Source organism: Prionailurus bengalensis, chromosome B4, assembly GCF_016509475.1.
Source record: "Prionailurus bengalensis isolate Pbe53 chromosome B4, Fcat_Pben_1.1_paternal_pri, whole genome shotgun sequence".
Taxonomy (NCBI): domain Eukaryota; kingdom Metazoa; phylum Chordata; class Mammalia; order Carnivora; family Felidae; genus Prionailurus; species Prionailurus bengalensis.
Genome location: NC_057358.1, coordinates 45236799 through 45308887, shown reverse-complemented (window position 1 = coordinate 45308887; position 72089 = coordinate 45236799). Strand labels below are relative to the sequence as shown.

Here is a 72089-nt window from a genome sequence, read left to right as displayed (position 1 = left end):
TTCATGAACCCTGGTGATGAATGTGTCATATAGAAACCCATACCTCTAGTGATCTCTGAGAAAGGCATGCAAATTTCCTCAAGGTCTCTGGTGGTTTGTCTGCTATCTGCCAGTAGGTGGCTTCTCCTCATAAGATCTTGATTAGACCCCATCTTCTCTGAGCCAGGGATGCCTTTAAGGGACATGAGCATCATCGCAGGGTCTTCCCAATTCTGTCATTTGAGACACCGGATATGTTGCCTAGAGTAACTCCATATCCTATTCAGGACCTTAAGACCAATCTTCACAAGAACAAATTGATTTGAGAAGTTTGAGGAATTTGAAAAACACATACAGGCAAACTTGTTTTTTGTCTCCTTGTACACTTATAGACTACAGCTTTTCAAATTTTATTTTTTATTTTTTTTCCATCAATATTAACACAGCCTCAGAAGATGGTGGAAATACCCAATCATTCTTATTCTGAGCGTGAGACAGGTTTGCCAATGTGGAGGTTGGTAGCAGTTAGACTGGCCCTGTCTTAGGTTTGTCATGAGAAAGAGCCAGTGAGGATGTTTGCCCCCTAAGGACTTTGAGGGGAAAAGACCCATGGCCTTCAGTTTTGAAAACGAAAAGAATATGCTAAGTGAAACAAAAATCTACGATGAAACATGAAAGGTTCATGTAAGCAGTGATTAAGCTGGGCAAATAGTCTCCATTTGTGAAAGATGAAATCTCCGTCCCTTCAGGCGGTGGCCCTTGCCCCAGCTAATTGCTTCTTCAACTAGGGTCCAGCCAAAGAAACACTGAAGTTCTCTTTTACTTAAAACAAAACCAAACCCAAACAAACAAACAAAAACCCCACAAAGGCCAGTGCTTTAATGCAGTGACTATCAAGTTCGGTGCATGAAAGTTCCTCGTTGCAATTCAAAAAGAACCAGGAAGCTACTTCTGTGTTTGCAAATAAGTGGAAAAGCTTGCTATTGATAGGATGGGAGAGAGCATACAGGGCAACATTTGTTGCCCGCTTCTCTGAGACTGTCAGGAGATCTAAACATGCGGGCTTGGGGAGGGAAAGGCAACAGAAAGAATCCAACAGAAAGCTAAGGTATATTTTTTCACTGGAGATGTCACAGACACGGGGAGGAAACAGGAAGAACTCAAGCCCTGCCCCCCCCCCCCAAGGTGGTATTAACGATAGGACCTCATAAAATATTCAGTTGAACCATCTTTATTTAAACCCACATAAGTGTTAGTTCATCACTATATAAGTATCACTCCCTATCACTCAGGAAGTCAGCATTTTGTTTGAAATAGGCCAACATAGACATCCGAATGTATTTTCTCACAATTGCTTAGAAGAATTGTCTCTCTTTCAACTGATGACTATAACATAAGTGTTCATACGTTTTCGGATTTAAATCAGTCATCATTGGAACTTCAGACTATTTGGGATTGTCACTGTATCATACACATAAGTTTAATTAATTGTTATCTGCCCAAGCATTTTGTAATAATATACCTTATGTTTATACATGCAATAATACTTTTTCTTTATCAAGTATAACAACTTCTATTTTAAGATAGATCTGGACATATCAGTGATCTCTAGGGCCTTCTTGGTTTCCTGACACAAAATACAGAGTTTTGGGGACACCTGGGTGGCTCAGCTGGTTGAGTGTCCGACTCTTGATTTCAGCTCAGGTCATGATCCCAAGGTCATGTGACTGAGCCTTATGTCTGCTCAGCATGGAGGCTGCTTGGGATTCTCTCTCTCTCTCTCTCTCTCTCTCTCTCTCTCTCTTCCTGTCTCTCTCTCCAGCTCGTGCATGCTTTCTCTCTCTCTAAAAATTAAAGATTAGAAAATTAAAATTAAAAAACAAAATATAGAATTCTCTAACCATCTCCAACTCCCTTGCCTGGAAGTCCTTCTTTTTCATGAAGAAAAGTAAAAAAGTCCCCACCTCCTGGGTGCTACACCTGCAAGCTTTTATGATTCTGTATGACTTCTGGCTTTCAACCAGAAGGGCTGGAGAGCAGTGTCAGTTATTTCCAGGTTAGTACAGAAATTGTGCATGAATTCATACATATGTCATAGAACTTTCTCCAATTTTAAAGAGTTGCTTTCGTTTCTTGTTCTTATACTTGTTTGCACAATTGAGTGTCATTCATTGGTCTCTTTTTCTCTGCTCCCAGTAGGATTACCAACTAAGTTAGTATTCATTCATTTAGCCAATAGCTATTGAGGGTTTACTGTTTGCCAGCCCCTCCCTGTCCACATTGGTGGACAACAAAATAGTCCCTTCTGTCCTGGAGCTTAATGTGATCGTAGAGGTACTTGGTAGCTAAGGTCACCTAGTCTACATGCCTGACATTACATTTTTGGTGCCTGTAAAATCCTAGGCCCCCACTCTCAATGTGCATAAAAGCAGAACACCAGGTCGATGCTGCCTTTGGTGCCCCGTGACTTCTGGTGTGGCCTTTGAGCGTTCAGGCATTGGTAATATAGAGCATCACTATTGACAGTCTGAGGCCAACACAAAACAGGTAATTTTAACCAGAGTCAAAATTGGCTGAATGGGGAATGCATTGTCAGAGGGCTAGGGGGCAAAATTCTTGTCTCGTTCCTAGAGAATCTTCATAGATTTGCAGCTTTCAGGTACAAAGATTTTTGCCTGGGTTCAGAAGGTACTTTAAACCATGTATGGAGGAGTTCTCAATGGGTGCCAACAATATATCCTAGACAATTAAGTAAGATTCCTTGGGGTTGGATCACAGACATTAATATATATTAATTATTAATATAACACATGTACGTGCACCTAAAGTTGTCTCAATAGGAGAGAGAACCTTGCGGTCGAGGTTGAAAGACGATTGTATTAAAGTTACCTGTTTGTTGAAACCAAAGCCAAACTAAAATACATTTTACTGTAACTGGATTTTTTATGAGACAAAAGATTTTACCAAAAGCAGGATTAATGAAAAGAACCCCTTCCCACTCCTCACTCCTCCATTTTTTTCTACTCTATTAATATTTTTCTTACTATTTTTTCCCTCTCAGGTGACAAGAGCTTATTCAGAATCAAATAGGCAGTAACTGATTGAGAAGAAAGCTCAAAAAATTCAGAGTAATAGCTCTAATAGGTCTGATATTGGTACCTTTGCATATGGTTTTATATCCTTCTGGAAGATCATTTCCCTTTGTGTCTATTTCTTCAGGAAATCCTAAAAAGTTTCAAGATGGCTGTAGATTTTGTAGCACACTTCTCTGTGTGGCAAGTTACATTTTGGTCAAACTTCTGTCACATTCAATGGTAACAGTTTATTTGACGTTGCTTTTCCTAATACCCTGTGAGCTCCTTGACGTTACTTCTCTTTATTATGCTTACCACATCTATAATAGTATCTGAAATATGATGGGTTTTATCAAATGGATTTAATGAATAGTGCCTGAGAATTCTATTAAAATTAAGAAACCTGAATCCAAATTGTATTTTCTTATTTATTTATTTAGAGAATCCCAAGCAGCCTCCACACTGTCAGCACAGAGCCCCGTGCTGGGCTCAATCTCACAAACCGTAGATCATGATCTGGGCCAAGATCGAGAGTCCAACGCTTTGCTGACCGCGCCACCCATGTGCCGCCCAAATGGTATTTTCAATTGAAAAGGAAAGCGCAGGGGCGGCTGGGTGGCTCAGTCAGTTAAGCATCCGACTTTGGTTCTGGTCATGATCTCATGGTTTGTGAGTTCGAGCCCCGCGTCAGGCTCTGTGCCGATAGTGGCAACGCCTGGAGCCAGTTTTGGATTCTGTGCCTCCCTCTCTCCCTGCTCTCCCTCCTTTGCTCATGCTCTTTCTCTCTGTCTCTCTCTCTCTCTCAAAAATAAACATTAAAAAAATAAAAGAAAGGAAAGTGCAAATCAGTGTAAAGAAATCGCCTCATATTTGCATGTTCCCATATTTGACTTTATTCTTCCAGATGTCCTCTCAAGCAGAACACTGCTGTCAGTGCCAGTGATGAGTGGGAACATTGACTGTTTAATTTGGAAATCAGTAGCTGATTAGAAGTTACATTAAGGTTTTTCATTTAGGTCTGTGAGACCGGATCTCCTTGTGTAAAGCTCGGACTTATAGCTGGAACCAAAGAGAAAGATCTTTCGTGAAGATCAGTGAGATAGTATCTGAGCATTTTTAATATCAAAGTGAAAAGTATCAAAGTGGACTTTACCCTCCAACATTTGACAGAACAACAACAACAACAACAAAAATCAGTGAAACATAGGGCTAGCTTCCTGGATTCTTTCTACAGAAATGCCATCTGGAATCGAAAATACTTTTCTGACAGCAGCAGTAGGAGCATTCATGATTGGAATGTTGGGGAATGGTTTCATCGTACTCGTCAACTGCATTGACTGGGTGAAGCATCGAAAGCTCTCGCCAGCTGACTGCATCCTCACCAGCCTGGCTGTCTCCAGAATCATTCTTCTTTGGATGATACTACTCGATTTGCTTGTAATGGTGCTTTGGCCACATCTATATAACATTGAGAAACTAGCTACCGCTGTTAATATCTGTTGGACAGTGACCAATCACCTAGCTACCTGGTTTGCCACCTGCCTGAGTGTTTTCTATTTCTTTAGGATAGCCAATTTCTCCCACCGCTGTTTCACCTGGCTGAGGCGGAGAATTAGCAGGGTGCTCCTTGTGCTTCCTCTGGGGTCTTTATTCTTACTGGTTTTCAACTACAAATTATTAGTTGGATTTTCTGATCTCTGGGCTACCATCTACCACAACTATGAAAGAAACTCAACTCGGCCCCTAGATGTAAGTAAAACTGGGTATCTTAACAGCTTGGTTATTCTCAGTTTCATCTACTTAATCCCCTTCCTTCTGTCTCTGACCTCACTGCTCCTTTTATTTCTCTCCTTGATGAGACATACCAGGAACGTGCAACTGAACTCCAGCTCAAGGGACTTCAGCACAGAGGCCCATAGAAGGGCCATGAAAATGGTGATATCTTTCCTCCTCCTCTCCACGGTTCATTTTTTTTCCATCCAGTTAACAGGTTGGATTTTCCTTTTACTGAAGAAACATCATGCCAATTTGGCGGTCACGTTGACATCGGCTCTTTTTCCTTCAGGCCACTCTTTTATCCTCATTTTTGGAAACAGCAAGCTGAGACAAACTGCTTTAGGACTACTGTGGCATCTCAATTGCCACCTGAAAATGGTGAAACCTTTAGCTTCATAGATTTCCAGAATTTTCTATAACCCAAGAGAATTAATGATGAACATTGAAGATCCATTTTAACTTTTGTTTTTCTGGCTGGATGCTTTTTAGATGCTATTAAACATCACAGACTTTCCCTAGAATGACCTATAACCTTAATAAGCAAACATGATTGTCATTGTAAAACTTGCTGGTAACAAGAACATACCTGAGTCAGTATGAATATAAAATTTATAATGCAACATGTATTAATGTTACACATGCTAGCAGATATTTATTACATTCATATGTGAGAAAAAATGATTATTTAGAAAAGAAAATCCTCTCCAAGTTGAACAGAGTGGAATATTTGTACAATACTAAGTTAAAAAGACAGGAATAAAAATGCCGGAAGCACAGTCCCGTAACAAAGACATAACTTAAAACAAAGGAACAGACTGTCACTATGAATCCAAGCTAGAATAGACACTACATTTGTTGAATAAGACAAAAAAATTGACTTAATCTATAAAAAGAAATTGAATAATTATCCCTAAGTGTAGAATAATGCTTTTATGTCTGCTTTACGCACTTAGACACTGAGTTTGTGTGGGGTGTGTGTCTGCGTGTAAGGATTGATTATATGAACATTTGTGTATCTTGTCAAAGAGGACAAACACAACCAACTCACTCGCCAGGGATAAGAACGGAAAGTTTACAAGGGAATATTGTGTATTTGTATAAAATTTAAACATGTGTGTGTATATAGGTAGTGCTAGGTTGACTTTTCTCATAAAATAATTGAAATGAAATCAAAGTACCTGAAAATGTATATAATCTTAAGGTCAGCAGGTGGCAAAATTGTGCTTGCTAATGATATGGAAATTGTGAATATAAGTTGGATACATAGTACTTTTTAGAGATTATAATTTTAAACATGTTTTAAAACTATCAACAATGAAGAGATCTTTGTAGGGTTTTAAATGGCTGTCATTGTTTCAATTGCAGAGGCAAACAAAGAACAAAAACAAATTAGATGATCAATGTTGAATACATGTGGGTTATAAGTCAATTTTGATGGAGCAGTAGGTCAGGTCTGATGCTGGGAAGAATATAAAAACCATAAGGGTTTTGTGTCTTACTCCAGGAACCATCTGATGTAACCATGATGATTAGGACCCATGCACATAAGACCCGCATAAAGATTTAGATTTTTTTAAAATATAGTTTTAAAAGATTTATTAAGTAATCTCTACATCCAACATGGGGCTCAAACTTACAACCCTGAGATCAAGGGTCTCATGCTCTACAGGCTGAGCCAGCCAGGCCACCTAAAGATTTATATTTTTCAACTTCACTCATTATGTTGGACACTATATAAGAAATTTCCTGGGTGGGGGGTGGGGGAATTAGATGGTGACCAAAAGGTACAAACTTCCAGTTATAAGAAAAATACATACTAGGGATGTAATGTATAACATGGGAACTATGATTAACACTGCTGTACGGTATGCTATCATAGTGGATCCTGAAAGTTCTTGAAAGTTGCTGAGAGTGGATCCTAAAAGTTCTCATCATTGGGGCACCTGGGTGGCTCAGTTGGTTGGGCGTCCGACTTCGGCTCAGGGCATGATCTCACAGTCTGTGAGTTCAAGCCCCATGTCAGGCTCTGCGCTGACAGCTCAGAGCCTGGAGCCTGCTTCAGATTCTGCCCCTCTCTCTGCCCCTCCCCCGCCCTCACTGTGTCTCTCTCTCAAAAAAAAAAACAAAAACCAAAAAAAAACCCATAAAAGTTCTCATCACAAGGAAAAGTACCTTTTTGGGGGTATCTACGTGAGATAGTGGATTTTAACTGAACTTATTGTGGTAATTATTTTGCAATAATTGTAAGTCAAGTTATTATGGTGCACAGTTTAAGATTATACGGTGCTGTGTGCCAACCAAATCTCTATAAAATGGAAAGAGAAGACATTTCCTAATGATTGTCCCTGGGATTATCTTGCTCGAGGAAAGGTGAAATTCTAATACTGGCTATATTTGGATTCAGATATTGAGGATAATTTGCTTTAGAATGCCTCCTGTTCAATAGGAAAGTTAGATTACTTTGTGCTTATTAGAAAACAAGCATATTTAGTTTTCGTTTTTAGATTTACACTCTGGTATCAGTCAACTTTAATGACCAAGATGAAAATGATTTAAACAACCATTATGAGTGGGATTTAGCAGTAAATGTCTCACAGGGACTATGTCTTCACTTCTCATGTAGTAATGTTGGGGGGATGAAGCTATAAGCAGGAACTTATTCCTGACAATAAGCACAGAAAATGACTATTAAAATTTGAGGCCTGTGACTGGTTAGTGGCTACTGATGTATTGCATTTTCCCTATTAAAAAGATAATTTGAGATTGAGGCCTATGCTTCCCCCTTCCTGTAACAAGAGCCTGTGTTAGAGACTCTAGGCATGATCCAAGAAAAGCTACACCTATCACATCTATCGCTAGTCCCATGCAATCAGGAGAGAATTGTATCTTATTCTGGGACCAAGTTATTGTTCCCAGTGATTGCCATTGCTTTCTTGTTATCACTTCTCTCCAAAAGGAACTTTTTTTTAAAGAATTTTTTGTGGCTCAGTCGGTTAAGTGTCCGACTTCAGGTCAGGTCATGATCTCGCAGTCCATGAGTTTGAGCCCCGCGTCGGGCTCTGTGCTGACCTCTCAGAGCTTGGGGCCTGTTTCGGATTCTGTGTCTCCCTTTCTCTGACCCTCCTCCATTCATGCTCTGTCTCTCTCTGTCTCAAAAATAAATAAACGTTAAAAAAAATTTAAAAAAAATAATCTCTACACCCAACTTGGGACTTGAACTCATGGCCCCAAGACCAAGAGTCACATGCTCTACTGACTGAGCCAGCCAGGCACCCCTTAAAGACATTCTTTATAGTCTTAATTTACTAAGTTTTATTTATTTATTTTTTCAGTTTGCCCACACCTGAGACCAGGAGAGTTGCAAATAACTTGTTTTCAATGCCAAAAGAGGCTTTTGCCTGAGCCCTTGCCCTTGGTGTAGAGCTTGGCCTGGACCCTTGCCCAAGCTAAGATAGTTTAATTTCGAGCCATATGGTCTTGAAATTTACTAAAAGAAAAGGTACCAATGGAAATATGCATGGATCAATACGGATTCAAAGGTGACATTATCGACTTTCTGATGGTTTAGGTATTTTGTCTGCTGTTCTGGATTGAACTTCGTGTGCTCTGAACCAGGGACTTCCTTAACTGAGGTACGGAAACAAGGGGGCCATGTGTAAAACCCGTAATTTCACACTCCACTCACCTGCGACATTGGTTAATGCTTTTTGTAGGAATCGATGCCATATGCTGGATGGCTCTCAGGATAAATCTTCATTTAAAAAATTGATCAGATGATTGGTTTGAACATTTCAGAAAGAAAGTTATTGACGGAGGTTATTTGTAGGAAAAAATCACAGGTGACAGATGAGCTATTTTCTTTCTTTTTTAAAAATGTTTATTTCTGAGAGAGAGAGAGACAGAGTACAAGCAGGAAAGGGGCAGAAAGAGAGGGAGACACAGAATCCGAAGCAGGCTCCAGGCCCCGAGCTGTCAGCACAGAGCCCGACATGGGGCTTGAACCCACAAACCATGAGATCATGACATGAGCCAAAGTCAGATGCTTAACCAACTGAGCCACCTAGGCACCCTTGGGCTATTTTCAATTTTAGCACTTTTGGGAAACACCAACATCCATGCAGCTTTATAAGACAAAGGTACTGGTACCTCTATTCCTTGGCACCATGTTTAAATGAGATAGTTTAAAAAATAACTTCTTTTTCCTTTTATACAGATCTAACTTGACCTCTGAATTTTAAGTCCTATTAATTATAGTCCTCTTTGACTTCAGTGTGAAATGCTTTCAAAGTTTTCTTTTTATTAATTGGCAAACTAAGATAGTTTCTTAAAAAAAATCTTTTTCAAATTAAACCTCTTTTTATTTGTTTGTTGGCCCCACTCTCCATGATTTCAGAGCAGACATTTGAAGCACACTATTTCATTAGCAACTTTTACCTTTTGGTTGTGATAACTTATTTTTCCTCACTTTGGTTCCTAGGAAAAGGTATACTGAATCTATTTGACCCAGTATATGAACAACTCTCATTCTTCTTTGTTCATGGACGCCCTCCACTACCTTCCTGTGAATAAATCCACAGTATTTGAAAGCCATAAAGATGGGCAAAATTTCCTAATGTATGTGGCAGATCCCTCATTAGGATAGGAACTGGTAGGATTGCCTGGCCTCAGATGTACTGCAGCTAAAACTACTGAGAATTCCATAGTTCCTTATCATTTGTTGTAGGCACTCAGTAATGTCCTTGGCCTTTTGACTGTTCCAAGAGCATGACTGAGATTGGTATTTGTGTGGAGGAGAGGTGAGGAGAAGTGGACTTTAGCTGTAAAGATTCATGACTTGTTCTGGTGGTAATCTTGCCGGGCAGTAGGTTATTAAAGATTTCTTATTAAAATTGTAATGAAATTCCCACACTCGTGGTAATCCAAGCAGACTTATGTGACTCAGCTGAAACCTGTTGAAATTCTATTTATTGCAGGGATTCCTTTCTTGGTTCACTTGCTCCAAACCTTCCAAGTCTATTCTTCAGACTACTTTCCAGGCTCAGTTTCTGGCATTTTCCTCCCCCTCTCCTTTTGTTCCTATATGCCTAAACTTTCCATTCCTGCCCCTTGATGTCTCCACGTGTAAGTCCCATTTTCTTTTTGACTCTATCAAATCTATTCATGCTCTACCAGGAAAAGTCCCCATTAGAATAGGATTATAAGACTTTTAACAGAAAATTTAGTTAGGCCTCCCCAAAGCAGTGATGGACAGTTTCAAAATTCATGATTAGCTGATCTCTACACCTTAAGGGGAAAGTGTTTCCATTCTAGGGGTAATGTCTTTTTCTCTGTCTCCCTTCATCCCCTTCTTCCCTACAAACAGGCCAAATGACTTCAGGCAGCAGACAGTATAAAATACTGGACTTAATATCAAATTATATCGAATGCTTATATTCTCATACATAAAGCCCTCAATAATTACACTAAAGAAAAAAAAAAAAGATATTGCCAACTATTACCCAGGAATTACTTTTGTTTGAAAATTTAAGAAACAGGATTATTCAGAATTACCCATACATTATAAAAAATTGAACCTCTCATCAAAAGTATCTTTAGAGATAAACTTAGGGTTCAACTGTGGTTTGGCCAATTACTATGACCTTGGGAAATTAGCCTCTTTAAATCCCAGTTTCCTTATCTGAAAAATGATGATAAAAAGGTCTTCCTCGTAGGGTATACATGAGAATTATGGAGATCCTGTATGTAAATAACTGCACAGTTCCTGGTAGTAAAAACTCAATCAAATTAAAAATGCTGGCAATAATCATATGCCCTTTTAGCCAAGCAATCACAAGTATTTTTGCTCTCAACTAAAGTTATATTAACTTCTTGTTCCCTTTTAAGTTATATTATGTTCTATGATCACATTTCCCTTTTATAGTTAAAATATAACACAGTCCTCATCCCTCAGCATTTTTATCATTTACACTTCATAAACGTTCTTTCTTTTTTGGTGAGAACTATGCCACCTCTTTGCTTCTCCATGCTTGCAGGATCCTTGGACCAATCAATATTCATGGTGGCCTGAAAGAGCTCAATTTATGGGCAATGAAGTGAATCACTTTATTATCAGGGGCAAATATCTTTATTTCCTTCATTGAGGACCATGTGTGGGGAAAAAAACCCAACTAATTTGGCATTTATTCAACTATGCCTGGATCTACTTTGCATTAGGCAATGCTCTAGGTAAGGGACAGAGCAATGAACGTTTTTGGCTTCATGGATGTTGCCTAGAAGGATGCTAAAAGGAATAAAACCATTTGCACATTAGAATAATAAGTGGTTTAGTCAGGGCAAAAATCGTGTTTTCTCCCCTGGGAAACTTCAGTAAGTTATAAATGTTGGAAGAAAAATAGGGACTGGGTGTAAGAGCAATTGTGAAGAATAAAGGGTAAGTCATGGAGCCTTCATTCGGTTCCTACTTTATATTTGCTGATACTATACAGGCTGTAAAACTGGATAGGATACAGTATCTTCCCTCACAGTTTCCAGTATAGCCGGGGGATATGATATAGTAAGTGCTAAGTGCCATGGTTTCTTTAGTGTAACAAAAGGCCGATCTGAAGAAAAAAGGTTGAAGAAGGCACATGTTCATGTAGCCACCTGAATGGAGCATCCCCGTACCTCACTGTACCAGGACTAATGGTAGCCATTCTTTGGTACGAAGACACGAGTACATCCAGGGAATAGTGACGCTCACCATCGGTAAGTCCCTTGGCAGACTTCATTGATCAAATTACATTTCTGATGTTTTAGATTAAAATGTTTTAGTTCCTGCACTCTCAGGGCAATATGTAATAACCAAGGGAAGAGACTGTAGAAACCGGTCTCTTGGATATTTAAAAACAAAAGCCCACATCTGATAACGAATGCACAATTAGGCAAAAAGGAGGCAGCCTATGAAAATGTTGATGTTAACACAGCCTTTGGATGGAGTAAAAGAAATTAACAATATAGTCAGGGGAATCTGGGAAAAACTAAATTAAAACAGTGACATCTAAGTTTAGCCTTGAAACACAGCTAGAGTAACAACAGGCAAAAAGAAAAGAAAAAAGACAAGACAAAAAAAAAAAAAAAAACAAAAAAAATAGAGAAGGCAGAAAAAAGTAAAGTAGTAAGAGGAGGACATGACCCAACAGCTTAGAGACCAGGAATAAAGGGCAGGAAATACAATTTCCCAAAGCCAGACCTGGTGCTTAAGGGGACACTTATTTTACCAACCCTAGAGTATACTTGTTGGTGGGACACAATCAGTGGAACACAAAACACAGGAAATAGTTTAAACCTTGACCTCTGCAAACAATGGTCCCTTTTATCTCACCTAAAATCCTTCTGGAGGATCTGCCCCATACCCCCAAGGTCAGCACCTTATGGATTTCCTCCAGGCTTGAAAAGCTCTACTGGAAAAAAAATCGGTATTCTGTGAGTTTTAAGTTTCATTCACATGTTAATGAGATCTTCTGTTGGAACAGATACGGTTTATTGTGTATGCATCAAGCACTAAGGCAGGCTTATCTTCAATTCTCGGACTGATTTTTTAAAGTAGGTATTTTTATCTTCATTTATAGTTGAGGAAATTGGGTTTTAGGCAGATTAATGGACTCACCTAAGACCACAAAATGAAGTTTGTATCTTAACAATGATCGGCCTGATTTAAAAACTCAATTCCATTTCACTATGGTGGCTCTTAACCAATGCTGTACTTTTCAATTGCCTGGGGGGAACTTCTAAAAATAAAACTTCAATTATTTTTTGAGAGAGAGAGAGAGAAAGAGACAGAGAATTCTAAGCAGGCTCCATACTCAGCGCAAAGCCTGACTCGGAGCTCGATCTCACAACCCTGGGATCATGACCTGAGCTGAAATCAAGAGTCCAATGCTCAACTGACTGAGCCACTCGGGTCTCCCTAAATTCATTTTTAATCAAGGAAATATATATACAGTTAAGAAAAACCAAAGTACTGTTAGTGAAAGACAGCAATCCTCTATCTTTTCTCTACTCATCTCTGATTTTTTTCTCGAGACAACCACTTCTTATGTTTATTGTTTTTTTCTGAATGTCTATATACTGATTTATTGACCTCTCTACATTAGATCTTGACTGATTCTTCCCCATTACACATACCTGTCTCCTCTCCAATCCCCACAATGTTACACAATCATTTCTTGTTGTATTAGTATTCAGCATTTATATAATTATGACTGACTTTATAGAACTAGTATTATTCATAATTTGGAAGTATGCAGTGTAGTTCTTGAAAAACTTTGAATTGTCCTGTTTCATAATAAATTTGTTTCCTTAATTTTTTTATTGTTTATTTTCGAGAAAGAGAGCAGAAACGGGAGGGGTAAAGAGAGACAGAGACACAGAATCTGAAGCAGGCTCCAGGCTCTGAGCTGTCAGCACAGAGACCAATGCAGGGCTCAAACTCGCAAGCCTTGAGATTATGACCTGAGCCGAAGTCAGATGCTCAACCGACTGAGCCACCCAGGCACTCTTGTTTCCTTAATTTTTAAAAACTCTGCAGATCACTAATCCATCCCCAGACTCTGAAAAACTAAGTATCTCTTGTCTTTATATTCAAACACATCCGGTATTCTCAGTTTTTCTTTTCTTTCTTTTTTTTTTTTTTAAATTTTTTTTTTTCAACATTTATTTATTTTTGGGACAGAGAGAGACAGAGCATGAACGGGGGAGGGGCAGAGAGAGAGGGAGACACAGAATCGGAAACAGGCTCCAGGCTCTGAGCCATCAGCCCAGAGCCTGACGCGGGGCTCGAACTCACGGACCGAGAGATCGTGACCTGGCTGAAGTCGGACGCTTAACCGACTGCGCCACCCAGGCGCCCTCAGTTTTTCTTTTTGAGACATTCTACCTATCTTTAGTCATTTCTTACTGAATTCAAGCTGTTCTCCCCTACTCTCCTCCCTCTTATAGTTATATTACGATTTTAGCAACTTTATGGCATACTCTTTGTGCCCTTTACCCTTTAAATAATCAAATGCTTCTTCTCCACATCAACAAGACTGTATCTCTGAACTTCCCACTTTATAAGGACATCATTACCATTCCATATACTTTCCCCTCCCCCTTCAACAACCCCACTTAAAAGCTGTACTTTTCCATTATCAAAGCTGTTAACATTTGCATTCTACTTTGTAACCATAATTAAGTATTCTCTCAAAAGATAAAAACCATAAACAGCATTTACATTAATTATTATGATTACTGAAGTGTTATTCACAAAATAACCAAGGTTAGGGCTATGACTGGACTTCCTTTTCTTTGGTTCCAAGGTCTTGAACTACACGGACACTGCAAGAGGGTCCACTTTCTAAAACTCCAACCCTGTTCAAAATCCAGCAGCATTTTTCGTTGTTTGGTATCAGAAGGGTGTTTTTCCTGTACACTTGTGGCTATTTTCACTGAGAATTTCAGACTGTCATTGTTTTCTCTTGTTGAAGAAATATATTTGTCTTCCACGTATCTCTTTAAGATCTTCAGCTTCTTATTCATTCAATGTCTTGGTTCCAGTCCAATCCCATCTTTCCGAAATTTGTTTTATTTTAATTTGGACAGTGAGCTTGTACACGAACATTTTTTTTTTTCTGAAAACTTTAGTAGCCGCCCTTTTCTTTACCCGGCATCATGTTCGTCCTGTTTTTAAGGCTGCAAAGCATCTTAAATATTGTCGTAGGCTTTAACTGAAGTTCTTTGCTGTCCCCGGAAAATCGCGTATTTCCTTTCTCTAGCCTCGACCCGCTTTCCGCCCCGGCCCTGGAAGCTCCGGTAGGATCCGAGAGCGCAACCGCACAGAGCGCTCACGACCTCTCGCGAGATTCCAGAGCTCCGTGCTTACAAATTTTCTTCACCGCCGCCAGGCCTCCTGGGAGTCCGCCATGTCCTGGCCGGGATGTAGGCAGCGTAATCACGGCACTAAATATGTACCTGCAAGCGGATGTTGAGGATCACCGAGCCCGCGACGTAGAAGTACGGGAAGTTCATGCGCAGCTGCCAGGCCAGCTCGAAGAAGGCGAGCAGGGTGCGGGAGAGCCCTTTGCAGAAGACTCCATATGAGCTGGGGGCCCCAGCCGTGCTGGAGGCGCTGAGGGCCAAGGAAGACGGAGCCGCCGCGGTGGCCATGAATCTGGCGTCGCCGCTCCCCCAGGGCATAGATCCGAGAGTCACCCCGGCTCTTGCCGACCTCCGACCAATGGCCGGGAAGGCGAGGGGCGCAGTGCGGGCGGCTAACGGACCGCCGGACTCACACCTGCACCACCCGCTGCCGCAGCTTCTTCCCCAACGGCGCTCTGCCCCGGCCGCCGTTGGAGCTCCGCCCCTTCCTGTTTGATGCTCCTAGTGGTTTTTAGCACTTAAAGCTTAACAGGCGGTAGGTGCGCAAGGGGTTATTTATATATATGCCATACATAATGTCTTATATATGGACAGCCACACAGATATGGTTTTCTCTTTAAAATGAATAAAGGTAAATAAAATCATGTAATTTGCCCCAGAGAACACAGTTTGTAAGGGTCAAACTCTAGGTTAAAACTCAGGTTTGTCTGCTGTGTGATCTGGGTTATTAGCCGGGAATCTCACCCTTTGATTTCATAAAATTAACCCTAATATTAGAGCCAGATGAACTCCAGTTCAGGCACAAAGTCTCCGTGTTCATAACATACTATAAGTGTAAAGGATCACAGTCGTGGGCTATGGGTTGTCTTAAGTATTAGACTCTTTCAGTTGCAAGTGACAGAAACACTTATTTAAGCAAAACAAAACGAAACGCACACACATACGCATATATACTTTTCTTTTTTGGTACGTATATACCATATCATATTCCCACCCAGGTGGGAAAAGTCCTGATTAGGTATGGAAGATTCTACCATTTCTGCCTGCGGATGCACCTGTAACGTGTGGCTAGGCCCCAAAGGTTGGAATACCACTAAAAACTATGAATAACCCTAGTGTAACATAGCGTATCTCCCATAGCCACGTATTCTTCTGGTGTTTAAATGATGCACACTTCGTTAACTTCTCTAACTTCTCCCATTTTAACTAGTAAGCACTGCATTTTTCATCATAGACAACTTCTGTATATAAGGATTATTCAGATGTGTAACTTCTGATCAAAACATTCATATTACAGTCGTTCTGAAAATTATTCAAATATCCCGCATCTCACCCTGCAGCGAATAGGTGTGGTGACCATTCCAAGTGCAATTTATGTGTCCCAGAGGGACACTCTGTGGCATGAAATTTGTAAAACGTAATTGTGTGTCCCCAGCAAGAATTTCGTCTACTTTTGCTCTACTAATACCACCCCAGCAACATTATGTGCACAGCCCTTAGAGAAACTGATTACAAGTCATTTAAGAAGACTTATAAAATACAGACTATTTAAAAATATAAAATATTCATTAAAAAAATTTTTTTTAACATTTATTTATTGTTGAGAGACAGAGACAGAGCATGAGCAGGGGAGGGGCAGAGAGAGAGAGGGAGACACAGAATCCGAAGCAGGCTCTAGGCTCTGAGCTGTCAGCACAGAGCCTGACACAGGGCTTGAACCCACAAACCGCGAGATCATGATCTGAGCCAAAATCGGACACTCAACCGACTGAGCCACCCAGGCACCCCTAAAATATTCTGAAAAGTAGTGTAAGATAAATGACAACTCTTGAGAACCAGGAGAAAATGTTTAATTTTAGTACACAAGTACAATATACTCTTCCTGAAACTTGAAAAAGTAATAGAGGTATTAGGGGTCACTGAAGTCGTTAAGTTTCTGCATCTTCCATTTCCAACTGTGTAAAACTATGTGGACTTATTCTCCTCTACCCTTTCTCTGCTACCCTACCCCCTATACCCAGTATTGGTTAACTCCATCAAAATCCTGAGCCCATGGGAAAAATAGCCCCCACCTACTCCTAACGTGGTTAGGTAGATGTCCTGTTCCAATGGGAAAGGACGAGCCAAATAAGAGTAGTCATGAAGCTCTGACTCCTACGCATTAATGCTCTAGAGCTGCTGAAGGATTTCCATCAGGTGAAACTGACATTGGAAGGTGAATAGGATCAATATTTTACATGGTTGTGGTTTTTATGTCCTTTGATCTTTAGACTCGAAATGACCGGCTCACATTTCTTGCCAAATAGGCACATGTAAGCTATCAATAGTAACACGTGTTCTAAACCATTTCTCTAACTGATACTTCATGTACTCCCAACTTGACCTTTCCTAATCTTTCTTATTCCCCTCTTTTTGACAGTATGTTCCCAATCTAATACTTTTTAATGGCCTGTTTAATGATTCTTTGGAAAAATTTAAGCACCAGTAAGACTGCAAAGTACTATATTGGTAAATTCTCACTATTGTAGTTAACAGGTATAATATGTCGTCTTTCATTTATCATTTGATTAACTTTGGTCTTGTCTCTTATTCTGAGTCTGGCCAAAGATTTGTCAATTTTGTTTATCTTAAAAAACAAACAAACCAGTCTTAGTTTCACTGATTTTTTTCCTGTCCGTATAGTCTCTATTTTTCATTTATGCTCCTTGTTAGTTTTTTCCCTAGTTCCTTGCAGTATAAGTTAGGTTGTTTATTTGAGAACTTGCAGTTGGCCTGGCCCAAGCTCATGGTTGCCACTCAAACCTTTGTGATTGTCTGTGCCACTGTCTTGGTTCTTAGTGGCTCCCAGTAGATGATGGTATGTGAAGACCTGTCAGTGTGCCTAAAGCTTGGGAACCTGTTCAGGCTCCTGGAGAACTACTAATTACTTTCCCCTTCAGTCCCCAGATGCAGGCCTGACCTTCATGCCACAGCTGGGAAGTCAGGACATTAGATATGGAGGTGAACCCCTATCATGGAGAAATGGTGATTTTGCTTACTTTGTGCTAAGCAGAGGAAATAGGTACGGGGAGTCTTTGTGTGCACATCTAGAGCTACCCCTAGGGACTTGTGAATGCTGAGTCCTGCCAGATCCAGAGCCAATCTGTCTGGCAGCAGCCATAATCGTTGGGGTGTTGGATGTGTGGATATGCTGCTTCTCGTGAGAAGCCGAAGATTGGGTTTTGTTGTTGAAGTGATCTGGAAGGACGCAGTGGGTGATACGGCCAGCAACTTGAGCGCATATGTGGCTCAAAATCAAAGCCACATATTCAAGAATTGTTGCCATTATAGCTCACTTCTAATACCAGTTTCTGTACCAGTCAGCTTTTATTGTGTAACAACCACCAAACTCAGTGATAGACAACACTAAACGTTTATTTCTTATATGTCTCTAGAGACCAGTGAGCTACGTTGGAGTTGCCATAGATATCCCCACTGTTTTCAGATTTCTCGTTCTGTACCTGGGGGCCAACTGGAAGCTAGTAAGGGGAACTTGATCCTCCTATCTCTTAGCCTTCTCTCCGGACCAGTTCACTAGTCTAGACATAACCTTCTCATGGTGATGGTAGAAATACAAGAGTGAACAAGACTCAGTATGCAAGCCCCAGTAATGTAAGTCCAGCAATATAAGACTCTGCTTGCAAAATTTATGCCACCATCTAATTAGCCAAAGCAAATCACACGGCTGAGGACAGTGAAAGAATAGAACAGATCATCCCTCTCATGGTGAGAGAGGATAGCAATGTGATAGGCTGAAGAATTGGGACCAATTTAAGCAATCGACCGCGGCATCCCATACATCATTAAAGTAATTCTAAGCGACATTTATGTCCTTGCATATACCCAAGTCTCAGTTTTCTAGTCTTATCTGAAATTCTCCATCTTATAGTAAGATCTTAGAGAGCTCCATTTGGGCTTACAGAGATGATTACCACTGCCGCCTCTTCTGGAATTCTGCTAATTCTGTTTGTTTGTTTGTTTGTTTTTGTTTTGTGTGTGTGTGTGTGTGTGTGTGTGTGTGTGGAAGTTTCCTGTAAATCCCCACATCTGTCCCATGTGTAAACTTCTGACAACTTTCTGCTTATTAATAACTCCATTCTGTTCCTTCTTGGGATGCATTCATCTTTTCATTGGGGTCTTACTGGTCAACTTGCTTCCTCTTTATTGAAAATATTGGGCAGGCAGTAGTTTTCTTGTTCAGATTCCCCCCACCCCCAGCATCACTTCTCTGAATTTTGCCTTTTGAAGACCCTGTTATAGCACATGGTATAAATATGTTTCATTTTTTTATGAAAGCACCTATCATTTAAATTCAACTCATTTTCTTGTCATTGAATAGGTAATATAATCCAAAGGTGTGTTCCATCATCAAACCTCCATTCCAAGTCCATAGTCATCTTGCCCGGCTCTCCCTTTCTCACCTTCCATATACTTTCTTTTAATGTCCTAATTTCATATATTTCTTTGCATCTTGATGCAAAGACCTAATACATGCCATTCTTCTGAGCCACATTCAGGTACATCTTGAAATTCAATAATTAATGCCAGAAATGTCTCCATATTCTATTACTGCTTTGTGTAGTCATCTTAGCAATAAGAACTCAGAATTTGTACCTGCCAGAGCCAAGATTGAGATTCAGGCTTATCTTCTATTTAGGCTAGTATATAAGTCCAGAACTCTCTTAGTTCCAAAATCTTTGTGCTTTTCACTACACTGCACTGGCTCTAAATTTATGTAAAAGTAAATCTTTATTAGGAACCAAACTGGGCTAAAGGTACCTAAAGTCTATTTCATAACATAACCATCGATGTTTAAATGGAACTGCAGGGTGTGGATATTCTCATAGTAGTCAAAGATATTTAAGTTTTAAGTTAGAGAAAAGTAACACAAACAGACTTTTATACAACTGAAAATTCCAGGAATAGAGCAGCTTTCTGTATGGTTAGATTTAGATGAACATGACAGCTGTGGCCAAGCCCAAAGATAAGTCTTGAAAATTAACAGCCAATTTTCAATGTCTGTAGCAACAATAAAATGACACATCTGCACCCTCCTGTGACCCCAGTATTCTTTACATGCTGGTAGACTCCCTGTCAATGATGTTAACTGCCATAGACTCTAAGTCTAAAGTTCTCTCTTGTCTAACAAAAGAGTGGACGCAGGATTGAAGCAAGAGATGGCTAGTGTCGGGGAAAAGACAAGAGAGAACTTCAGACTTGGAGACTATGGCAGATGGTGCCCCCGACGTGACAGAAGGAAAGGGGGACTAGGGGCCGATGTGGACAAGGAGCCGATGTGGCCAGGCTTGCGACGTGGCCTTGCGACACAAGGACTGCAGGACACCGCGGACCCGTAAAGGAGCTCCAAGAAAAAAATGCACCAGGTACAGTCTCTACCTAACCAGGTAAGGGATAAAGCGAAACTCTATTAGGATTCGCTGCTGCGGAACTTTTTGAGAGATCTCCCATGGGAAACTCCCTCCCTCCCCCGACTCCCTGCAAAAGCGCTATATTTGAATTCTTCAGCCCCTAGGAGAGACAGCGGGGACTATTCTAAATTACAAGGCTCTTCGCAGATTATTGGCCGTCCAACAAAAATTGCCCTTGGTTCCCGGAACAAGGAACTTACTATCCTGAAGCGTTGGAACGAATAGAAAAAACAATGAAGGCCAGGCCTTCTAAAGGGGCTAAAAGTACCCCCTAAAGTAATCCTCACCTGGTCCTTTGTCCGAGCTACACTTCCCCCCCCCTTTGAGCCCTGGCAGTGCATCTAAAAAGGAGGAAGGGGGGCGCCTGGGTGGCTCAGTCCGTTAAGCGTCAACTCCGGCTCAGGTCATGATCTCTCAGACTGTGAGTTCAAGTCCCACATCGGGCTCTGTGCTGACAGCTCAGAGCCTGGAGCCTGCTTCCGATTCTGTGTCTCCCTCTCTGCCCCTCCCCCCGTTCATGCTCTGTCTCTTTCTGTCTCAAAAATAAATAAAACGTTCAAAAAAATTTTTTTAAAAAGGAGGAAGGGACACCTGGGTGGCTCAGTGGGTTAAGCGTCTGACTTCAGCTCAGGTCATGATCTCATGGTTTGGGAGTTCGAGCCCTGCCTCAGGCTCTGTGCTGACGGCTGGGAGCCTGGAGCCTTCTTCAGATTCTGTGTCTCCCTCTCTCTCTGCCTCTCCCCAACTCATGCTCTCTCTCTCAAAAATAAATAAAACTTAAAAAAAAAAAATTAAAAAAGAGTAAATAAGAAGGAGGAAAAGCCTTGCTCCCCCTGTACTCAGATTGTGCCTCTGGCTCCTTTACAGCCAGAAGCTACTCCCCCCTCCCCAAAAGGGTGGGACGTTAAGGAGCCTCTGAAAACCTCACTGACCTGCTCTGATAAAGTCCTCCCCCCCATGCAAAGGTACATTTAAATTTTTTTTTCAACGTTTATTTATTTTTGGGACAGAGAGAGACAGAGCATGAACGGGGGAGGGGCAGAGAGAGAGGGAGACCCAGAATCGGAAACAGGCTCCAGGCTCTGAGCCATCAGCCCAGAGCCTGACGCGGGGCTCGAACTCCCAGACCGCGAGATCGTGACCTGGCTGAAGTCGGACGCTTAACCGACTGCGCCACCCAGGCGCCCCCAAAAGTACATTTAAAAAGCCCATAAGGCCAGTAAATTGCAGCTGTTTCCCATTGACAGGTAAAATGGGCAATGTGACCGTGAAGGCCTGTTCTTTCCAATAGTAAAAGAATTGCAAAAATCAGTTCGGCAGTAGGTCCATCACAGCCCTTTTACAATCGGTATTTTAGAAACGATTCATGGCACTCATTCCATGTGTGCCTGGGACTGGGGCTCTCTTAAGAACATCATTCGGACCCCAGCCCAGTATGCTGTCTGTGCCCAAGAGTTTCATGATGCTTGCGTGACTAGTGCTACGCTGGGCTCTGCCGCTGCTATTCCGGTGTCTTTGAAACAACTGTCTGACGCGGCCTTCCCGACCAAGGCAGCGAGCCCGGCTTCTTTCCGGTCATTGTCAGCAAAGCAATGCACTGAAACAGTGCGGTGGATTTTACAGAGGGCATCCCTAACGTAGGGAACTCTAACTCTCTCTCACTGTTTCTTCCTATACACTCTGGTTACTCGAACTGTATGTGAAGGCTTCTCTCTCATTCACTTCCTGGATTAATAACTATGATGATTAGAGCCAATTGTTTCTGGCTAGCCTACGTCGGGGTGGAGATTTTAAGGAATATTCCCAAGCAGCTGCTGAAACTCCTTTTGTTTTGGGGAACTTCCCTGTCTTCTCTGGCCCGACTTAGACTGCTTAATTCCACTAGTGGAAGACAAAAGCAAAAAGCAAAGCAAAACAAAGCATAATATAAAAAACAAAAATTGATATCTGCTCATCTGAGTTGACAGACTTTAGGATCATGTGAACTCTTTTCTCTGCCCTCGGTGCCTCTGACTGGACTGCCGGCCCTCAAGCCCCTAGGCGGTTCCTCACCTCTTCCGCCTTCTCCCCCCACCCCCCTTCCGGTTTCTGCACCCCCGGGGTGCGGCCTGCTTATCTGACTCTTCAGTGCCTTAGCACTACTCCCCAAGTTGTCAGAAGGCAAAAAAACAACCCCTTTAACTGTAAATGTCCTCACTGGTTCCACGGGGAAAATTAACAATGGTAAACTTTTAAGGGGATACAGATCAAATATTGTTAAGATAGGCATGTCTTTTAAATTATGACTTTATTCCACTAAGGTTGAGATGAATGAAATTTTAAAAGTACACTGGTGTAAGGTTAAAATTCTGCTTTTCTCTCTGTTCAAAATGACAAAGCTTTCTTGGACTGTTCTGCTCTTGATAAGACAATGGAAACAAAGGGTTTTTTCTCTTTGCCAAAAAAACAAAGCTTTAGGTTTCATCTTTCTCAGGTCTTTAATTGCCTAGTTAAAACTTCTTAATGTTAGGGGCGCCTGGGTGGCGCAGTCGGTTAAGCGTCCGACTTCAGCCAGGTCACGATCTTGCGGTCCGTGAGTTCAAGCCCCGCGTCGGGCTCTGGGCTGATGGCTCAGAGCCTGGAGCCTGTTTCTGATTCTGTGTCTCCCTCTCTCTCTGCCCCTCCCCCGTTCATGCTCTGTCTCTCTCTGTCCCAAAAATAAAAATAAAAAAAACGTTGAAAAAAAATTTAAAAAAAAAAAAAAACTTCTTAATGTTAAAAGAGCTAAGTTTCGATAACAACTATATAATGGTATACATTCGCCTTTAGGGTCTTTTATTGCCGCGTTGGTTGAATAAATAAAGGTTTAAGAATTGTAATGATCTGTAATCCTATTTAAGATGTGCTTTATGATAACTTCCTCGTCGCCAGCAATTCGAAGTACTGGGTTCCTCTTTCTCGACATTTCTGAGGGCTTTGGGTAAGCTCCTCTTGATCTGAGAGGCTTTATTGTTGTTGTTGTTGTTGTTGTTGTTGTTGTTGCTTTTGAGCCACCAATCTAACTAGGACAGGTCAGCTTACACTGGCAGACAGTTATGCCCAGAGCCCAACTGAGCTGGCAGAAAGGTCTGCCCAGAACCAAACCCTTAGCCTTTCAGATTACAAGTCCCGGAGTACAAAACCTCAGCAAATTTCCCAGGGAATTGGTGGTAGTCTGTACAGGCCTTCTTGTTTGTTTGTCTGTCTTGTTTTGTGTAGATAAGAGCTATTGCTAGCAGGGATCTTGGAGGCCAAAAGAATTGCAAAAATTGGTGGACACAGGTCAGGCATTTAAATGTTGTTAGAGTGCTTGCCACATCAAGAAGACTTTCAAGATAGGATAAGTTAGTCGCTGAACAGGTTAGATGGACTCGAGGTACCCTGCCAACCTCAAGAAGACATCTGTGCAATGAGGTACGCTGTAAAACACGCACAGTCCCCAACGTCATGGCGTATCCCTTTTAGGCATTAGTTCGTCTCCCAGAAACCCAACATCTTGGCTAATGAGATCTTTAACTCCTGAAGAGTCAAGCATGCCACCTTTCGGCACACCAGTTTATTTTACATCTAAGAATTATAGTCCCAGGAGTTGCAGGTAGGTAGCAAGATGGACAAATTTTACTAAAAATAACCTAGAATCGCAATGGCCATTACGGGAAGCATTCCAATTAGACAAGATTGTTCATTTAAGAAAGTACGGGTTCCCAAATTAAGCAAACAGAAAGGGATGCCTAATTAATTGGTGTGCAGAAGCTTCCAAAGGGCTTCAAGATTCTGAAATAGCCTTATTGAAAGGCTCATTACAGAAAGCTAATGAGAAAAAACACAAAAGGTACCTAAGATAAGAGGACAGGACTGACATGACTTCTACTGCTCCCCTCTACCCTTCTTTTCCTGGGTTCTCGTGGTCTACTAATTCTCTATCTGAACTGCCTTTTCACTCCGAAGAGACAATTAAGCAGTTACCTTTAAAAATAAAACCACCCGAGGTTGCAGGGCATCCTCCTCAGATCTCTCTCACTTCTTGGTCAAAGACAACTAAGGGATAAAGAGGAGGATCCTGAGTTATTTAAGAGTTTTAAATCCTTATCAGAGCCTGTGACCCCAGGCTGCCAGGTCTTTATCAGCTTGTGCAACTGTTGGTAGGACCTGGTGAAGCCCCAGAATGGATGCGGGAAGAAGGGCATAATTCTGAAGGTGATATTTGAGATGCCATGTCTCTAGCGTGGTGCTCTTACAAACCAGAGAAAGCTCCCAGAATAGCAGCTAATCTTTTAAAAGCCTTTCCTGGAGTTTTCCCTACCCACACTGATCGGTCTGTGTTTCAAACATGCAAACAAAGAAAGATGAACCTGTGGCAGACTTTAAAGCCTTTTTTGGAGGCACTCTTCCTTCAGCATTCTGGACTCCATACACTAAATGAGGTCACCCAACTTGCCCTAGCTGCTCTGTTAGTAAATGGATTGCCTCCAGAGATCAGCGGGCTAATAAAAGGGCAGAGAGCAGGATAGGAGGCCACCAACCCGACTGAACTTAGCACTAGCGCTGGGCATTTTGAAAGGAACTTCAAGGAAGACTGGAAACAAAAACCTGCCAAGTTGGCTTTACAGCTACAACAGCTCCGAGGCCAGGGAGCTAAAATGACACCCGGGCCCTGCACATTCTAGGGCTCCGCCATCAAAACAATGGCCCAAAGGTTTGTAATCAGTTGGGCACTGGAAATAAAATTGTCCTCAAAGGTCCTATGCAAAGTCTTCCCTTCCCTGAATGCCTCCAAGGGTGGGCTCCTTCATGGGCCCCTCCCAGGGCTGATAGGACTGCTACCAGTAATTCCCTTAAGCAGTCGGGGGAAACTGCAATGAACATTGATGGAAAACCTTGCCAGATTTTTTTTTAATTTTTTTTTTTCAACGTTTATTTATTTTGGGGACAGAGAGAGACAGAGCATGAACGGGGGAGGGGCAGAGAGAGAGGGAGACACAGAATCGGAAACAGGCTCCAGGCTCTGAGCCATCAGCCCAGAGCCTGATGCGGGGCTCGAACTCACGGACCGCGAGATCGTGACCTGGCTGAAGTCGGACGCTTAACCGACTGCGCCACCCAGGCGCCCCAAACCTTGCCAGATTTTAATAGCTACTGGAGCTCCGCTATCTCCTTAAACCCCACTCTCATAGGACAACAAATTCCTCTTGAGTAAAAAGGTTTCCTTAGTGAGCGTTATCTAATAAAGTTCACAGAGGGTTTCTATCTCAACCAGTGCAAATGACTCTGGGATCTGTTACTGAAAACCATTCCTTTTTGTTATGTGATCCAGCTCCAGTTAATTTATTAGGTAGATATCTCCTTTCTAAATTAAAAGGGCTAATATGGGGTGCCTGGGTGGTTCAGTCAGCTGGGCATCCGACTTGATTTCGGCTCAGGTCATGATCTCATGGTTGCTGAGAGTGAGTCCTGTGTGGGGCTTGGGATTCTCTCTCTGCCCCTTCCCCATGTGTGTGTGCGTGCTCTCTCTCTCCTAAAATAAAAAAATAAATTAAAAAAAAATTTTTTTTGACTTAAAAAAATAAGTAAAAGGGCAATACACTTCGCTTCTAATGGAGACTTTACCTTAGAATTTCCTGATCAACCTGAATCTGATCCTTTATGCTCTTTATAATCTGTTCTTGATCTAGAAGAGGACAAATCCTAACAAAGCTCCCCTATAGAGCTGAGGTGCCAAAAACAAAACCAAAAAAACTGTGGTCTGTTTCTGACACTGCGAGAATAAAAAGTGCAGACTATAAAACTTCAGGTAGATGTGACTAAAATTCTTCCTAAATTGCCTCAATATCCATTAAACCCTGAGGTCATATAAAGCCTCACAGCAATGATAAAAGGCCTAATTGCCTGGGGGAGGGGGGGCTGCTAATCATTCCCTACACCAGCCCCTGTAACTTGCCAATCTTGCCAGTCCAAAAACCTAATGGACGGGGATGGTGATTTGTCCAGGACTTGACAGTTATTGACAAGGTGGTTATTCCCAGTTTCCTAGCTGTTCAACCCCCCCATGGCCTTCTGTTACAAGTTCCACCAGACTCAAATGGTTCTCTATTGTAGATCTTGGTTCAGCTTTTTATCAGCATCCCTGGAGACCCCAACAGCCAATATCTGTTTGCCTTTACTTGGAACAATCAAGATACCTGGAACATCATGCCTCAGGGGTTCACAGAGTCCCCTTATTTCTCCCAAGGACCTCACCAGGATTTAAATACCCCCCAGTATTCTGGAAAATCAACCCTTTTACAATATGTGGACAATCTCTTGCTGTGCTCAATTACCAAAGAGCCATCCTTAAAAGATTCCATTTATTTGCTATAACAGTTAGCTGAAAAGGGACATAAGGCATCTAAAGAAAGTTTTTCTCTAGATACTGTTCTTTACCTATGTCATAATGTAAGTGCTGTAGAAATTCAGCTGTCTCCAAGAAGGATTAAGATAGTGAAAGAATTTCCTCTGCCCTCCTTCATTTAAGGGATAGCTTCATGGATTTTAGGCCTGGCTGGCTATTGCATTCTGTAGATTCCTCATTGGTTTCTACTGGCTCCCCCACCCTATGAACTTACTGAAATTTCAGTCGCTGAGCCCTTTCCTTGGGAAGAAAAATATGAACAGGCTTTTATGAGGCTAAAACAACCCTGCGGTTACCACCTACCTTAGGGCTACTTACAGCCTTCCATTTTTATTTATACATGAAAGGATAACCATGGTTTGGAATGCTCATGCAAAACCATGGCGATATACATACATGCCTCTTGTATGGCTGTTGCCTGTTATGTCCTTATCACCCTCAATCAACGAGCAAGGCTGAGAGAACGAATGGGGTCCTCAAACATAAAATCTCCTGTGGCCTAAGGTGTTGCCTCCGGTCTCACTGATTGTTCACAGTGCCCCCTTCGGAAGACAAACTCACTCCTCCAGAGATCATCATGGGTATACATCCTTTTGTTGATCTCTTATTATCTGCTTGGATAACCAGCTACTGTAAGTCTTTAATGTCTTATGCTGAAGCTTATCATCAATAAATAGGTTAAAGAAGCCTTCCCAGATTCCAATTCAGAGGATCCTGGTGGTCACAGACTGGAACCTGGGGAGGAGGTGCTCTGGAAATGTCAACGGAGAAAAACGGTCCTCAGACCTCACTGGAATGAACCTTACCAAGTGCTCCTGACCAAAAACACTGCTGCCCAGTTAAAAGGTATTGGATTCACATCTCACAGTGGAACAAGGCTCCACCCGACATCTGGTCCAGGGAAACGTTGGAGCCCTCTGAAACAAATTGGCGCAGAAGAGAAATAGTTAATATCAAGGTGGACTATTTCCACCCAGGACACCAGATCAAGACTTCATAGTTTCACTAAACATGAACTCTTTTCTTATGCTTTTTCTTGCCTTCACTGTGGCATTGGCTTGGAAAGATAACGCCCTCATTCATATCTCCCAGGCTCTCACTAAGGGCAGGGTGTGTGTGTGTGTGTGGGGGGGGGTAATCTTTCAGATTGCTGGAGTTGTCATCAAAGATTTCAATCTGTCCATGATGCTAGAGACTTCTTGGTCCTCCCTGTGAATATTTTTTCTTCTTTTCCTGGTGTCACTGCAAACTACAATCAACCCCCGCCCCCGAAGTCTCTGAGTTCAACTTTTACAGCCAGAACAGCCTGTGCCTTGTCTTTACCTTTCTTCAATTATAACTGTACGTACCCAATTAGATGCAGCTGCTTATGTGAATCTCGGTACCTGTGCACCCCCACATTCCCATGATTATCTAAATCACATCTGCCTCCCCCCTCCCCCACTCTCTGAGACCTTCACCAACAGCACCCATCTTTGCAGGATATTTAGAACAACTCATTCTTTTAGGCTAGGAGATTTTCTTGCTGTCTGTGCTGAAAACTTAATAGCCCTTGGCTTGAATGAATAAATGCAACAATCCCCGTGAGTGAATTCGTGAACAGCGCCACCCTAATGGCAATGGTTTGCACTCCAGCAGGGTTTGGTTTTTTTCTGTGGTGGTTATCTTTCTTCTTGGGCCCGTGAATGCCTGGGTAGCTGGTGCACAGCTGGGCAATGCCTCTTAGGTTATCTCATGGCGCCCCTAACTTTTCACAAGGAAACTAAGACATCTCATTGGTTGACTCCCCTGAATTTACTCTGTCAAGTTGAAAAAGAAGACACAGCTGGAAGCATTCATGACTCAAGACTTGCTCCTTTTAGTAGGGCCATGCTTCCATGGTTAGGGGTAAGGGTAAATGAACATATGATCAGAAACCTCTCCCTGACTCTCGAAGACACGGCAGATTCCTTTGCTAAAGATAGTAGCGGCCCAACAAAAATCCTTCAACTCTCAGGACAAAGTTGTTCCTGATAACAGGATAGCCCTTGACTATCTTTTACCTGAGCAAGGAGGCATCTGTGTGCGTCTGGATTAACACTTTCGGGAAAGGTGAAACTCAGGTACTTAAGATCACCGAGCAAGGTGCTTGGCTTAAAAGGTTGACTCCTTGGGGCACCTGGGTGGCTTAGTCGGCTCAGTGTTTGACTTCGGCTCAGGTCATGATGCCACAGTTCTGAGTTTGAGCCCCATGTCAGGCTCTGTGCTGACGGCTCAGAGCCTGGAGCCTGCTTTAGATTCTGTGACTCCCATTCTCTCTGCCCCTCCCCCACTCATGCTCTCAAAAAATAAATAAATGTTAAGAAAAAAAGTTTGACTCCTTCCACAGAGTCATTCCTTAACTTTTTTTGATCTGTAACCAGTTTAGGTCTTGGAGACCATGGCTTTGAAGTACACTTCCAACACTGGGACTTGCCCTGCTTTTAGTAAGCATAATAATCTACCCTCCGTGTTGTGTTCCCTCAGAAGTTTTAAATGTATGTTCTCAGCCATTAACCACCAAGCCAATGATCTCCCTAAAACTGGAACATCCAAGGAATGAGGAAAATAACCAGCTCAAAGAATGTGAATCAGAAACCGTGACCCATGAATAACACAGAAGCTGAGTAAAAACCATCATGACCTACAGGTACCACACAAGGAAGCAACAAAAAGCGTCAATTGCAGGGCAGTAGCCGAGAGTGGAGCCAATGCCTTACAATTTGATCCTATCTCTCAGTTAAATGGAGAGTCTGCTCAAAAGGGGGGGAACAGATGGTGGTGTCACTTAAAATGGTGTCACTTGGACCGAGTGCTCAAATTCGGCTTAATACCCAACCTGATTGCAGTTTCAACCTCCCCCAGAAATGGAGTCTTAACCGGTCAGTCAGTAGTTTTTCCATCAGCACCAGTGGGTCTGCCTCCTGGGTCCACTCCATCCCTCAAAGAAAGATGAGATAATCTGCATGATAAGACACCGTGCTTTCCCCCCCAAGAAAGCAGCCTCCTCTAGAACAATCCTTTTCTTCTGCTAATAACTTTCTTGCCCCCACTCTCCCCTTCTATAAAAACCTTCCATTTTGTACAACTCCTTGGAGCCCCCTCTACTTGCTAGATGGAATGCTGTCCCATTCACGAATTGTTTAATAAAGCCAGTTAAATCTCCAAACTTACTAGGTTGAAAGTTGTTGTTGTTGTTGTTGTTGTTTTCCCCACAGGTATGACTTAATTCCAAATATACAGATATTATCCATCCCTTCTGAAGACAAAATAATGCACTGGGTCCTTCAGGTCACAGAAGTAATCAACACAAAACTTTCCAACTTCAAATTACTCTAAAACTTGGAGGTCCATTTCCCACCGCTTTCTGCTCTTGTCAGCCCTTGAAAACTCTACCTTTGAGCACACTAACCCAAATTGTGTGGAAAAAAATACTGAAAATGTTAATAATAGGGCCATATTAAATATCCGATACTAGGAAAAGAAAGCGGGAGGAAAACTATGTGGCCCTTGGTCTTACGCAAAGAATATAATAGAAGTTATCAGGAATTATAACTAGGCGAACCAGAGGGTGGGAAGGTAGAGTGGGAAAGAACCACAAAATTTAATGGCTGTGGTTTCTATCCTCTTCACAGATATTTACATGTGAATAATGCAATCATAGTCCTTCTCCAAAAAAAACGAGGCATCAGCAATCATTCTAAACGATTACTCCGCACCTCTGTGTATTTGCTCTTAAACTGTCGGCAAGGAAATCTTAAACTAAAACATTTTAAATGAACCGAAATGGTAAATGGCTTTCCCAGTGTTTGCTGAGAACCAGTATGATAATAGAAGCTGGTGTCTACTGAAATGGAATGGAAGTCACAATAAAAACAACAAACAAAAAGCACAACAAAAGCTATTCAATTGTTTTCAATTCATCAGTTCATCAGCAGTGATATTTGGGATGGTCATTTTTCACTCAGAAAAAATGTCAAGCACACAGGACAACACCTTTTTGGTTGTCTTAACTGGAATTTATAACAGGTATTTGTAGAACCGGACTGATTGGAATAATGAACTGCATCAACTGAGTAAGAAAGAGGAAAATCAATTTCACTTCATTGGTTTTCTCCTCATCAGCTTGTCCATAACCAGAATATGTTTCTTGATCATGATGCTGATCGATTCACGTCCACTGGTGCTCTCTGCAGATCCACACAGCAGTGGTCAAATTAAAAAAAAAAATTATGGGGCGCCTGGGTGGCTCAGTTGGTTGAGAGTCCAGCTTCGGCTCAGGTCATGATCTCGCAGTTCGTGAGTTCAAGCCCCGCATCGGGCTCAGAGCCTGGAGCCTGCTTCGGATTCTGTCTCCTTCTCTCTCTCTACCCCTCCCCACTTGTGCTCTATCTCTCTGTCTCTCAAAAAAAATAAATGTAAAAAAAATTTTTTTTAAAATTATTATTCTGTTTTGCCTGAGGATCGACCACTTAAGTGTCTGCTTTGACACCTGCCTCAGCATCTTCTATTTCCTGAAGGTAGCTACTTTTTTCCATCCTCTTTTTCTCTGGTTGAAGTGGAAAACCAAGAGGGTAATCGTTGTTATTTTTCTGGGGTCTTTGTTCTTTTTTTTCTTTTTTAGTTCCCAGTGATAGACCATATACTTCCTATTGTTTTAAAATGAGAATCAAGCAAGACATCATGGAAGATTAATATGAATGAAACACAAACCATTATTTTCTTAGTGCCCATCAATGTTCAGATTACCATCCCCTTAACCTATTCCCACAGCATCTTTTTTTTTCTGTTACTTTTTTCTCTTTGGAGACATAGCAAGTTTAGTATCAATAGAGTTTAATATCAAAGGGTACCAGGATCCTAACGCTGAAGCTTGTGTAAAAGCCGTGACACTGGTGACTTCTTTCTTCTTTCTCTTTTGGACTTCTATCGTGCTGATTCTCACCCAGGTTTCTGTTGCCAAACTACTTCTGGGTGGACTGGGGAGATTCGGGGCCCAGAGGCCTCTGCCGCACCCGTCCTAAAGATGCCAGTGAAGCCTCTTGGTTTCATCACGAGAAAGAATTCAAGGACGGACACAACACAGTGGGTGAGTGGTACCAGCAGCAAAGTTTACTAAAGCAAAAAATACACTCCCGAGATGTGAGAGTGGGAGAGAGAGAGAGAGTGAGAGAGCAAGCGAGCTGTGCATTGTGAGCTTCTATCTTTTCTTGACAGTTGTTAATAAGGGGGTGGAATATACATTATTTGAGCTGGGGATTTCTTGGCAACTGGGTTTCAGCACCATTTATTTCTTCCTGACTTGGTGAAGGGTTTCCAGCCTACTTTGTCAGCCATCTTGGGCCTGTCTGGTTTGATCCAGCTTCTTGTGGCTTTGCTTTGGGATGTTGCCAGGACAGGCCTCTGACTCTCCTGATAGCTGGCCATGACTTCTCTTTGCTGGCTTCCGGGCATCCTGTTAAAAACTAACTAACCGCCTCCAACAAAACCCTGAAATCAGATTCGTGTCCCGCGTGCAGTAAGCCAATCTCTGAGTCACTGGGTTTGAAGCAGAGAAAGTTTTGTTATTGAAAAGGCAGCTCAAGGAGAAGGCAGGGGAGCACTCCCAAATTTGCCCTGCCTTTGTTGAGCCTCGGGACAATTTTTATGGGGCTAACAGGGTATGTGGGAGTTAGGGCAGGAACTGGATAGGCCTTGGAACTTCTCAAGGGGAGACTCAAAACTTTTGGGATTTTGAAAAGAACAACTTTAAATCCAAATGACAGCCCTGCCTTACTTTAAAACTAGGTTCTCTTTTCTGCTTAATTATAGATCTTTTGATAGAAAAATAATAAAATACAATTGCTGAGAAGTCTGTTTTGCTTGCTGTTTGCTACGAAAATTGTGAGGCCTTTCCTGAACGTAATCCGCTGTGTAGCAGAATGGGTTATAAACCTTCCTAAATGTAGTCTGATATGTAATAGAATGAATGATTGTACATAAACTAACCGGCATTTCTCGCTTCTGTAAACCTGCTTGCTTAGCACACTCCTCACCTACCCTACCCCTTCCCCCTTTCCCCTTTTTTTCTTTCCCTCCCGCCACAAGTAACGGACAAAGCCTTCCCGCCAAAGGACAGACAAAGGACGCCCAATCAGAGAACAACAAATGTCCTTACTTTTAAAATCAACCAATCAGGCCCCTCATAATTTAAAACCTCCCCTGTGCTACTTGTCTCTGTCTATAAAAACGCTGTACCAACCCTGCTCGTGGCCTCTTGCTACACCGGCGACGAGTGTGCGGAGGACCAGGTTCGAACCTGCAATAAACGACCTTGCTGCTTGGCTTTGGCTTACGACTCTGGTGGACTTCCGTGGGAGGTTTTGGAACTTCGGGCGTAACAATTTCAAGTTGCTTTGGACATCAGGGCTCCATCCGGGGTTTCTGGTGCATTACAGGTTGGTCTTGTGTCTGCAAAACAGACATTATAAGGTAGCCTCCCTCCCTGGTTCCTGCAGCAAGCACTGGGGAGGAAAAGGAACGAAAAACAAGGTTAATAATTCCTGCAAGGCTGTGGAGGAATGTGCCTGTGCAGTGCATGAGGTTACAAGGGAGGAAACGCCTACTTGAAGGTTTACATTGAATAAAGCATGTGTTTGAGTTCATTTTTCCCATCATCTGAAAGCAGAACATTCCTCTGAAACTTTCTGGAAGCTGAAATGGCATGAAGCAAAGAAGCAATTGCCATTGACTTACATAGAAAAAATTTTGAGCATTCCCGATCCCCCCAGATAACCTGTCTTGGGCCTTTCTGATACCTCAGGACACATCTTGCTAAGGGATGCACAAAGTAAATCGAAGTAAAGCACAAGTGCTCACAGACACAGTTTAAGGCTCTGGCGGCTTGAGGCTGAGATGCCCAGGGCGGTTCCCAGGCAAGGCGCTGGGTGGGGCCCCTCCCACGGCTGGGGTGAGCGCTGAATGCTATTCTTGCCTTTTACCTCTTTTCCTAAAAGCAAAAAATCCTCTTCAGAGTTCTTTCAGCTCACAAAAACAGGTAACCAATGTAGGTCTTCTGGAAAAGTCAAGCGGCATAACAAGAACTTTCAAAAAGCAGGGGTACTTGTAATAGTGTACAGCCATGTATTGTCGCCTAGCAAGCTGATAGTGACATCTGGTAAAGTAGGCCATTCATTTATGGTCTTAGGATTTGGGGGCAGCTGAAGTGCTCTCTAACAGGAAGGGAAACTTAAACTCCGGAATAAATGACACTCCTCAAAGGGAAAACATCGGAAAATAAAGATGTTGAGAATGTTTGGGGAGTTTATAAAATCTATTCCTGTGTCTTCCCCTTGGACTTTCTTGTACTCTAAATATAACCCTAGGTGGGGCGCCTGGGTGGCTCAGTCGGTTAAGCGTCGACTTCGGCTCACGTCATGATCTCGCGGTCTGTGGGTTCGAGCCCCGTGTCAGGCTCTGTGCTGACAGCTCAGAGCCTGGAGCCTGTTTCAGATTCTGTGCCTCCCTCTTCCTCTGACCCTCCCCTGTTCATGCTCTCTCTCTCTGTCTCAAAAATAAATGTTTAAAAAAAAATATAGCCCTAGAATCAAATTTTTCCTATATGTCTAGAAATAAATAGATGCATATTTATAATTATATAATTTACAACGTGTTTATAGTTTCACAATTTTATAATAAAATCAGATGCTTTTTTTAATGTGCTGAATGACACCTGAAGATGTAGACAAACTGAATCGTTCTTCAAAAATTGTCCATCAGCCCTCCTTTCTCCTTACTGTTATTTACGGAAAACTTTGCTCTTCAGTGAAGGAAACTTAAAAAGTAGGGTAACCCTAGGAAGAAAAACCTGACTGAGGACCAAAAGGCACAATTTCCGAGCTGCAAGATTTTTTTTGTTTGGTGTTAGAATTCTCCAGTGTCCCTCCCTCCCTCTCTTCTTTCTTTCCTTCCGCTGGAGGACTTCCAGGATCTGAAAGTTACAATGTGTCGGCTGTGTCCTTATGCTGTGTTCTGTGTTTATTTCTCAAGTTTCCCCCTGCATAGAGTTAATGAGGTATTTCTGTTAATTTCCCCTTTGGTGGTTGTATGGAAACATTCTCTCTTTGATCCAGAGAATCATAAAAGGGGAATATGGTAACATCGGTAAGTATAGTATAACACGTAGTATAGTATAACCTTGGTATAGTAACAATGGTGCAGTAACATTACTGAGAAAAATAAAAATGAGAGATGTGACAAAGATTCAAATCAAGGCCACTCTGCAGGCCATTCTACCAGAAAACACTGTAAAGGTAGTATTTAGAGACATTTTCTTCCATAAATTTAACCCATCTTCCAAGAAAATGTTGTATAACTTTTTATGTCTGGTTAATTACCCTGGGCTGACGGCAAAACAAAAATAGCCTATTATACATACTTGGTCAGTGAAGCTTCTGATGCCTATTATACATTGCCAATACACACATCCTTCTTGCAAGCAATATTGAATATTTTTCTAGCATACATCTTGACCTAGCATCATGATCAGAAAAGTCAGATTCTTTAACCAAACTAAACCAAATTATAAGTGACATCTGTGGTGTTTTTTTTTTAATTTAAATTTAAATTTTAATTAATTAATTAAATTTTTTTGTTTGTTTGTTTGTTTTGTTTAGGTCTTCGTGTGGCAAATGAGAGTTGAATTTTTTCCCTGAGTCATGAACCGGCAACATTAAAAGAAACAGTGTCTTTATTCTCCGTTGGTAGTAATGATTATGATTATGACGGTAGGAGCTGGCAACATTTTTGAGCTTATTACGTCTAAGGCATTTATTTGAGGATAAGCTTTATACGAATGAATTCTCAAAACACCCCCCCTCCCCACCCCCACCCCCCCCCCCCCCCCCACAGCAAAGTGAATAGGGAAACATTAGGCGGAGAGAGAGATAAGGGACCTTATCTCTGCAAGTGGGAGGCTGAAGAAACAGCAGGGTTTGGGCCAAAAAAAAAAAAAAAAAAGGAAAAACGTATTCCAGACCCACCTGGGCAAGGTCCCATGAGTGGAGTCCCACAAACTTTCCGATAAGGTCCCAATAAGAAGTCAGGGACAGAAATCCTCAGCGGCTACCCAGTCGGGACCCCTCTCACTCTTGCGAGCTTTATACTTTCCCTCAATAAACTCTATTGCTTTGCTCACTCTCTGTTGTTGTCTGTGAGATTCATTCTTCGGCTCTGTGAGACGAGGACCAGTGTCTCGCCCACCCTCCTGTAACAAGTGTAGTTATTATTTGTCTCTGCTTGATAGAAAATTTCGAGGCAGACCAAGTTAAAATAGCTGCCAGGCTAGCATGGTTTTACCTGCAAAGACAATACAGCTAAACGAATGACACAAAACAAAATGAAAAGCAACGTATCTTTATAAGAGATAATACAAATGAGAATTCAAAACAAAACAAACAGAAAACCATAGCCAAAATGAGAATTTTTTTGAATGCAGGTATACATATTTTATTTTTAAGAATATAGGGGCGCCTGGGTGGCGCAGTCGGTTAAGCGTCCGACTTCAGCCAGGTCACGATCTCACGGTCCGTGAGTTCGAGCCCAGCGTCGGGCTCTGGGCTGATGGCTCAGAGCCTGGAGCCTGTTTCCGATTCTGTGTCTCCCTCTCTCTCTGCCCCTCCCCCGTTCATGCTCTGTCTCTCTCTGTCCCAAAAATAAATAAACATTGAAAAAAAAAAAAAAGAATATATTTACACCTTTGGGGCGCCTGGGTGGTTCAGTCGGTTGAGTACGACTCTTGATTTTGACGCAGGTCATGATCTCGCGATTTGTGAGATCGAACTCCGCCTCCGCATTGACAGCATGGAGCCTCCTCTGGATTCTCTCCTCATGCCCTCACTCATGCCCTCTCTCTCCTGAAATGAATATATTAACATTACAAAAAAGTATATATTTGTACTTTTAAAACAGGACGTGTACATATACGACGAGCCGGCATGGTTGACACAGATCACATCCACACTGGTGAGCTTTTGGGAATCATTTAAGGTGCCAAGAATAGTACTATGAAGACAGACAGGGTAAGACTAAATCACCGTTGCTCTGGGGAGAGCAGCAATGATAGACATGGTAGGTAAGGAAGGAGCCTCGCTGTGGATGCTATAGCAGGAACAACTTCCCAGTGTCGCCATATGCAAAGTTTCAAATCTCCGTAACTGAAATGGCCCAACCCATCCAAATAGCCTCCCAACTGGCCTGGCGATTGCAGGTGGTAGATGAACTCACGCATAGTGTGCACAGGGATAGAGAGGAGTAGACTCAGAGAAAAAGTCTTGAAGAGATCAAAGTTCAGACAAGCGTATGTGTTGATTCACACATGCTCCCACAAAGGGCATTGTTTAACCATGACCAAATGGCCTAAACATGGCTGTAAACACAGTATTATAGCTGGAGCTCTTATTTGAGGAAACAAAACAACTCTATTTTATTTATTTTTATTTACTAAATTTTTTTTTAATGTTTATTTTTGAGAGAGAGAGAGAGACAGACAGAGCAGGAGCAGAGGAGGGACAGAGAGAGAAAGGGAGACACAGAATCCAAAGCAGGGTCCAGGCTCTGAGCTGTCAGCACAGAACCCAACATGGAGCTTGAACTCATGAACCACAAGATCATGACCTGAGCCAAAGATGGACGCTTAACTGACTGAGCCACCCAGGTGCCCCTAACTCTGTCGATTTTAAACAGAGAAATAATATATTAAAGATTGGATAGCTTGGAGAATCTATAGTCTGGCCAAAGTATGGGGTCAGGAGGCTACACAGCCACTTATAATACCACAAATCATTGCAGATTTGATAGAGTGAAGTTTACACTGATGCCCATTGCAGAGAGGGTCAGCAGGCTGTGCCTCAAACAACATAGACAATGGATATTGGTTTCACCAATATGGTGGCACTACCTTGTAGGCTAGATTCTGTATGGTCCTTGTTTCTTTGCCTACTAGCTTCTATTTGATAAAGCCTTGGCCATAATCTCCCATATAATTTCAAGGAAGCCTGGGAAAGTAAATCCCTCAATTATTTTTTGTTGTTATTGTTGTCCTCTGAAACGAGTGTGGTAGACAGCCTTGAATGGCTCCCAGTGATTCAGCTGTCTGGTGTTTGTGCCCTTGTAAAAATCTGTAAACTTGAGTATGAGCTAGACTTAGTAACTCCCTTTTAATGAACAAAATACAGCAAATATGAAGGACATAATATTGTCATAGCTGTATTAGGTGCTTGTTAAGGGCTGAATTGTGTCCCCCCCCAATTCACATGTACTTCAGAAGATGACGGTGTTTGAAGATAGGGCTTTGATAAAGATAATTAAGTTAAAATGATTTCATTAGAGTGGGCCCTAATCTGATATGCCCTTTAGCTCTCCTGAGAGACTCCTCCTTGTAGAACACCCTAAGCACAAACATGCTAGTAAGAAAGTTCTAGAAAATGCCTAATTGGCACATCAACAAGCCATTGCAGGGGCTTTCATATCTCAAGGGAGGCTGGGAAAGTATTTCAATGCAGTTCTCTGAAATTAGAGATAGATCTAATAAGGCATGGTTCCAGGAATAGGATTCAGTTTTGGGTGACTAAAGAGAATGACACCTGTTCGATGTAGTCGGCTTCCTCAGCTCTCCAACATTCATTGTTTACCCCACATCCCACACTGAAAACTGACAAAAAAAATCCCTGCTCCCATCTAACAAAAGAAACTATTTCTCACTATATTGGGTGTCTGTTTTTCATCACAGATCACCTGAGAGTTAGCAGCTTAAAACAGCAATAATCACGATCATCTCTTGGTTACCAAGAGTCAGGAATTCAGGCGTGACTCAGCCGCACGGTTCTGGCTCTGAGTCTCTTACGAGGTTGCAAACAGTGGCTGGAGTCATCGTGATGGCCTGATGCAGGTGCAGGCACCAGGAAGACGCAGACAGCTGAGGACGTGAAATGCGCAGGCATCTCAAATCTGCTTCTCTTTGGTTTTGTTTTGTTTCCCCCACAAGAGATCTCCAGCATCGTGTCTCGAGACTTCAAAGGCTGGTGTCCCAAGATGACTGGTTTTGTAAGCCTTATCTGGGAAGTTAAGCAGTGTCAGTTCTGTGACAAGCTCTTCACTGAAACAAATCGCCAAGGCCCGCATTTCATGGTAGGCGAATTACCCTCCACCTGTTTATGTAAGTTGTGTCAAAGCATTTGGTTATATTTCCAACCATCAAACTTGTAGATCCCCACATGTGCTCATTTTCTTATTTCATCCTGATCCAAATCGAATCCCTGATCTCCGGACAATGCCAATTCTTCCATTATTTCCATCACGATTCTCCTCTGTAATTTATAAAATATTGGCAAAACTGTAAAACTAAATGATCACTAGTCTATCTTTACATGAAGTAATGGGAACAAAAGAGGAAAACCTGAAAACTGGTAAAAATGTGTACACAGCGATGTTTCACTTAGAGTAATGGCCAAATAGCTCTGATAAAGCAACACTTCCGCAGATATTTTCTACATACTGGATCAAATATAAATTTGTTAAATGAATATATAGGGATATTTATGTTTAAGAATATTTATGTATAAGAATATGTGTACATATATAACAACTATGTTGGGTGACCACATTTTAGCATTCCATCTCACCTAGAAACAATCCAAAGATTTTCAGTTATCACCCTATTTAATATTAGTCTTAAATTTAACTAAGAATTTTATGGGCACCTGGGTGGCTCAGTCAGTTAAGCGTCTGACTTCGGCTCGGGTCATGATCTCACGGTTCGTGGGTTTGAGCCCCGTGTTGGGTTTTGTGCTGACAGCTCAGAGCCTGGGGCCTGCTTCAGAGTCTGTGTCTCCCTCTCTCTGCCCCTCCTCCCCTGCTCATGCTCTGTCTCTGTCTCTCAAAAATAAATAAATGTAAAAAAAAAAAATTAAAAAAATTTAACTAAGAATTTTAGAAGATTTTCAAGCTGATATACTATAGAAAACAATTACCGTTGATACACAAAACATTTCATAATTTCTACTCAATTTATTTGAACATGTCCTTTTACTTTTTTGTGTGTATTTTAACATGTGGACATAATCTTAGCTTATGTTGTCAGTAAACCAGTATAAGAATTATAGGAATTTAGAATGACAGTCCCAAATCTCTATAAAAAGTAAAACATACCCACACTGACAAAGTGAGGTGAAAACATATGCCTGTCTTCAACTCAAAAGTATTCAGTCTGATCTGATGAAACAATCATTTGGATTATATAAACCTGGTTTCCTATAGAAAAATGCTCCTGGGGGAACCTGGGCGGTTCAGTGGGTTAAGTGACTGACTCTTGATCTTGGCTCAGGTCATGATCTCACAGTTTGTGGGGTTGAGCCCCGTGAAGAGGTCAGCACTGACAGCACAGAGCCTGCTCGGGGTTCTCTCGCCCCCTCTTTCTGCCCCTCCCCCCACTTGGATGTGCATGTGTGCTGTTTCTCTGAAAATAAATAAATAAATGTAAAATAAAATGCTCCTGAATTAGTTTTTGTTGAATAAATAAACATAAAAAAAAATAAAAAAAAAACATAAGTGTTACTTAAGCTCTGGAAAGTACTCAGGACCGTACTCCTTTTGTAAGAGCATTTATCCAGAGGTAGGCAAAAATTTCATACTCATAACAACAGGACCCAGGATAGAATAAATATAGAACACAAAAATTCACCGGTGCAGATCTAAAATTCACTAATACAGACATTCTCCTTTCCAGAAGAAGAGAGAGAGATTCTTGCACAAACAGATGGTAAACAAAAAACTAGCAAACCAAATTGTGGAGCATTTCTCACCTGAAAGAAGAGAGATCTCTATCAAATAGACCAAAACACTAAATTCCGAGTCACTGTCAACTGTATTCATTTGTTATTGCTGTGCAACAGATGACCAGCAATTTAGTGGCTTCAACCAAAAAAACCCCACAGGTCTTATGTCACAGGTTTTCGGAGCGAGGCTTAGCTGTGTTCTTGGCTTCAGGATCTCACCAGCTTGAAATCATTTTGATGGTATTGCAACCTCATCTACGGGCTTGACCGGAGGAGAATCCACTTCCAAGTGCACTCAGGGTATTGGCAGAGTTCACTGCCTTGTGGCCCTTTCCATAGGCACTTTGTCACGTGGCTGCTTACGTCTTTAAAGCCAGCAAGAGTCTCTCACGCAGGGGAGGTCTAGCCACTCTTTTAAAGCTTTACGTGATAGCATCAAGCCCATGATGGATCATCTCCCTTTTAATTAACTCAAAATCATTTGCTTTGGGAGCTTAAGTATCTGCAACACCTCTTCATGCTTGCCTTATTCTGCAAGCTAGAAGTAAGTCACAGCTCCTGCCCACTCTTAAGGGGAGAGAGTTATACAGGGTGTGAACCTCGTGGGGAGCAAAAGTTTTCAATTTTGATGCAATTCAATTTACTAGTTTATTAATTTTATGAATCATGCTTTTGGTGTTGGGTCTAAGAAGTCTGCCTAATTCAAGTTTACCAACCTTTTATGTTTTTTTTTCTAATGTTTATAGTGGTTCCCCTTACATTCAGCTTCTACGATCAATTTTGAGTTAATTTTGTTATGATACGAAGATCAGGGCCCAAATGTATCTCTATCAGTGTGGGCCTCTAATTGTCCCAACTTCATTTGTTGAAAACGAAAGAAAGATAATTTCTCCCCTCGATTGCAAATTAATGCAACAGCCCCGCAGCCAGTCTTAAGGGTTAACTTGTTCCATGTTAACACCCTTCTTACTTACTGACTTAAGGCCCTTGATCTGTAAAAGAACTCATTTACTTTTTTTGAGATTTGCAGACCACTGGCCTTGAGGAGTGAAGGACCCGAACTTTCCCAGGCCACAGCAGCCAGCAAGTCTGTTTAAAGCTGCCTCGGCTTTCTGACTAGCTTAGCAAGGTTTTAGCAAAATGCTTTTCTTCGTTTAGATCATGCTGATGATTTTACTGACCTCCCTTTGTGTATCTGTAGACCTTGCCCTCCTTTGAGGAAAGAACAGAGTACTCCTGCACATCAACAAACAGCAACCGGACCCCCTTGCACAACCCCTGAGCACTGAGATAACATTTGGAGCTGGCATCATCAAGTCTGCGTGTAATCAAGAAATGTTGCAGGCCGCTGCACTCCTTTTGCTGGTTAACTACCCTAAACCTGTTAACAAAAAAAACCCCTGGGTCAGGCAGGAAACCTCCGAGTTGGTTTTTGGACAAGAGTCTGCCTTCTCCCCAGGTTGCCGGCCTTCTGACTAAAGCCCATGTTCCTTTCTCGTCAAAAACTCTCCTCCTGAGTGATGGCCTTCCAAGCGACTGGCAGCCGAACTTGGGTCTGGTAACACATTGACCAAGAATGTCAATATTAGTCCGGACTCTCAGTTGTGTTTCATTGATATATATGTCTATCTGCATGTGAATATTACACCATCTTGATTAATACATGCTAGTAGCAAGCTTCGATACCAGGAACTGAAATCCTCCAAATTTGTTCTTTTTAAAAAAATCCTTTTGGCTAAGGGACGCCTGGGTGGTTCAGTCAGTTAAGCATCTGACTTTGGCTCAGGTCATAAACTCGTGAATCATAAATTCGAGCCCTGCATCGGGCTCTGTGCTGACAGCTCAGAGCTTGGAGCCTGTTTCGGATTCTGTGTCTCCCTCTCTCTCTGCCCCTCCCCTGCTCATACTCTGTCTCTCTCTCTCAAAAATAAATAAATAAAACATTTAAAAAAATCCTTTCAGCTATTCTGGGCACTTTGCATTTCCATATACATTTTAGACATAGTCTTTCACTTTCTGGGAATAGAGCCTGCTAGGATTTGATAGGGATTTCACTGAATATATAGATCATCTCTTCACCTGAAAAGACTCTGCATCCCAGATCTCAGTTTGGGTGGTCTTCTCTTCTCGCACAGATTTGGGATGAATTTAAAATATAATTTTGGCAATTTATTCTCCTTATCCTGCTTATTAGAGGAGGACATCTTGCCTTTTCCAATCGGCTACATTCTACTCCTAAATGGAAGTTACCACAGGTTAGCTTTAAAGTATCAAATAACACGGGATCAGAGGACTAAGTAACAACCTTCCCTGCCCTTTCTGTACCAGACAGGCAGGATGGCAGGTAGTAGATAAACTCTTCACAAAGACTGCAGGGAGAGGGTATCATTATTGTCCACATCTTACTGGTGATCATACGGAGGCAGAGAGTGGTTTTAAAGCAGTGTCCAAGATCAAAGATACATGAAGCAGGCAATCTGGGTTTCTCATCCTGGCAGTCCAGCTCAAGATCTTCTGCTAAAAACCATTACTACTATTGGGGCACCTGGGTGGCTCAGTCGGTTAAGTGTCTGACTTCAGCTCAGGTCATGATCTGGTGGTTCGTGGGTTTGAGCCCCACGTCGGGCTCTGTGTTCATAGCTCAGAACCTGGAGCCTGCTTTCAATTCTGTGTCTCCCTCTCTCTGTCCCTCCCTCGCTCACACTTTGTGTCTGTCTCACTCTCTCAAAAATAAATAAACATTAAAAAAAATTAAAAACAATTACTACAAAAACTGAAAATGAATGAAATCCAGGGTAGTGGTTGATTTTAACAGCTGTTAATCTTAAAAAATAAAAATGACTATTCATATACGAAAAAAATCTGGAATTGGCAATGGAAAACATGTGTTCTTTCGAAATGCCCAAAACTATTTACAAAATCTTTGAATGTTTTAACTAAATATTAATACATATTAAATAGACTCAAAAGAGAGACTTTCTCAAAGTCCTAAGCATGAAAGATATATTTGATAGCTATTAATAAGGGGTTGAAAAAGCCTACAGGGGGGATTTGAACCAGGATGATCTCTGGACACTGACTTTACATTTTGGAAATTATAGAACAGTAATCCCGTCCACGAGATGCATATGTATTTGTGTGTGTATGTGTGTGTGTGTGTGTGTGTGTGTGTGTGTGTGTTTATGAGCTTCTAAATAAATAAAGTTATATATAAGTATTAATTATCAGCAACCAGCTTTTGGAGAGAATTGTCTGTCTTTTCTGGATGCTTTTGATAGGAAAAGCTTGAATTCTTCCTATGTACATCTGGCATTAAAAAAGTAATAATAAGTCCATAGCACTGTAGACCGTAGCTATGACCCAGCTCCATGAAATAGCTTGTGGACATTCACTGTTTGTTCTACATATTGGAGTTTTAAATTTTACTATCTAACAACTACAGTTGGTGAACACAAATTATGGAAAAGTTAAACAAGGAAAAAGTTGCAAATAATATGTCCTTATTTGCATGTTAACAAATGTGAACTCAGCTTTCACCTCAACACCAGTTATGAAATAATCCAACCATGGCAAGGACACACAGTGTATGAGTGGGAGTCACTTTAGCCATTTGGGAATAACAAGGGTTTTCATCAGGACAGCACTGAGCTCATCTACTGGCCTACCCTGGTGCTTTCCTGCTTGACATTGGTCACAGAATTTAAAAGAAATGAGAACTTCACTGCACACTTAGGGATCAGGTGCACAACCAGCGACATCAGACATTAGACTTAGATATTTTTTGTTTGTTTTCCTTTCTAGACATGGTAACCGCGCTACCGAGCATTTTTTCCATCGTGGTAATAATAGAATTTCTCCTAGGAAATTTTGCCAATGGCTTCATAGCACTGGTGAACTTCCTTGACTGGACCAAGAGACAAAAGATCTCCTCAGTTGATCACATTCTCGCTGCTCTGGCTGTCTCCAGAATTGGTTTGCTCTGGGTAATATTAATAAATTGGTATGCAACTTTGTTCAATCCAGATTTCTATAGCTTAGAAGTAAGAATTATTTTTCAAATTGCCTGGACAGTAAGCAATCATTTTAGCATCTGGCTGGCTACTAGCCTCAGCATATTTTATTTGTTCAAAATAGCCAACTTCTCCAGCCTTATTTTCCGTCGCCTCAAGTGGAGAGTTAAAAGCGTCGTGCTTGTGATTCTGTTGGGGTCCTTGTTCTTTTTGGTTTGTCATGTTGTGGTGGTGAGCGTACATGAGAAAATGCAGACTGAGGTATATGAAGGAAACGGCACTAGGAAGACCAAATTGAGGGACATTTTACAGCTTTCAAATATGACTATATTCACACTAGCAAACTTCATACCCTTTGGTATGTCCCTGATGTCTTTTGTGCTGTTGATCTTTTCCCTCTGGAGACATCTCAAGCGGATGCAGCTCTGTGATAAGGGATCGCAAGATCCCAGCACCAAGGTCCACATAAGAGCCATGCAGACGGTGGTCTCCTTTCTCTTGTTCTTTGCCGGTTACTTCTTTACTCTGACGATCACAATTTGGAGTTCTAATTGGCCGCAGAACGAGTTCGGCTTCCTCCTTTGCCAGGTTATTGGAATCCTATATCCTTCAATCCACTCGTTGATGCTGATTCGGGGAAATAAGAAGCTAAGACAGGCCTTTCTGTCATTTCTGTGGCAGCTGAAGTGCTGACTGAAAGAAACAAAGAGGAGCATCGTGTGTCTTCTAGGAGAAAACCAGTTGATGGAGCCCATAACATTTTATACTTCTTACCTCTTTTGGGGGCGCCTGGGTGGTTCAGTCGGTTAAACCTCTGATTTTGGCTCAGGTCATGATCTCGCGGTTGATAGGTTTGAGCCCCGCGTTGGGCTCTGCGCTGATGTCTCAGAGCCTGGAGCCTGCTTCGGATTCTGTGTCTCCCTCTCTCTGACCCTCCCTTGCTCATGCTCTGTCTCTATCTCTCTCAAAATAAATAAACATTAAGAAAAAGTACACTTACTTCTTACCTCTTTTTCTAATGAGTATATCATGGAGTAATTTCCAAAGGTTTACCTTAGAAAGCCTTTTATTTAAGCATATCACAAATGTATATGCAGATGTGTTTGTGAAAAATATAAGAAAAATTATATGATTATCATTTCATTAGCTGATTTTTTCAGGTAAGCAATCTAATTATACGAAATATTGTAAGAAATTCCTCAGGATTATGAAGCAATGTGTATTTCATATACATATTCTACGTTATTATTTTCTGGTTTAAGAGTTTATAATCTATATTTATGCATTTTTAAGAATGACAACTTAATCTCAGGAAATAATTGCTCTTTTCCATTGTAATTAGATCCATGCATATGTACCACGGTGTGTTTAGATTCTATTGTTTGGATCTTCGGTCTTTTGGATGGTAATGATATTGGATTGTAAATCACAGATTGAGGATGAGTGTTTGGGGTAGGTATTATTCCATCATAAATTTGTCATGGTTAATAGAGAGCCATCAGAGCTTTATTAGAAAAAGATGCACACAATAAAATTCAAGAGTGACACGTATATTTAGAATAAATTTCACATATGTGTATAAGAAACAAAGCTAAAGAATATTAGATTAATGCAAGCAGGTAACATCTCAGAAAAAAAATCAAGTTCTGCAGTAGGGATGAGAAAGAAAAAAATGATCGTGACTTGCTTTCAACGCTTCTATGTTCCCATATGCCACTAGAAAAGTCATTTCTTACAGTTTGTGAATTAAGAAGACCTTTTTGGAAGTTGAGGTCTGATCTCAAATTGTTCAGTTTTCGTCTTTGAATCTCTGAATTGCCAATTATTTTTTCCATCTTGCCACCTAAAAGTTTCTCTTAGGCTTCAAATAACAAGACTCAGCTGTTCCTTGTCTTAAAAATATGTTCATTATAAGAATAGTAAAAAAAAATAATATGGGGGCACCTGGGTGGCTCAGTGAGTTAAGCATCTGACTCTCGGTTTCGGTTCAGGTCATGATCTCATCATTTCGTTATTCGAGCCCTGCACCAGGCCCTGCGCTGACAGTGTGGAGCCTGCTTGGGATTCTGGCTCTCCCTCTCTCTCTGCCCCTCCCCTGCTCTCTCTCTCTTTCTCAAAACTAAATAAATGTTTAAAAATTGTGATACATAATTATCCTTCTGCAAATACTAAAATAGTATTTATTATATGTGTGTAATAAATATCAGGAATATCTTCAATATTTGTTTTATTAGAATCTTGTGGAAATTGATGAAATAATGTGCGGAGATTAATAACAAATTCTGTTATAAGAAAGAAATGTGTAACCTTGTTCAGGAACTGAATTTACAGGTCTGTCATAATTCTTGCATTATGAAATTTTGACATTATCAAAACGCCAATAAATTACTTCTGTATCTGATTTATTCATTTGTTTTTAATAATCTGTCTGCCCCAGTAAACTATGAACAATGTAATGTGTAGACCATGTCTATGATGTTTCCTGCTGACTCCTCAGGCTATAAAGCTGGCCCATAGAATTGTTGCTCCAAATGATATGCGAATGACCAAAGAAATGGGTGAATAAAGCGCTATACTATGGCTGGAAAACCAATGAAAACAAAATCCACCACAAAAATCTGCAGGATGCACGGATTTCTTGGTTCTGTTTCTTCACTATTCAGATCATCTAAATGAAACCGCAAACTTTCAGTTCCTATTTCTGTATTAGACCGGGAAGACAAAATGCTGCCACAAATAGGCTCCAAACATAAAAGTGACGCATACATAAATGCAGCTTTAAATTGCTCTTTTCACAGTACTGATGTGTTTGAGGAGCTTTCTCTACACAGTCATCCAGGGAATCAGACTGATCAAAAGGATTCCATCTTTAACATGTGGTTGGGACCGCCTTGGAGTCATCCCCATTCCTGACGGCCAGGGTGAAAGAGGTGTATGGAGAACTGTTCACGGGGAGATTTTGTTGGGACGGGCCTGTAAATGATGCACTCCTATGTCAATGAAAATTTTCACTCCTACGACATTGTTCAGTGTTCGGTCACATTGCCGTAACCGTCTATAAGGGAGGCTGGGAAATATAGCCTCTCGATAGCCCAGAAGGCAGGTGAAATGGAATTTAAGACATGTCGCAGGGCACTTAGCACCATTTCAACCGAAATAGCCAATAAGTTATCGTAAAACAGGTTCCTCCTTTAGAAGCATGGTGTAGCTTGCTTATGTCGCTTGGATAATTTATACATGCTCTTAGATCAGTCTCGAATATCCGTTCTTTTTTTCTATTTCTTCATACACCCTAAAGAGTTCAAGTTCAGCTAAATGTTTCTATCCTCATAACACCATAAATGATCACGCACTGTAGCATTTGCAGCTTCCTCGTGTATATTCCCAGTGCACGTTGCTTGTAACTTCCGATTTAGCTCTTACAATATTATGCACTAATTATTTATAGTTATTTGCTCTAGAACTTGGGTGTGCTCTTTGAACTATAAATAATTTTATTAAATTATTCCTCTAAATGATATTGAATCAGCAAACATACTTGATTGGTAGAAGGATCTTATTCAATGAGTGATGAATAATGACTGAGTTATATAAAAATTTTTTCTAGCAATTTCTATTCAAAATCTAAAATATTTGCATTCAAATGAATGGCTCAGGGAAGATGAAAGTAGAAATTAGTGGCAAATAATCTCTCTTCTATTTGCAACCTGACTTCATACCTTGCATGTAGTCATGAACACAAATGGGCATTTTCAGCCAGTACCAACGAAGAGTGGACATTGATTAGCATTTACTCTGGGAATTAGATAGTAGCTGACTATAAATAATAAGAGGGTTATTTAGGACGCTTTGTATCTCTTCCTAGAACTGTTTGGTTTAGCACCGAGATATGGTATCAATAGAGTGAACTATTCCTTTGCGAAGATCTCTGAAACTATATCACATAGCAGAATTTTGGCTGTCCTTTCTGGAATAATAATGAAAATAGCTATAAATGGATGGCAACCTGCAACTGTCTAACTAGAAGCTGACAGTGAGGCACCACATCAGAAGTATTTTCACGGAAATGTCAGTTGGAATCAGATCTCCTTTCTGATAGGGGCAGCAGAAGTCCTCTCAGGAATGCAGGGAGATGGGTTCATTGGATGGGCAAACGGCACTGAGTGGGTCACAAATGGGAAAGTCTTACCAGCTGATTTCATCCTTTCTAGCTTGGCTATCCTTACCAGCTACCAGAATCACTCAACAGTGGGTCACTGTTTGATTCATTTATGAGGGGGCTGTCTCCACATCCATATGTCACTGGTAAACTAGCTAAAGTGATTACTATTCTTTGGACACTGATCACTTAGCTACCTGGTTTGCCACCTGCCTAAGCATTTCCTGCTTCCTTAAGGTAGCCAAGTTCGTCCCACTTCTTTTTCATCTGGCTGAAGTGGAGAGAGAACAGAAGGGGTCTCGTGCTTTTCCTGGAGCCTTTGTTCTTGTAGTCTGGTAACCTCTTAATGCAGGATGAGTCGTGGTGAGTTGTGGTGAGTTGTGGATGAATACCTTTAAAGTACATGAACTTGGCATTAAGACATAAGGAAAACTTTCTGTCTTAAATGGCGTCTGCTTCCTAACTTGACCTAAGTTATTCCTTTCTCCTGTCCCTGACCTCCTTGCTCCTTTTATTTCTGTTCTTGGTGAGACACCGAGAATTTGCAGCTCAACCTGATGGGCTTGAGGGACTCCAGCAGAGGTCTGTCAAAGGGGCATGAAAGTGGTGACAATCTTCTTCCTCCTCTTCATCATTTACTTATTCCCACAGCAAGTTGGATCTTTCTTAAGGTGCATAGATAACAATCAGGCCAAGATGTTTGTCGTGGTGATTTCAACTATCTTTCCCTCAGGCCGCTCATTCTGATTCAGGGAAACAGCAAGCTGAGACAGATACCTGAGACTACTGTGGCATCTTAAATTCTCTCTGAGAAAACGAATACGTTTAGCTTTATAGATAAGATTGAAAGCAGTTTCTGTATTCTAAGAGAAAATACCTTCACAGAAAGACCTAGTAGGTTCATTCTGAATGTCAACATTTCTTTGATCAGGTCCCTTCAGATGTGAAAAGGCACTGAAGTTTCCCTTACACCATGCTGTTACCTAATCCTATTTTCTCAAAGTGATCTGATAGAATGTTTGATTAAAGGAAATATCTCTGCACAGTAACACGTGCTGGTAACAAAAGATGCTTTGAGACACAAGGAAGAAATGTTATAAAACTATACAATGGAGGGGCGCCTGGGTGGCGCAGTCGGTTAAGCGTCCGACTTCAGCCAGGTCACGATCTCGCGGTCCGTGAGTTCTAGCCCCGCGTCAGGCTCTGGGCTGATGGCTCGGAGCCTGGAGCCTGTTTCCGATTCTGTGTCTCCCTCTCTCTCTGCCCCTCCCCCGTTCATGCTCTGTCTCTCTCTGTCCCAAAAATAAATAAACGTTGAAAAAAAAATTAAAAAAAAACTATATAATGGAATATTAACAAATGTATATCATATACAATGCAATATGAAGAGATATATGTAATCGCAGTCATAGGAAGGGAAAATAACAAAATTTTTTGAACTTCAGATAAGTTAAAAATTAGAATAGAAAAAGGATTACAAAATATAAAATGTTAATATAAGCGTAATTATAGTTTATATAAATATAAAGGTATAAACATTAGTCTGATGTCACTAATTTTGGAAAGGGTCCGAAGCAATGGGATATTTCACGCAGTATTCATAGGATTATAAACTGGAAACAACCACTTTGTGCGGTAGGGAGGAATTATGTAATCAAAGTGAAGATGCATTTCCTAAGACATATTAATCACACTTCGATTCAAAGCCTCATAATCTTTGGTACTTGTGCACCAGGGTATATATATATGCAAAAATATGCATATTACTATTTTTCTTAATAGCTGAAATTGAGAGGTCACACAAATGTCCATTATGACAACATGGGTAAATAAATTATGGCATACTGATACAAGAGGATACTATACAACGGGGAAAATGAACAAATTGGATCTATGATGTTTTGAGCTGTTTTTTAGAGCAAAAAAAGACAGTCCTGAAAAGGTAAATTTGTAAAGCATAATACATATTCAGTGTAGTGTTTGGCTATGTTTGTATGTACGTAGTGCTACTTTGACTGCTGTAATAAAAGAACCTAGATTTAATCACAGTAGCATGCAAACAAGCAGGTGGTAGAATTTTGCTTGCTAATGATGCTATTAAAATATGAAGGAAAGATTGTATGTTGTATTATTATATAGAGGCTATATACGTGTCCATAGGAAAGTACCATGTTTGTTTTTCCATAATTTTTTCATAGGGCATTTTCCCATAATTTTTAGAAAGAAGTAAAGGAAAAACTAGCAAGCAAATCGCCATAAATATGTTTAGTTTTTAGTTATTCTTGATTAAAACGAAGCCTTGTAAGAGGATGGTGTCCTTGTGACTATGTATTACATTTTGCTTATTTGAGTGGCATTTGGAGATCCAAGTTCTGCTTCTTGACTTTCCTCATAAGGACAGCCTCTGGCGATGACCCAGAAGTAGATAAGCTGCCATCCAAGGAAAGCTACTCACATGATAGGCATTACCAGTTCCTTTCAACTTGCGGAATGACTAGACCACGATTTTATCTATTTTGTGACCAGAGTTTGGGATGGGAAGGGATTGTTACCATTTTTCTCTCAACACTACCGAAAAGGAAAACTTTCTTTAAGATCGTAGTATTATGAGTATTTTATTCAGTTTCCCCATAGAAGATACTTTTAGAAGCGGAGCAAGAAATTCTTCTTATCACTAAAACCGTAAGACCGACAAAATGAATAATCAAGACAATAAATTCAATACACATATTTAACAACCAGTTAAGCACGGTGGAATAGAGAATTAGTGAAAGGGAAGATAATATCCAGTATGGAGCATAAAGGGCCAAATAAATGGAAAATCCAGGCTAGTGGGTGGGTAAGACACAGGAAGGTTACTGTCAGAACGTCTAACACTGTCCGGAGTTCTGGAATATATAAGAGAGAAAACGGGTGGAAAACAATATTGCTGAGTTTCCCCAAAATGAGTAACATGTTTCAATCCATTGATTAAGAAATCACTGAACCCCGGACAAGACAACAAAACAATCTAACTTACAAACACCACAAGAATCCAAAGATCAAGAGAAAACCTCATAAAGAGCCAGAGGAAAAGAGTAAACTATATTGAAAGAAACAGCCATTTCAATGATTTTTAAATGAACTCTGTATATATCTGGGGACCAGGTACAGTTTGTTTGGTTGTCAGTTTCGGTTGGATATTGCTGGGAAAATTTGATGCCATGAAGTGTCTCCTCCCGGAACCGGTGCACCAGCCTGTTCATGTTCTTGTGGTGCTTGAACAAGAGCAAGACTGGGCTGGACCCAGTGTAGGAGCCATTTCAAATCTTTACTGTCTCAATCTATTAATTATCAATTCATCAAAGCAATTTTCCATGATCAAGCTCCAAGCCAATGGGCAAGGTGGTTCCCTCACTGATAGTAGAAGATACTGCAAAATTACTATCCAAAGGGTATAGCTACAGTGAGGGTTAAATAATTTCTGGAAAATGAGGTAAGCCACCCTGGTTTACCTTGGGTAAATTATTCAGGCTCCTCCTATGTACCAAAGAGGCTCATTCCTAACTGATCATCCTCCAAAGTCCAATGCAGTTCAATGCAGTTAGAGCATTATTCTTGAATTCTAGGATCTTATAATCTACATCCTGTTTGGCTATGTCTCTTCTTAATTTGGTAATCAAAGAGTTTAAGAGACAAATTATTTACCTGGTAAAGATGTAACACAGAGAGCTGAAATGACAGGATAAGCACAGCAAACAGCCCCATTCAGATAGAGGAATAATAGAAAACACAGTGCAATTATGGCTCCTAGGAATTTTGAAGTCATGTGTGGAAAATATTTTCATGACCCTTTACTTTTTTAAAAAAATTATTGATTGATTTAAATTTGTTTCCAGCTTTATTGAGATCAAGTTGACAAATAAAATTGTAATATGTTCAAGGTATACAAAATGATCTTTTTATATACAAAAGAATTCCCACAATCAAGTAAATGAATAGATTCATCATTTCAAATGGTTACCTTTTCTTTGATGAAAAAGTTTAGGATCTACCTTATTAGCGAAATCAATTACACAATACGGTGTTATCAATTCTACACTTGATACATGCTATATTTTATATCCTCAGAACTTGTTCATCTCATAACTGAAAGTTTGCACCATTTTAGCAACCTGTCCTCATTTCCCCCACCCCCAGGCCCTGCCAACCACTTTTCTGCTTTCTGTTTCAAAGGATTTGCCTTTTCTTTTTAGATTCCTCGTAGAAGTGATAGCATACATCATTTACCTTTGTCTGGCTTATTTCACTTAGCATAATGCCCTCAAGGTCCATCTATGTTATGACGGTAGGATTTCTTTCTTTTTAAAGGCAGAATAATATTCCATTATACATACACTTACCACATTTTCTTTATTCACTGATGTGTTAACAGATGCTTAGGTTATTTCCATACCTTGGCTATTGTGAATAATGTTGCAGTGAATATAAGGATTTTGTTTCCTTTGGATATATACCCAGAAATGAGAATGCTGAATAATATGGCAGTTCCATTTTTAATTTCTTAAAAAAAATTTTTTTAACGTTTTTATTTATTATTGACAGACAGAGAGACACAGAGCGTGAACAGGGGAGGGGTAGAGAGAGGGGGAGACACAGAATCTGAAGTAGGCTCCAGGCTCTGAGCTGTCAGCACAGAGCCCGACGCGGGGCTCGAACTCACCAACTGTGAGATCATGACCTGAGCCGAAGTCGGTCGCTTAACCAACTGAGCCACCCAGGTGCCCCTGTTTTTAATTTCTTGAGGAAACTCCATTCTGTTTTACAGTGGTCTGTTTTCCATAGTGGTTGTACCAGTTTACATTTCTACGAAGTATATAAGCATTCCTTTTTCTCTATATTCTTTCCAGAACTTATCTATTGTCACTTTTTAAAGTTTATTTATTTTGAGAGAGAGAGAGCACTCGTGTGCTCACACACATGGAAGGAGCAGAGAGAGAGGGGGAGAGAGAGAATCCCAAGGAGGCTCCGTGCTGATGTGAGGCTTGAACTCATAAACTGTGAGATCATAACCTGAGCCAAAAGTGAGTCAGATGCTTAACAACTGAGCCACTCGGGCACCCCTCTTGTGATTTTGATAACACTTCTAACAGGTGTGAGGTGATATCTCATTGTGGTTTTGATATGAATTTCCCTATTGATTAGTGATGTTGAGCACCTTTTCAACCTGTTAAAATGGACCTGTTGGCCATTTGTAGGTCTTCTTTGGGAAAAAAAAAAAAAAGGTTTATTCAAGAGCTTCTCGCATTTAAAAACCAGATTATTGATTTGTATGAGTGCCTTGGATATTTTTGATATTAACTTCTCATCAGATCTGTGACTTCTCTCATTTCATAGGTTGTCTTTTCATTTGTTGATGGACTCCTCTGCTGTGCAGAAGAGTTTTAGTTTTAGATAGTCTCACTTGTTTCTTTTTGTCTCTGTTGCCTTTGTTTGGTCTCAAATCCAAAAAATCATTTTGCTAAGACCACTGTCAAGGAGCTTATTCTCGATAGTTTTTTTCCCCCCTAGGAGTTTTATGGTTTCAGAGTTATGTTCAATATTTAAGCCATTTTGAGTTAGTTTTTATGTATGGTGTTAGATTGGAGTCTAATTTTATTCTTTTGCATGTAAATATCCTGTTTTTCCCACGCCATTTGTTGAAGAGACTTTCCTTGCCACATTGTATATTCTTGGTGCCATTGTCCCCAGTTAATTCTCCATAGATACATGGGTTCCTTTCTGTGCTCACTATTCTGTTCTGTTGATCTATGTGTCTGTTTTCATGTCAATATCATTCTATTTTGATTATTATCATTTTCTAATCATGTTCATTCCAAGCCCTTGACCACCGAGCCAAACCATTGGGCATAGCCCGTGAATGAGTATATAATTGAATATCTGTCCATTTCTCCTTCCAAGCAAAGGTATACATAATCAGATACATTGCTTGGAATCTTCTCACTGGGAGGGTTTCTTTCACTGCAGTCCTTTAGGGATATCCAAGAAAAGGGTTGTAGTGTCACAGGTGTCCACTTTTGGGTGGTACCTGCACATCAGATAGAATCATTGGTAAACCAAGCCCAAGTCCTTTCTTCCTCTGGCACCTGATCAGAGAGAACTCCCTACGAGGCCAGAGGTGGAAGCTGGGAGACAGAGGCAGTGTAGCAGAGGGGGACCATGGGCATTGGCCACTTTTTCCTATAACTCACTTGTGCCTTTGGGACCTGCTTAGGCCCTGTATCACATATATATCACTTCCATAATATGATGAGTGTCACTGTCCATGGCCAAATTTATGGCCCAGTGGGTCAGATAACACCCATTCATGATGGGAAGCTCAGGTCACATGGTAACTTGGCTGCTCATGGTTAAGCATTCACTCTGTACTAAGGCCCAGTGGCAGGCCCAGAATTGTTTCTCAGGGCTTACACTATTTCCTCCTATAGGTGGCCTTTCTAAGGCTCCAAATGGCATCTCTATCTTCCCCTGCCACTTCATATAAGAGACTTTATAATCTATTTTATTAACATTCCTAGAGGTAGGTAAACATTTCATACCCATACGAACAAGCAGAGGCTTGTGTCCATTGCAAACAGAGACAGAGGGCTTGTTTCTTGGTACAACATCAGCCCCAGGACAGAATAGATAGAGAAGACACAAGTTCACTAGCACAGATCTGAAATTCACTAATACAGACATTCTCCTTTCCGGGAGAAGCAAGATACATTCTTGCATAAACAGACAAAACAGATAAATTAAAAAAAAAAAACAAAACCTAGCAAACCAAACTGTGGAACCTCTCTCACCCGAGAGAAGAAAGATCTTCTGTATCAAATAGACCAACACACCAAATTCTGAATCACTGTCACTGTACTCACTTGTGAGTTCTGTGCAACAGATGACCGGAAACTTGGTGGCCTGGATTTAAAAAACCACATGTACACACATTTATTATGTCACAGTGTTTTGGGGTCAGGAGTCTGGGCAAAGCGTAGCTGTGTTCTCCGCTTCAAGATCTCACCAAGGTGAAATCAACATTTTGATGATACTGTGTCCTCATCTCCAGGCTTGACTGGAGAAGACTCCACTTCCAAGTCCATTCATGTTGTTGGCAGAATACCTTTTTCTTGTGGCCCTTTCCGTAAGCACTTCATCACACGGCTGCTTACTTCTTGGAGGCCAGCAAGAGTGTCTCACTCAAGGGAGGCCCAGATAGTCTTTTGAAGCTTAATCTGATGACACCAGGCCCATAAGGGATAGTGTCCTTTTCAATCAACTCAAAATCAGTTGATCTGGGAATCTTAAGTATCCACAACATCTCTTTATGCTTGCCGTATTCTGCAAGCTAGAAATAAGTCACACACTTAAAGCCACACTCAAAAGGAGGGAATTATGCAGGATGCGAACAGGGAAGATAAATCATGGGGGCCATGTAAGGATCTGCCCACCACGGCTGCCACAAATAAGGAGTAACATATTGGCAGAGCACAAATTGGAACCAGAACCAAATTCGGCCAACATTCAGAATCATAAATAAGAACACAGATTCAGGAAGAAAAGAGAAATATAGAGTTGTTGGAAATCCAATTCTATTGCCACTCAGGAATTAGGGCCTGGACAAGACACGCCTGGGCTTGAAGAGCCCAAAGCAGACTTTCCTTGGGTCACGTGATATAGCTCACTGGCTGTAGCCCGTGAGTCCACTTGGGCACCCACTGGCCATGATGAGTCAAAATTTAACTTTTAAAAAGTTGAAAGCACGAGGCACCTACAACTATAAAGGTGGAATGACTTATTTAACTCATGGATGGAAAAAAACAGCAGATGGTAAGGCTTGATTCCCTACCTCTGACTTTTTGTCTGGAGTCAGATTCCTCCCACTTGAGAAGCGCCCTTTATGTATTTATTTATTTATTTTTTCAACATTTCTAAAAATATTTACGGAGAGTTCTTTCGTTTGGGAGACAACGACAAAATGAAATGAGCGGCGTAATAGTATTTTTAGAACGGCACAGTGGTAGCAAAAAATCAAACCAGGAACATGAAATGGAGAAAAACAGAGGATCCTTTCTCTAGGGCTGACGTGAGTCCAAGAGAGCCAGAAGCACTGCCACATTTAAAATTTAACCATGTCACAGATATCTGCACGCACTGAGCAAATAACCCTTTTTCACGTAGCCTTAAGTTGCACACCTGATGCAATACACCAATTAATTTTTTAAAAAGTTCATTACCAAGTTGACTGTATAAAATACAAAACAGAATGCATATACACAAAATGCTGCTGTTTTGTGGGGGGGGGGGGGCACCTGGGTGGCTCAGTCTGTTAAGTGTCCAACTTTGGCTCAGGTCATGATCTCATAGCTCCTGAGATTAAGGTCCCCCCCACCCCCACCACCTCACCCCCCAGCCCACCTTGGGATCTGAGCTGGAACCTGGAGCCTGGTTCAGATTCTGTGTCTCCCTCTCTCTCAAAAATAAACAAACAATTAAAAAAAAACACATTAAAAAAATAATGGGATCGAGTTCTAGAATAAAATAATTTGGTACCAAAAAAGGATATTGCACTCAGATCACTTAAAAAAAATTTTTTTAAAAGGATATTGAAATGTCTTGGTTCAGAAGAATAACTATCAAGTGTTTGCTTTCACACCATTGGCAAGTGTCTTGCCGGCCGAACACCAGTTGGCAGATGGACAGTGTCTCGCTTTCCCCCCCTCCCAGAAGCTTCGCGAAAGTCATCGCTAAGACGCATACTTAGAAGCCTAGTCTGGTGGGCCGTGCACTGGCTGGGCAGCCGGAGGCCGTGGCATCAATCCAGATGTGCTTCTAGGCTGGGTGTGGAAACAAGGTCACCTGGGATGAGGCCGCTCGGCCTTCAGGGAAGAATAGCCAGGGGAAGGGTCTGGAATAGGTGCCAAGTGTACCCTCTGCGTAGCGGAACCAACTTCTTTTTTTTTTCCAGAAAGGAGGGCATATAGTTTCATTAGTCCACTAGAAGTAGTAGAACCAGAACCAACTGAATGTATTTTGCTGATAACGGACAACAGTTCCTGAAGATTTTCCGTACAAATCAGAAGTAGACCGCGTCTTCGATGAAATAAAACCCTTGCCTGGATTTGGAAGTATGCCGCTTCTTAGATTTTTCCCAGGCGTGGATCCAGACGGCTTCAAGTAGTGCTGCGTGGCATTGCATCTCAGGGCTGCTGTGTCTCATCTCTGACAGGAGGTCTGGGTAGGGGGCGCCACTTCCAGTACCGGGGCGCAGAGGGCTTCAGGTCCAAACCACTCTCAGTTCTGCAGAGGGTCTCTCTTCACTCTGTCTCTTCCTTGGTTTTCAGGGCAATCCTGGTGAGGGATAGACTGTAATCTAAGTCATCCAACCGAGTCAACCCAGTCATCAGATTCCTTTGTTGACCAGGAGGCAAGACCCACCTTCTCCTACTCTTTGGCTTGATCTCACCATTTTTGTGTTCCAAGCCAGCTCGTATTTTCGACTGGGGATTCTTGGTATGGAGGGACAGGAAGAGCAACGGGCTTGGCTTGTCCTCCAGAAGGTGGTTTGAGTGATCTGGCCTGGGAGCCTCTGCTTTGTGGGGGTACATGAAATGCCGAGAAGGCTGGCAGGCTTGATGCTGCCTTGAAGAAATCTGTGCACTTGGCTTGGGTGGGATCTGGGTAGCATGGACAGGCTTCATGTGAGAAGGCGGGCCTACCTTTTCCAGGACATCCTTCTGTGGTTTTCCCGAATCCTGAAGGCTCTATGTGATGTAGCCCAGTGAATGCCTGGTCCTCAAGTAAGGCTGTTGAAGGGTCTGACTTAGCTGTTGGCTGTTTCTTGGTATCCCCCTGCAGCTTGTCTCTCAGGAGTTGAATGGCTTTGCTGCTAGCATTTGGAATCAAGGTCTTTAAGTTACTGGGTACCTTCTGGGGCCAGTGGAAGTCCATCGCAGTTGAAAGTTGGTAGCCTTTGGGCCCGTTGGTCTTTTTCCGGGTCCCCAACAGTTGGCAAGTTTTGAAAATTGTGTCGATTTCACTGGCCCCAGTGAAGAGTGGCTTGAAGGTGCACACTTCTGCCATGATGCATCCCACAGCCCAGATGTCAATGGAGGAGCACAACTGGTAGACCTCAGGAGCACTTCTGGAGCCCTGTACCTTCTGGTAGATACATAGTCTGTGTATGGAGGTCTTGATCGGATTTCTCCAGCCAACCTGAAGTCTGTATTTTCACAAGTTCTGGGCTGGTGCAGAGAAAGTTCTCAGACTTTAAGTCCCGCTGGAAGAAGCCATGTTTGTGAAGAAACACAAGTCCTTGTAATATCTGATACATGATATTCCTTATAGCTGATTCAGGAAACCACTTATTTCTTTCTTTAATGAGCTGGTAAAGCTACTCCTTCATGTCCTCGAAGATAAAACAAAGATGATCATTTTCCCTGATAACTGCTTTTCATTTAACGACATTGGCATGGTTGAGCTTCTTTGAAGACTTAACCTCCCAAAGGTTCATGCATTCCTCCCTCCCAGGAATAAACTTTCTTTTCATTTTTTAAAAAATGTTTATTTATTTTTGAGAGAGAGACAGAAAGCGAGTGGGCTGGGGCAGAGAGAGAGGGAGGCACAGAATCCAAAGCAGGCTCCAGGCTCCGAGCTGTCAACACAGAGCCCAACGCGGGGCTCGAACTCACAAACCATGAGATCATGACCTGAGCTGAAGTTGGACGCTCAACCGACTGAGCCACCCAGGAGCCCCATCTTTTCATTTTTTAAAAAGCAATCAGCTCGGGGAACCTGGGTGGCTCAGTTGGTTAAGCGTCCGACTTGAGCAATCAGCTCCCCGGACTCAATGCTTCCTCCCAGTGGGACAGAACGGTAGGTTGCATCCCCGAGTTGCTTGACTCATGGTGTGTCTGCTCAGGCGGACCCTCATCCCAGGGCCCAGGCGGTGCTGTCCTGCAGAGGCAGCAGGCCAACCCACAGTGTAACCAGATTTTTTTCACGGCAGCACCAGCACAAAGGATTTAATAGAACGTGACTATCTCCCAAATATGTATTTTCAAAGATCAGTCTTCTACTGGCACTGCAAACACAGGCGGGGGCCCGCGGTGAGCACTGCACCTCCACGACTGGGGCGCAAGAGCCCCCTCGGGAACTGGGGGTGCAGGTAATCCCTGCTAGGACAGGCCAAGAGGTCCCGCAAGTTTCATGGTGGAGTCGAAAAGTACTCTTTAGAGTTTCCACCGGTGAGGTTTGTTTCTCTGAAAATATCTATTTTGCCCTTATTTTTATCTATCTATCTATTATCTATCTATCTATCTATCTATCATCTATCATCTATCTATCTATCATCTATCACATGCTTACTTTACTTATTTGTTTTAAGAGAGAAAAAGAGTGGGCATGATTGGGTGGGGGAGCAGAGACAGAGGGAGAGAGAATTAAAGAGCCCAAGGGTGGGAGTTGGGGTGGGGGGTGTGCTTGAACTCACAAACCATGAGATCATGACCTGAGCCCAAATCAAGAATCACAGGCTTAAATGACTGATCCACCCAGGCACCCCTATTTTTTTTTTTTATTTTTAACATTAACCTTAGTGAGGTATAATTACATATAGCATAATATGCTCATTTTATATATGTAATTTAATGACCTTTAACTATTCTATACCACGTTGAAACAATGACCATGATAAAATATGGAACAATTTTACCACCCCCCCAAAGTTATTTTGTGTCCTTTTTTGGATCAGATTCCAGACAACTACTTTTGTGGTTTTTGCCTTAGTTTTTTGCTTGTTTTAGAAATCATACTATATGCACTCTTTTTTGTCCACCTCTTTTTTCCAGTCATAGTTTTTTGAGATACATATCGTTGTGTATACGAGTAGTTTATTTCTTTTATTGCTAAATGGTATTTTATTCTATGGATATGTCACGATTTGTTCATTCATCTCCCTGTTGACGGATATTTAAACTGTTTCCGGTAATGGACTCTATTGGGTAAAGCTGCTATTAACATTCTCGTGAAAGTCGTTTTGTGAACATACGTTTTTATTTATTTTAGGTAAATAAACACACTAGCGGAATAGCTGAATAGTTGGCAATACGTATGTGAGGCTTTGTTAGAAACTGTCAATCAGTTTTCCAAAGTGGCTGTATTATTTTTCAGCAGAAAAATATGAGAGTTCTAGCTGCTTCACATCATTGCCACAATCTAGCGTGGTCAGTTTCTTGAACTGTCACATTCCAGAGGGTTTGAAGTAGCTTTATTTTGCATTTCCCTTATGTGCAATGTTGTTGAACACGTTTTTAGTGGTTTATCACATCTTCTTTTGTTAAGGGTCTTTTGAAGTCTTTTGCTTATTTTCCTTAAATTGAGATGTTTGTTTTCTTAGTATTGAGTTGCAACAATGTTTAGTGTATACACATATATTTAAAAAACAGTCCTTGGGGCGCCTGGGTGGTGCAGTCGGTTAAGCGTCCGACTTCAGCCAGGTCACGATCTCGCGGTCCGGAGTTCGAGCCCCGCGTCAGGCTCTGGGCTGATGGCTCAGAGCCTGGAGCTTGTTTCCGATTCTGTGTCTCCCTCTCTCTCTGCCCCTCCCCCGTTCATGCTCTCTCTCTGTCCCAAAAATAAATAAATGTTGAAAAAAAAATTAAAAAAAAAAAAACAGTCCTTGATTACATCTATATTATATATATTTCTCCCGTTCTATGGCCAACACTTTGATTTTCTTGATAGTGCCTTTTCATTCATCACTTTTATTCTTTTTTGTTTAGCTTTTCGCGTGTGTGTGTTCATGTGATTGTGCATGTATATGTTCTAGCTAAGAAATTCCAAAGTCACAAAAATAGAATCCAATTTTCTTCTAGAATAATTATCTTTTATTTTTTTTAAGATTTAAAAAAATTTAAAAAAATTTGTTTTTAACGTTTATTCGTTTTTTGAGAGACAGAGAGGGACAGAGCATGAGCAAGAAAGGGGCAGAGAGAGGGAGACAGAGAATCCAAAGCAGGGTCCAGGCCCTGAGCTGTCAGCACAGGGCCCGATGCAGGGCTCGAACTCACAAACTGCAAGATCACGACCTGAGCCGAAGTCAGATGCTCAACCAACTGAGCCACCTAGGCGCCCCTAAAAAAATTTTTTTAATGTTTATTTTTGAGAGAGAGAGAGAGAGACAGAGAGCGAATGGGGGAAGGGCAGAAAGAGAGGGAGACACAGAATCTGAAGCAAGCTCCAGGTGCTGAGCTGTCAGCATGGAGCCCCACGCAGGGCTTGAACTCATGAACCATGAGATCATGACCTGAGCAGAAGTCGGATGCTCAACAGGCCGAGCCAGCCAGATGCCCCTATCTTTTATATTTAAATCTAAGATCACCTCACATTAATTTTTTATACGGTGAGAGGTAAAAATCGAAGTTCATTTTTTTATACTGTTATTCAGTTTTCCAGCATCATTTGTTAAAGAGAATTTTATTTCTCATGAAATGGTTTTGGTTCCCTTGTCAAAATGAACTGACCGTGCATGTGTGGGTCTATCACGAGATACTATTTTCTAATCCACTAATCTGCTTGTATAAGCAAACAACAGTACCACATTGACTTAATTACGGTAGCTCTACAATCATGAAATCAGACTTGTATTTTATAGAGCAAATATTTTCAATTTTGATGTAGTCCAATATGTTAATATTTAAGTTTTATGCATCATGCTTTTGGTATTGCATCTAAAAGGTCTGCTCAGCTTTCAAAAGTTTTCCCCTATATTTTATTCTAAAACTTTCATAGGCTTAGTTCTCACATTGAAGTCTTTCAGCAATTTTAAGTTAATTTTTGCATACGGTATGAAATAAGGGTCTAAACTCAGTTTTATTCATGTGGATATCCAATTTACCCAGCATCATTTGTTAGACAAATGAGACGTAATTTCTCCATTGATTTTTGAAATCAGTTAACCATAAATATTAGTGCTGATTTCTGAACTTCAGTTGTGTTTCACTGATATATATATATATACACACATATATATAATTTTGTGAGTACCACACTATCTTGATTAATGCAGCTTTCTAGCAAGCGTTGAAATCAGGAACTGTAATTTTCCAAATTTGTTCTTTTTTTAAAAAACAAATTCTTTTGGTTATTCTGGGTGCTTTGCATTTCTGTATACATTTTAGGAATAGTTTTTCACTTCCTGCAAGAAATCTTCTAGGAGTTGATAGGGCTTGCATTTGAATACCCAGATCATCTCTTCACCTGAAAAGATTCTCCTCTTGATGGATTTTAGTTCGGCTGGTTCTCCTTCCTTGCACAGCTCTGTGATGTGTTTGAAACATAATTTTGACAATTGTTTGCCCTAATCCCAGGTGTTACAGGAGGAAATCTGGCCTTTTTCAACCTGCTACATTGTGCTCATCAATGAAAGTTCTTGTCGGCAAACTCTGAAGCATCTAATCACACAGGATCAAATGAACCACAGTCCTCCACACCTATTCTGTACCAGAAAGGTTAGAACTGAAAGCACTCTACACAAATAATGTACTAACTTCTCACAAAAACCACCCGAAGAGGATACGATCATCTGCATTTTGGTTGATGATTTTACTGAGGCAGAGAGTAATATTAAAATAGATTAGAAACATATAATGCAAAGAATCTAGGTTTTTCTTTCCTGGCAGTCCGGCTCTAAGATCCTCGGCTAGAAATAATTATAGTACAAAAACTGAAAGCGAAAAAAATCCATGGGTAGAGGCTAATTTTTATATCTATTAATCTTAAAATATTAAGTAGCCCAAAATGAATTAAACGTAAAATGAAACAATATGTATGGATAGAGAAATGCAGACTCTACAATGGAAGACCATGTTCTTTTGAAGTTTTCAAGGGACGTTTAGAAAGTTTCTGAATGTTTTAATTAAATAGTATTTAAATATTAAGTAGGCTCAAAAGAGAAACTTTATTAAAGGCTTAAGCATGAGAGATATGTTTAGTAGCTACTAAAATGGGCTGAAAAACCTCAGTGAGAGAAAAGATGGATTTAAAGCTGGATGGTTTTGGGGCGCCTGGGTGGCTCAGTCAGTTAAGTGTCCGACTTCGGCTCAGGTCATTATGTCGTGGTCCATGAGTTCAAGCCATGCGTCAGGCTCTGTGCTGACAGCTTGGAGCCCAGAGCCTGCTTCGGATTCTATGTCTCTCTTTCTCTCTCGGCTCCTCCCCCCACACTCTGTCTCTCTCTTAAAAATAAATACATATTAAAAAAAATTTTTTTAAAATTGCTTAAAAAAAAAGCTGGATGGTCTCCCTGAGATTCATTTTTTTTTCATTTTGAAAATTATAAGACATGCACGGGGTTCCTAACTGGCTCACTTCATGCCGCTCTTGATATGGGAGTTGTGAGTTTGAGTCCCACGCTGGGCATAGAGCTCACTTAAACAAAATAAAATTATAGGACAATAATTCCTGTATTTATGATGCATGTGTGTTTGTGCACACGCGTGTGTGTTTATGCACTTGTAAACAATAAAAGTGTGCATAAATGTTAGTCATCGAGAACCAGCCTTTGGGGAGTATTGGCACACGCCCCGCCCCCCCCCCCCCCCCCCCCCCCCCCCCGCTCCATACCCTGAATTTTTTGATTGGAAGAGCTTAAATTCTTTCTGCATAATTGCGACATTAAAAAAAAAAAAATCCAGGACATCTGAGTGGCTCAGTGGGTTGAGTGTCTGACTTTAGCTCTGATCGTGACACAAGGGTCTTGAGTTCGAGCTCTGCAATGAGCTCACTGCTGTCAGAGCAGAGCCTGCTTTGGATCTTCGGTCCCCCCTCTCTCTGCCCCTTCCCCACTTGCGCTGTCTGTCCCAAAAATAAATCTTAAAAAAAAAAAATCCACAATGATGGTAATCTTACTTCCGGCCAAGCTCTACCTAACAATTAAGACACTCTACAGATGTGTTTTGGATTTTTCAATTTTCTGTACAACAAATAAAGTTGATAATACAAATTACGTAGAGGTCAAACAAGGAAAAAATCACAAAACACTGAAAGACAATACGGTTTTATTTGCATGCTAGCAAATGAGAATTCAGCTTTCAATTTCAGCATGTGTGATGAGTATTCTAGCCCACAGCAAGGATATAAAGTCAATGAATAGAAGTTAATTTGAGCTGTTTGAGGAATAACAATGGTTTTCATCAAGATAGCACTGAGCTAGCTCATCTACTGGCCTACCCTGGTGCTTTCCTGCTTGACATTGGTCACAGAATTTAAAAGAAACGAGAACTTTACTGCACACTTAGGGATCAGGTGCACAACCAGTGACATCAGACATTAGACTTAGATATTTTTTGTTTGTTTTCCTTTCTAGACATGGTAACCGCGCTACCGAGCATTTTTTCCATCGTGGTAATAATAGAATTTCTCCTAGGAAATTTTGCCAATGGCTTCATAGCACTGGTGAACTTCATTGACTGGACCAAGAGACAAAAGATCTCCTCAGTTGATCACATTCTCGCTGCTCTGGCTGTCTCCAGAATTGGTTTGCTCTGGGTAATGATAATAAATTGGTATGCAACTTTGTTCAATCCAGATTTCTATAGCTTAGAAGTAAGAATTATTTTTCAAATTGCCTGGATAGTAAGCAATCATTTTAGCATCTGGCTGGCTACTAGCCTCAGCATATTTTATTTGTTCAAAATAGCCAACTTCTCCAGCCTTATTTTCCTTCGCCTCAAGTGGAGAGTTAAAAGTGTCGTGCTTGTGATGCTGCTGGGGTCTTTGTTCTTATTGTTTTCTCATGTTGCGGCAGTGAGCATATATGAGAAAGTGCAGACTAAGGAATATGAAGGGAATGTCACTTGGAGGACCAAATGGACGGACATGGCACACCTCTCAAATATGACTGTATTCACACTAGCAAACTTCATACCCTTTGCTACGTCCCTGACGTCTTTTGTGCTGTTGATCTTTTCCCTCTGGAGACATCTCAAGCGGATGCAGCTCTGTGGCAAGGGATCCCAAGATCCCAGCACCGAGGTCCACATAAGGGCCATGCAGACGGTGGTCTCCTTTCTCTTGTTCTTTGCCGGTTACGTTCTGAATCTAATTGTTACAATTTGGAGTTTTAACGGGCTGCAGAAGGAACTGTTCATGTTTTGCCAGGTACTTGCCTTCGTGTATCCTTCGATCCACTCGCTGATGTTGATTTGGGGAAACAAGAAGCTAAAACAGGCCTTTCTGTCTGTTTTATACCAGGAGAAGTACTGGCAGAAAGAACAGAAACACTCAACTCCATAGATAAATAAGAGCATCGTGTCTTTCTTGGCAGAAAGTTAACTAATGTAGACGGTAACATTATATACCTCCTGCGGGTTTTTCCCTAGTGTGTGTAACTGAATAATTTTCAGTTTCACTTACAGAAGTCTTACCTAAGCCTAGCCCATAAAACTATATACATGTGTGTATGAAAAATATAAGGAAGACTGGAAATAATCTACCCTCACCGGTTTTCTTAATCAGGTTAAACAATCTAATTATACACAATATGGAAAGAATTTCCTGAGAATTATGAAGCTGTGTGTATGTCACATATGCTATGTATCATCTTCCAATTAAAAAATTTGTGATCTATATTTATGCATTTTTCAGAACTGACAGGCAATCTCAGGACATCATTGTTATTTTCCATTGTAAATGGTACTTGGGGCGCCTGTGTGCTTAGATTTCATTGTTTGAATCTCTAGTCTTTGCATGGTAATGGTATTCAATTCTAAATCACATACTGAGGATGAATGTTTGGGGTAGATAATTATTCCATCATAAATTCTTACTTCACGGTTAATAGAGAGCGATTAGGGCTGTGATGAATAAAGGTGTGCACAATGCAATTCATAAATGACCAACGCATTGCATGTAAATTTTATATATGTGTACAATAAACTCTACTGATGAATATTTGATTTAAAGAAGTAGGCAGAAAGCTTAGCAAACACTGAGTTCCACAACAGGGAAAAAGATGAAAGAAACATGATCATGAACTCTTTAGAATGTTGTTGTAAGTTTCCACATGCAGTTAGGAATGTCATTCCTTCTGGTTTTTGAGTTTAGATAGACCATTTTTGAAATTGAGACCTGATTTCAAATATGTCAGTTGTCTCTTAAACCACCTCTGGGCCTCGAATCGCCAAACATCCGAAACATCTTCCACTTTTAAAATTCTTTCAAAATATAAGGTAAGACTCAAATCTTTTGCATCTAAAAAAAAAAATGCTCACTATTGGAATAGTGAAGGAATTATGGTATATAAGTCAATAAACCTTTCTGCATACATTAAGTGGCATCTATTACGTCTACACAATAATCATCGGGGATTTCTCAAAGATATATTTTATTATAATCTTTTGATAAGAATGAAATAGAATAATATGTGTTGGCATATTCATTGATAGCAAGTTCTATTATAGGAAAGAAATGCATAATCTTGCTCAACAACCGAATTCTACGCGACTGTTAATTTTGGTTTTAGGCAATTTAACAATTTTGTAAATCTGAAGGCAGTTCATCTCCACACCGGCTGTATTTGTTGGCTTATCATCTATCTCTCCCAGTACACTTCAAAGAAGTGAGGATCATATTTACTGCTGCCTCCCAAAACCTGCAAGCCGGCCATAGAAGAGTTAATAAAAAACAATCTTTTAATGAGTAAGTCAATGCATGAATGAGTGAATGAACTTTTTGAAAGCTGGGAAACCAATGAAAAGAAAATGTATCCCCAAACCTGCAAATTCCATGAATTTCTCAGCTCTGGTTTCACGATGAGGCGACAGGCTTATCCAAGAAGCAGTTCTCAGAGCAAATGTCTGGCTGTTTCCTAATTCTAGGGCAAATATCACTAGAATATCGCCTTGGCACAGCCCTTTCACATGTGTGAAGTGGAAACGGGTGTAACACCAAAGGTAGAAGGCATTTATAACAAAAGTTTTTAAAAAGGATATAAAAGATTTTATTAATTTGTATGTATATTTTTTTTCTATTTATTGTAAATGTTATCTTTTTACGTGTGACTTTTTTTTCTAGCTGGGTATTGTAGACACAAAAATTATATTTGATTTATTAAAAAACTGAGTTCATACTGCTTTACTAACTCAGCTGCCTTACTAGAATGTTATTTTTGATATAATATTTTCTGCATCCTTTCCAGATACAAGTTTTACTGTTATAAACTCACATAAAGTAAATAAATAATAATGGTATAACTCACTGACTATCTTATCCTGGGGCCTCTAAAACCTGAATGAAAGTCAGAGCTCAAAATGATGACATTTAGGGGCACCTGGATGGCTCGGGGGGTGGGGTGGGTGGTTAAGCACCAACTCTTGATTTCAGCTCAGGTCATGATCTCACGGTACCTGAGTTTGAGCCCTGCCCGGCTTGGGCATCCTGCTTGGGATTCTCTCTCTCCCTCTCAGCCCCTCTCCTCCCTTTCTTTCTGTCTCTCTCTCTCTCTCTCAAAAATAGATAAATACACTTAACAAAAATAATGACATTTATGTGGGTAGGTTAAGTCTCGGGCAGCAATGGGGAGAACATATAGAAAGGAGGCAAGAGAAGATGTGGAAGGAGGTGCTGTGCTGTGTTACTCTGCTGGCTACCAACTCACAATATGTTGAGAGACAATATAGTAGTCATCCTGTGTGTGCACACAGCACACAGCTTTTCCAGGAGGGTTCCAATGACAAACCACATGTAGCATTAGAACATGGAAGAGAGAGAGGAGGAGGGATGTATCTAATTACCTCCTATCTGTCTTCTAGTTCCCATTGGCCAGGGTTTAGTGAAGTGGGACTAATACCTCTGCTCATCTAGCCCCTTAGTGGTCATTTGGAAAGTGGAATCTCACCCCACACGGGGTAGGGTTGCTGTCAAGTCCAAAATGGAAGCATAATCTGGCTTACACTTCATGCTGAATAAAAGAATAGGAGACAGTGAAGGGACTCTGAGGAAGCACACAAATCTGGGTCCAATATAGTCCACCCCTGTGTCACTCACATGTATTCATGCCCTTCAGTCATGGCGGCTCTTTGAATATGTGACCTGTGCAGTGGCACAGGGTTTCTGGTGAGAGGGGCCCCCTGCCTCGTGTGATGCTGTGCTCTTGCCATTTTTTTTTTTGCCAACAAATAAATTAAAAAATTTTTTAGAAGATTTTCAGAATCATGAAGCTGCTCAATTCAAATGATCCTTTCCATACTATTAATTTCACAATCAAGAGTTCTTGATTACATTTACCATCATTAAAAAAATATATAATTTAAGGGTGCCTGGGTGGCTCAGTCAGTTAAGCGTCTGACTCTTGGTTTCGGCTCAGGTCATGATCCGATGGTTCGTGAGTTCGAGCCCCACGTTGGGTTCTGCGCTGACAGTGCGGATCCTGCTTGGGATCATCAGTCTCTCTCCCTCCTTCTCTCTGTCTCTCTGTCTCTCTCTCAAAATAAATAAATAAACTTAAAAAAAAGAATATATAATTTATATTTGGAAATAAATTGTATTTGCCAGCATAGTTTTTAAGTATGTAACACAATTCACTTTAATCTTAATGTGTAAGACTGCCAAATCTTGGGGGTGATGATAATCTTTTAATTGTATGCAACTTTCTGGGAGATTGGTGTTTTTGATCTATTTTATCAAGTACTCCTATTTAGCTGGTGACTGGAAAGCAACCAGATTACAGTACAGAAATTCAGAGTAACTTTTCTGAGTAACGAACCCATAATCAGCATGAACGTTGAATATGTGTCTATGTTGTTAATATTGGTTGGATGATAGTAATGACAGCTAAATAAAACAGGTGAAAATTTTAGAATAAATTAAGTTCAAAGGGTGGAGTAAAGAGAAGGAATCATGGTCATGCATTCTGTGTGGAATATTGTTAAATCTTGAATTTGATAGAAACTGTATATTTTTAGAAATGTATTCTTTTTTTAAGTTTTTCTTTAAATTCCAATAGTTAACATGTAGAGTAATATTAGTTTCAGGTGCACAATTTAGTGGTTCAATACTTGCATACAACACCCAGTGCACATCACAAGTGCCCTCCTTAAACCCCATCACCTATTCAACCTATCCCCCCGCACCTCCCCTCTGGTAACCATCAGTTTGCTGTCTACAACTAAGAGTCTATTTCTTTGTTTGCCTCCTTCTCTCTTTTTCCCTTTGCCTGTTTGTTTTGTTTCTTAAATTCCACACGAGTGAAATCATATGGTAATGGTATTTGTCTTTCTCTGACTTACAGAAATGAAAAATTCTTGACTCATGGCTTACATTCACAACGAAATCTCTTCAAAGTACAGGCTTTGTGTTTGAAATAGATTGTCTTGTTCCCCTAGCGTGGGATCATTCAGTCATTCACTTATTCGTTGAACAAGTATGTGTTGGATGTGTTTTCTTTTTTTTTTTTAATTTTTTTTTAATGTTTATTTATTTTTGAGACAGAGACAGAGCATGAACGGGGGAGGGTCAGAGAGAGGGAGACACAGAATCTGAAACAGGCTCCAGGCTCTGAGCCATCAGCCCAGAGCCCGACGCGGGGCTCGAACTCATGGACTATGAGATCATGACCTGAGCTGAAGTTGGCCGCTTAACTGACTGAGCCACCCAGGCGCCCCTGGACGTGTTTTCTATATGCATTTTGGAGACGTTTTAATAAAAGACGTAAGCTACAAAATAAAATAAACAATGAGTGTATGTAACAGGTACCCACTAAAAAGAAGAAGCTATAATATTCATGTCTCAGTTAATCTGTATACCTCATAACTTGTTAATATTTCCCATGTGCATAATACTGTTTTTCATGTGAAGAAACTGAGGTCCTGGCACATTACATGACTTAACCACTTGGTGCTTATATTTAATGTGCTTAATTTTATCTGTGATATTTAGTACTTGCTCAATATGTCTATAAAAAGGTCATTGTTTTTATTTACCTGTTTATTGTGTTAGAAGCCAGTTGCCTTACTAAAGGCACAGGTGCTCTTTTAACGCTTATTCTCTTGTCTTTTGCAGATCAAAAATGATATCTTTTGCATGTAATGATTATTTCACTTCTTCCTTTTAATTATTTATAATAATAATTTTTTTTTGGTGTTGGTTTGTGTTATAAAATGCCTCAAACCTTCACAGTGTTAAATAATTGCAGTGACAACTGGCATCTTTGTGTGTAAATGAGGAGTTTTCTAGTGTTTCACCAAAGCATTACACTGACTTTAGCTTTGGGGTAAAAACTTTTAAAAATCATCTCTAAAGACAACGTTTCTCTTCCTATTTTTCCGTGTGTGGTACTCAAAACCTATGTGAGAAGTATCAAACGTGCGTTTGGTTATTTAAGATGATTTCGGGGCGCCTGGGTGGCGCAGTCAGTTAAGCGTCCGACTTCAGCCAGGTCACGATCTCGCGGTCCGTGAGTTTGAGCCCCGCTTCGGGCTCTGGGCTGATGGCTCAGAGCCTGGAGCTTGTTTCCGATTCTGTGTCTCCCTCTCTCTCTGCCCCTCCCCCATTCATGCTTTGTCTCAATCTGTCCCAAAAATAAATAAACGTTGGAAAAAAAAAATTTTAAAGATGATTTGTCGGACCAGTTAAAATAATACATGTGAATAGTGGTCCACAAAACAATGGTACAACTTCTCGTCTATTCTGAATTCAATAGAACATCACATACGCTGTCACATTTATATGTATTGTAGAAAAATTGCAACCATCAAGGGCAAGTTGAAATTCAGAAAGTGATTACCAAGTAATGAGAGGTAATCTCCAAAGGGGAATAGTCAATTTAAATAACATGAAAAATCTCATCCAAAAGTAAGATGTCAGAAGGCAACTGATTCCTATTGTCAGAGTGTTGAAAAGTGTAACTGTAATCCTTAATTCTTAGTGAAAACTTTGTCCTGGGGATCTAATTAAATCAATATATTTCCAAGTAAAAAATATTGGGGCTAAAAAAAAAAAAAAAAGACAGGCTATTTACTACACATGTCCTACTAATGGATCTACTTCAGTAAGATTGCTATGGACTGAATTACGTTCCTCCAAAAACCAGATATTGAAGGCTTAATCCCTAATGTGGTTCTAATGTGGCTGTGTTTGGAGACGAGGTCTTCAAGGAGGTTAAATGAATTCAGGTTGAATGCATGAGGGTGGGGCCTTAATCTAATAGGGTTGGTGTCCTTATAAGAGGAGGAAGAAACGCAGGAGTCTTGGAGGAAAGGCCATATGGAGACAGAGTGGGAGGTGGCTGTCTGCAAACGAGGAAGAGAGTTCTCTCCAGAAACCAACCTGATGCTTTCTTAATGTTTATTTACTTTTGAGAGAGAGAGAGAGACAGAGTGCTAGTGGGGGAGGAGAAGAGTGAGAGGGAGACACAGAATCTGAGGCAGGCTCCAGGCTCTGAGTTGTCAGCACAGAGCCTGACATGGGGGCTCGAACT

At 41.0% G+C, this 72089-nt stretch overlaps 4 protein-coding genes, 1 long non-coding RNA gene and 1 pseudogene across 5 annotated transcripts; 4 read left to right on the top strand and 2 right to left on the bottom strand.

Moving 5' to 3' along the window:
- The first annotated feature begins 4289 nt into the window (after nt 1-4289).
- Nucleotides 4290-5228, top strand: LOC122472423 (taste receptor type 2 member 42-like). The gene has a single exon (XM_043561945.1). It carries the CDS (start codon nt 4290-4292, stop codon nt 5226-5228), a length of 939 nt encoding a protein of 312 aa, XP_043417880.1.
- An 8846-nt stretch (nt 5229-14074) lies between these two features.
- SMIM10L1 (small integral membrane protein 10 like 1) lies at nt 14075-15206 on the bottom strand. The gene has a single exon (XM_043564925.1). It carries the CDS (start codon nt 15039-15041, stop codon nt 14805-14807), a length of 237 nt encoding a protein of 78 aa, XP_043420860.1. The 5' UTR covers nt 15042-15206; the 3' UTR covers nt 14075-14804.
- A 15806-nt stretch (nt 15207-31012) lies between these two features.
- LOC122472292 lies at nt 31013-35794 on the top strand. Its single transcript, XR_006294404.1, has 2 exons — nt 31013-31704; nt 35270-35794. It is a non-coding gene; the product is annotated as an uncharacterized LOC122472292 (long non-coding RNA).
- Nucleotides 35795-44229: 8435 nt separating this feature from the next.
- LOC122473281 (taste receptor type 2 member 20-like) lies at nt 44230-45168 on the top strand. Its single transcript, XM_043563598.1, has one exon. It carries the CDS (start codon nt 44230-44232, stop codon nt 45127-45129), a length of 900 nt encoding a protein of 299 aa, XP_043419533.1. The 3' UTR covers nt 45130-45168.
- Nucleotides 45169-57255: 12087 nt separating this feature from the next.
- Nucleotides 57256-64936, bottom strand: LOC122473585 (annotated as a pseudogene).
- A 45-nt stretch (nt 64937-64981) lies between these two features.
- On the top strand, nt 64982-65920 carry LOC122473323 (taste receptor type 2 member 46-like). The gene has a single exon (XM_043563718.1). It carries the CDS (start codon nt 64982-64984, stop codon nt 65906-65908), a length of 927 nt encoding a protein of 308 aa, XP_043419653.1. The 3' UTR covers nt 65909-65920.
- Nucleotides 65921-72089: the final 6169 nt, after the last annotated feature.

Coding starts and splice junctions, on each gene's coding strand:
- LOC122472423 (XM_043561945.1), top strand. CDS start 4,290: ATGCCATCTGGAATCGAAAATACTTTTCTGACAGCAGCAGTAGGAGCA.
- SMIM10L1 (XM_043564925.1), bottom strand. CDS start 15,041: ATGCCCTGGGGGAGCGGCGACGCCAGATTCATGGCCACCGCGGCGGCT.
- LOC122473281 (XM_043563598.1), top strand. CDS start 44,230: ATGGTAACCGCGCTACCGAGCATTTTTTCCATCGTGGTAATAATAGAA.
- LOC122473323 (XM_043563718.1), top strand. CDS start 64,982: ATGGTAACCGCGCTACCGAGCATTTTTTCCATCGTGGTAATAATAGAA.